The sequence below is a fragment of the Grampus griseus genome (genome assembly GCF_964374135.1).
Source record: "Grampus griseus genome assembly, chromosome: X".
Classification (NCBI taxonomy): Eukaryota; Metazoa; Chordata; class Mammalia; order Artiodactyla; family Delphinidae; genus Grampus; species Grampus griseus.
Genome location: NC_138999.1, coordinates 19,742,704 through 19,814,792, shown reverse-complemented (window position 1 = coordinate 19,814,792; position 72,089 = coordinate 19,742,704). Strand labels below are relative to the sequence as shown.

General features: G+C 44.1%; 1 protein-coding gene across 1 annotated transcript; it reads right to left on the bottom strand.

Moving 5' to 3' along the window:
• Positions 1-11,720: 11,720 nt before the first annotated feature.
• On the bottom strand, positions 11,721-61,980 carry PTCHD1 (patched domain containing 1; the record flags this gene model as incomplete). The annotated part of the gene is made up of 3 exons (XM_082681346.1): positions 11,721-13,375; positions 24,565-25,225; positions 61,630-61,980. The coding sequence occupies 3 exons, from the start codon at positions 61,978-61,980 to the stop codon at positions 11,721-11,723; spliced, it is 2,667 nt and encodes an 888-aa protein (XP_082537472.1).
• Between the last annotated feature and the right edge of the window lie 10,109 nt (positions 61,981-72,089).

Sequence of the window (72,089 nt, the reverse complement as noted above, 5' to 3'; positions counted from 1 at the left end):
TTATTGCACATTCTTTTAGGGCTCCCTCTCAGTGGATCCTCTTGAGTTTGGTGAGTTAAGTGCTATGACTCAAGGGAATTTTTTAATATTCTTGTGAATCAGTGATGCCTTCTGCAGAAATGAAGATTTTCATGTAGATGATGAAATGTCATCTCAACATAATACCCTGGGGAAGATAACACTTGCTCCCAAGAGGGAGGGGCCTGGCATCTTGAGTCATGCCTTGGTGATGAGAATTTTTAGTTTTTCCAACCCTCACTCTTGATTATTTTTTTAATCCTAAGAAATGACTTTTCCATTTTAAAATCTTTGCCTCCCCCTCCCCCCAGGTTTTGATTAACGACTGTCAGCCCCCTCATCCCTGTGTAAGACCACCCATTCAAGTATAAACACAAATGAGAATGTGGTGCAGTGAGGTTGAAAACAGAAGTCTCATGTTTAATATCTAACATGACTTTTGTCCTGATGCCCTGTTGATCTTTGCTAAAACATACAGCTTTCCATCCTGCTTTGGATTCCAGCAAAAGCTAAAATACTTCATGAGTTACAGAACTCACCACCTTTACTGAGGGGTGTGGTAAAAGAATCTACTTTGAGCTCCAAAATGATCATCTACAATTCATTTTTAAGTGAAATTCTTTAAAAAGAAATCCCGTTTTTATCTTTTCCTATGGAACAAAGACAGAAATGGAAAGTAAAATATTTCCCCTATCAGAAATTGTCCATGTATTGAAGGCATCCAGGTTGCCTGATGACATCATCGCAGGAGTATGGAGAGGGGCAGTATTCGTTCTTCTTCCAACCTTACTGAAAGTTTTAGCAGTGCCCTTTTATAGGCAGCAGCTTGAGTGTTGGTCTATTTTTAAGGGAGATTTGGACTAAGATGGAATCATTTACTAAATATCTGCATAAGTCTGGAATGTGAACGTATTTTGCCATTAGGATTGAAACTTAACTAAGTATATGTTGAAATATGAAAATGAGCTCATTCATCTTCGCTTTTCCCTTGGTCCTTATTTTCTGGGCTATTTAGGGAAATGTTGATGCTTGAGAGTAGAGCAAAGTGGCAAAAATCCAAGGGATTAAATTTAGTTCTTATGTATGTCTTCCTGCCATAAAATATTTCCAAGTTAGTTAACTAAATTAATTGAACATGCAGTTGTGAAGTGGAATTCTTCAAGGATTTGCTAGTCAAGGCCTGGTTTTCTGACCTAAGTTTTTTTATCTGCATTACTGGTTGGCTTCTGAAAAAGGAAGCCCTTCTGGCCTTTATTCCATTTGTTGGAGAGTTACCACTGATGAGAGAGTGTCCACACAGAAATTAGCCTGTGGATGTTTACACACACACACAGGCACCCACCAAACTCTAGACAGCTTTTTTCCCGTGTGTGTGTGTGTGTGTGTGTGTGTGTGTGTGTGTGTGTATGTGGGTGGTGTGAGAGACAGAGACAGAGAGAGACAAAGAGAGAGAGAGAGAGAAACAAAGGGGGTGGGGGCAGAGAGGGAGAGAGAGAGATCTGATTTCAGTTTCCATGGAAATGGGCTAAATAAGGACTTTAACAGACAGGAGTATGAGTGCAACTTCTTTGCTATTCCCAGCTCAGAACTATTGAGAGAAAATTTGAAATCATTCCAATCCTTTACATTTTTACAAGATCAATATTGTAATTTGGTACCTGTGACATATAATTTTGGATTCAGACTTTCTTTGTGATGGTGAAATCATGCATCCATTCAGTTAGCCCTGTGAAATCAACTCAAATGAACCCCCACCACACCCCCCAACCACTGATTTGACACTGCACGCATATATACTGCTTTGTCACTCCCCTCGCAGGCTTTTCTGCTCCCTCTCCATGTAGGTGTTGGCCTACACCGAGCATTTCCTTCTCAACTCTAAATGCCTGTGGGAGATCAGAATTCTATGGAAAAGAGAGACCAAAGTTATATTTTTCTTTGGCCTCTGTTGACTTCCTTTGAGCCCAGGCATGTAGGTACATAGGATTCTTCCTGCTACAGTTTTATTCGACTGTTTGTGATCATATATTAAACTGAGGCCAGGAAATGTGTTTTTCTTTTCTTTCTCCAGAGACAGAGATGTAACACTGTGACCATTAAAGCCAAAGAAGGCACCATATGCAGGGTTTTTATTAAATGACATCTGCTGCTAAACAAACAAAAAACCCAAACCTCTATCTGTAAGACATTAAGTCATATAAACTTCTTTGATTGCTCATTTGGGGAAAAAAAACAACAAAAAAGAACACATACTAACTGCTTTTAAAAAGCACTGAAATATCTGAATGTAAAAAAGAAAGGAAAGGGAAAAAAAGTAAAACTGAAGATATTTCCCTGGCCCACTGCCATTTCTCTCTTTGGTGGTGTCTATCAGAAGATTAGAAACCTGTATGAAAAAGTGAAAGCAATAAGTTTGAAATCTTCTTTACCCTTGGAATTTGCTCTCAAGATTGAAAACAGGATGCTTTATTGGAAGATGGGGTTTTAATATGAAAGGATAGTCAGCTAAGGCCTCAATGTATTTGGCATGAGGCATTTCCCAGGTTTAGTGTGCTAAGTGGCTCGGCGGCTGCTACAGCCTATAAGTTCCTTGTGTAAGCCTAAAGTATTGCCCTCTGGTGAAAGCTGGTCAGATGGAGAGGAACTGTGGGATTGCCAATCATCAGTGGGATGGTTTTCCCTGCTGATTTTGTTTTTGTGTAGGTGTGAGATGACGTAAATACATATTTTAGGTGTCAGAGGAACTCAAGTGCTACAGAATATAGGACATCATTTTCTGTTTCCTGAAGGAGTTGGTCATTTTTTATTCCTGATTTTCTTTAAACATCTTTAACATGCCTTGACTTTAGGTAAAAAATAGAGTTGGTTAATTCTCCTTGATAGACAAGTGTTTTAACTCTTTGTGGGAAATTTTTCTGGGCAAGTTTTCAATTAATTCTACCTGAGCAGGTGTTGCCTGCCACGGATCAAAGTGGTGTGACTCACACTTTGTCAAGCGCGGGTTGCAACTGTGGTATTTTTCCCAGTAGGGTTTGATGCTTATCTGTCTCAAACCTGACCAAGCTGAACTAATAATGTGCTCTAGGATTTGAATATTCCTTTTTAGTTTAAAAGTAATTTATTACTTTCAGAATCACCTACTTTCCTGTTGTGAAGAAACCCAACTAAAATAGTGGGAAACACAAGGTAACACTGGGGTCTCTGTTGAAGAAACAGATAAGACTTCTGAAGGCTGAATTTAGTGATTAATCTGACTGACAAGATGTAATCTTCAGATCAATTGCCATGGATACAACTTTAAAATTCATTGTGATTTAGCCCAAACCTTTACAGAATAATATGCAATTTCAGGAACTTCTTTCATTAGCTGTGACAATAAGAGAGGGACCACATTTTGCTCTCTAAACTATTTTATGTCTAGGGTGAGTATCTTTCCCAGCATCACTAAATGCTTGATATAGATTCTCTTCCCTTTTGTCACCCACTGAAGTTGGACTGCTAAAGGAACGTTTAGCTGTTATGACTACTTCATTGTTAATCATTGTTGGCAGGAGTTACCTTTGATGTTAAAAAAATGCATTGGCTATCTAGACATCCTTTTTATAGCTTTGAAACATCTGCACATTTAGAGGAATGAGAGAAATTTGGCCAAGGAATTATTAAACCCAAGTTGAAACTGTCCTTGTTTGGGCCTAGCATTCAACAACTCTGCTCACAGAATCTAAGTGGAGTGTGAATACGTAACTGTGGGCGGGTGAATTATGGGATCATAGACAATAAAAATAGAACCTGAGTGTGTTTCATAAAGTTACTAAGGAGGAATTATGGATTGAGAATTCAAAAGAAAATGTGGGGTCCTTTTATTTAAAAAGTATAGATTCAGGCTCCATATCTTTTATCTTATGGAGATTCCTGAACAACTCCATTATTCTCAGCTCATGTTTCTACTCATTGCACACAAATTTGATTCATTTCACCTTCCCAATAATTACCTTTTTTCCTGCCACACTCTAAATCTTAGGAACTGCACTAGGGCTCCTCTCGCCAACTTCTCTTTTTTTTTTTTTTTTTTTTGCGGTACGCGGGCCTCTCACTGTCGTGGCCTCTCCCGTTGCGGAGCACAGGCTCCGGACGCACAGGCTCAGCGGCCATGGCTCACGGGCCCAGCCGCTCCGTGGCATGTGGGATCTTCCCAGACCGGGGCACGAACCCGTGTCCCCTGCATCGGCAGGCGGACTCTCAACCACTGCGCCACCAGGGAAGCCCCTCCCCAACTTCTCTTAATGTCTACTCCCTGTGTTTGTGTGTGTGTGTGTGTGTGTGTGTGTGTGTGTTGTGGGGTGGCTGTAAGTTTCTGGTGTTGGATAGTTCTTTCTGTTACTTGTGTGACTTTTCTCCCAAACTGATGTTTCTTATCACTAGGCTTCCCTGGGTGGCACCTCCTTTCCTTGACATGGATGAAAGGTACTGGCTTTCCCATCAAACTAATGCTGCAGATAAACGGCAAATGCCCACTCCTTAAGACTGGGAGTTGGCAAAGCGAAGTGACCACCCCATATGTACTTCTTCCTTCCTCTCCACTCCTTTTCTCCTTGGCTGGATTGCAAAGCAAAAATTCTAGGTAAATTTCCACAATTCCAGACTTTGGGAGAGATCTCTGTGGTTTGGGGTCACTGCTGTTCTCACCTATGACTTAGAAAAATTCCATCAAATGCAGTTTTCCACTAGAAAGCTGTTAGCACTTTGTAAATTCCAAGAAACATTCACTTCCTCAGGTTTCTTTTTCTTAAAGTGTATTATATGGCTGGTCTCAGACATGCTCACGCACAGAAAACATATAAAAGGGGAAGATAATATTTTTTATGGTTCCCTACAGATAGCTGAAGCCTTTGGCTTGCCAAATCCCACCGAACCACAGGGCTGGGCCTACTAAAGCATTTTAATGTGCCTCAAATGTGTCAGGTATGTTGTAAAAGGCAGTGTGCATGTGCATGTATGTACTTATGTGTGTATATGTGTTATAGGTGTGAGTGTACATGCATTATGTGTGCCTGGTGTGTGTGTGTGTGCCTGGTGTGTGTGTGTGTGTGTGTGTGTGTGTGTGTGAAGCAGCGCTAATGGGTCGTTACCAATTTTGGCCAGTCACCTATGGTCCTGGGAGGCATCATGGAATTTGCCTTGGTGATTCTGGAAGGGGGCAAAAGCAGTTCTGGCAGAATGTTAATTTAAAGAATAAAGATGTGAAAGTCTGAGCCAGACATGTTGAAGTTTCACCCTGGAAATTAAGTACATTGTTTTGCCAAAGAGAATCGTATGGGTTTTCCCCAGGATGAGCCTGGAATGGGTGGGTAATAGGAATGGGCCGAGTCTTTGCCATTTTGTGGGAATTAAACGAAGCACTTTATAGATCTCAGTGAGCAGAGTCTTCAAACTTCATATCACATGCTACAAAGTGGGGCTGATATCCCTCCACCTCAACAGAAGGCTTCCCTTTTCACGGCTGGGCAGAGGGTTCTGTAAATGGCACTGTTCAGTCACCCGTGCCTGCTTTGTGCTTCAGGGAGGGCTAAGCAGTGCTTCCCCAGCCTTACCCTTAGGACAACCCAGGTACATTCCTTGTGCCTCAAGTTATGCCAGAGGAAGCACAACTAACAGGTACACGTAGAGTCGTTTATTCTCTAGCTTCCTCCATCCATGTCTACGATATCTAGCTGATGGTTGGGAGTCAAGAGAACTGGGCTTCAATTTGTATATCTGTGTCCAAGACACATCTGTCCTTAAATGTAACCATATGTCCATGGCCGTGATTTCCTATGTGTTCACTACAAGTATTACCGAGATGAATGAGACACATTCTCTCCCTCTCTTGAATAGAGATCACTTGGGAGCACCCCTTCAAGGATGGCATGCTGCTGCCACAAGCATAGACCTGTAAAGCTTGGAAATAGGCTGCTCTGCTGCTTCTTCTTTAACAGGGCCCACGTCCACATGTCACCTTTGCTGGCTGCCCCCTCTGTGTGTGTCTATGTGTGGGGAGTGGTTACTGTAACTCTGAGGCTATATATTCCTTTGTTGCAACAGTAAGAATGTGGTAGCGGCCTAGTATTCTTTCTGCCAATAAGAGCATGATGCAGAGGGGTCCTTTCCCCAGTCTCGCCCTGGAGAGTGTGTTTAACTGGTGCTAGAACATAGATTGGACAATGAAAACACGTTTGCAGATTAAATAAATGAGTGAATGAGGAATAAAGGAAGAGTAGTAGGCACTTGGCTGGGCATGAAGAGACCAGTACCTAGAAGCAGTTTTGGCTCCTTGGAGAAAAGATGGTTGAGAAATTGTTGATTGCCCTTTAGCCAAAATGAGGACACTAGGATCACACTCCCAATGAGGTCTTTATTAATTGAGGACAGTTGTTCTTCACCCTTTTGGGGTCGCAGACCTCTTTGGAAACCTGATGACAACTATGAACTCTCTTTAGGAAAATGCACATGTGGAACATATAGACACATTTTTGTGTATAATTCAATTCTAAGGAGTTCAGAGTCCCGCCCTCCCACCAACTCATTCATGGCCCCCAGGTTAAGAGCCCGTGATTTAGACACATAGAATTTGGCAGTAAAGTGGCAGAATGGAGAAAGGACTGAGGCTAGGAGCTAGGAGACTTCAATCATAGTCCTGTATCTGCTTCTAACTGGCTCTGTGCGTGTAATTTCACTTCTGCAGGTTTCCATTTTCCTAAGTGAAAAACAGAAGGGTAAGCTTAATTCTATCCAACGGTTCATCTGGTGTCAACGTTCTGGAGGGGGAAGAGGCTGGCGTGTCCCACAGGAACAGCATTCCTTCCACCAAGGGCCCTCTGTGGGTCGCCTCCTTGGTAGACGTTGCTTTCTTTGTACTTTGAAAAGAAACCTTCTTTCCCCGGGTCGGCTCCTCCAAACCTTTGCCGTGCTCATTTTAATCTAACCTGAAAATTGACACACAGGCCATAGCTGTCTGCTCACCTCGCTTCCTCTTCCTTGCATGGTGCCCTCACAGATATCAGAGGACTTCAAACACATCACCTGGGCAGAAGGGGGGCAGGTGAGAGGCGGGCTGGGGAGGACAGCCTGACACTGCCTATTCAGGTGAATGGATTTTAGCTCATTCACTTTCCTCTTTGCTTTCTCCTGGACTGGCATGAAACAGAAATAAACAGTTGTAACCACCACGGGGAGGTACTCTGCAATGTGTTGGCTGAAGCCATTCTCAGTTCTTTGCCAGAGAATCTGGTAGTACTAATTTAATATTTTCCTTCGTGTTGCAGATTTACCATGCTTTAAAAAAATAGGAACTTTGTCTTTAAATACCTGGTGCTTTTTATGTAGCACAGACTTAAAAGCAAATTACCCCAAAGGAATGTTCAAATGTCTTCAGACAAGCCGGGCATAGTAATGAAATAAGCGCCCTCCCCTCCCCACTCCATTCCCAACTACCTGTAATCCCTTTCTTTCAAGGATTACAATCCAACTCCACCATCTAGGGCTTGTGCCACCTTCACACTCACTCCACTAAGTGATGATCCAGCCAAATTTTGAATGTCTTAAAATGACCAGGACAACTGCGTTTTTGCATAGCCCTAATCCTGGGCTCTGATCTGCACAGATCTGCTTCTCTGTAGCTTTCCATCCTGAGCTCTAGTGCTACTGTGTGGGATGGACAAATTACAAATAATAATGTCTTGAGTTCCTTCTCTATGCCAGGCCTTGCCACGAGTGCTCTCTGAACATCTTCTCATGTTAATCCTTACAGTAAACCCACAATATCACTCAAATGTAGGCTCTCGAGGGCAGATTTTTTTTTTATGTGATTTGTTTACTGCTGTCCCCAGTCTCTAGAACAGTATCTGGGTGATATTAGGCACTCAGTAAGTATTTGCTGAATTGAAAGATAGTTACTGTTATTATCGCCATTTTACAGATGAGAAAACAGAGATTCACAGAGATCAAACACTACTATAAGCTGCAGGGCTACTTTAATAGGATCTGAAGGAATAAAAAGCCATTATAAGGAGGATATCATTTGTGTCCAAGAGGCTCTGACTCATGCCACACCCCCAGGGCGGCTGCCCAGCCCACTCGTTCTTGAGATAGACACAGCCACGCTCCATTGCTGGGGCTGGAGGAAAGTGATGTCATGGTCCCAGAATGCCACTTAGAACAATTGGGTGGTGGTTGGTTAAAATAAAAGGGTTATCAAGGGCCTTGTTCAGAGCAGCATATTGCACAAATAACTGTAGCCATGGAGGATGGCATCTGATTAGCTCACTTTTGCCTGAAAATTGAGGGGGTAGAAATGGTAGAAAAGGTAGGAGCAAACACAAACAAATGTCACAAACCAAAGCAAAGCAAAACCCCAAAACCTAAAACCCCCCCAAACCCCAAACAAAGCTTATGAGCTGGAACAATGGCGAAGGAGTTTCATCAGCGATTATCTTATTTTTTCTGTGCAACAAATATGCTCCTTTTAGCCCGAGGAGCCCTCATGCTATTCATTGGGCCATTGCTATAGGACTTAACAATAATGCCGTATTTCAAGTGTCATTTTCTTTCTTGCAAACCCCAAGCTTCTTGTGAATTTACATCTTCTGTTGAGTTTAACTCAATGAGAGAATATCACCCTTCCCCTGACTTTTCTTTTTTTCTTTATGAATGGCCAAGAAAGCCCAATATCACAGTTTTTTTTTTTTTTTTAGTTGAGCAGGGGAAATATTTTTGATGAATGGAATATTTTCTTTGGTAAACAAACAATAAATACCAACTCAAAACCAACCAAATAAGTTTCTTTGGTAAAGTGGACATTAATGTCTTGGTTGGAATTAATTGAAAAATAAAACTTTTGCAAGTGTTTGCTAGGATTGTTCCTTCCCTCTTTATAGCAATTGAAAAAGTAAAACTTCATGAAGTAAAGACTTAAATTTTGGGGGGATGTGATTCTGACCTATTTTCAAAATGTCTTCTCCATGGTGGGGCTAAACCAATGCTATCAGAGCAATTATTAATAATGAATATTAACAAATAAGTAATAATGATCTAACAATAAATAATAAGTAGTCAATCTTGGCATGCAGACTCCCCCCAAAATAATTCATTCATTCCACAGTCAGAATTCCATAAGCTTAGATTTCAAGTGCTGAAAAGAGAAGTTGACAAGTTTGAAAATGCCCTTCATTTAAAAATACAATATCCCAAGGTGTGCAGAGACCCAATCAAGAGGGAAAACTACTATCTGTCATAAAATAAAGTTCCACATAAGTCATTCTGGTTGACCAAACTGAATGGTTAAATTCTCAACAAAATCTGCTTAATTGGTATGTGTTGTATCAGTTTTGTGGAGTCACTGTAACCCAAGGTGCTCCACGTGGCTGGCACTAAATCAATGGCTGATTTAGAACACGCTCTTCAGAAAATGATTTAGCAACATATGATTTAAGAATAAAACCAATCCCCTCTTCAGCTGTGTTTTATCAATGATAGCCTAGTTGCAGGCCCCTTGGAGAGAGAATTGATCGCAGATCTATTATGCGAACTTGCCCTTTTTCGAGGATTGCATTTGTCCTTAGATTAAAGCTCATTATCTTCTAGTTGAGTGCATAACACATTGGTATGATCACTTAGTGTGTTTGCAGGAGAGCTTGAACAAGTGTGTAATGCACTAGCTATGATCCCCTGCACATATATTTAGAACTGTGTGAACAACAGTACATGAAATAGAAAGCACAGGTTTGCACTTGGTGTAGTTACATCTGAATCATTTGGGAATTTTTGCTGTCTGGAAAGACAATGGTAAACCTAAATCCCAAACATTACCCAGACATTAAAAAAAAGTCTGCCTTATGGCCAATAAGTCCTATGTTTCTTCCTTGGAAATGTACTTTGAAGGGAGTAGTAGCCCTCTTATGAGAAGATCTAAAATTGGCCTGCCCTGTCTTAGGCATGCTAAAATGATGGAAACCCTCCAGTGGTGTGACCTTGGGTGAGTCACTTTATTCTCCTAGGTCTCAGTTTCCTCCGCTGCAGGGGATGGGGAAGTTGCACAGTACATCCGCTAAGGTCCGGAAAGGTAAGGTGCTTTGGGGAAATGCTTACCACTACAGATGTCTAAATAAGCTACGTCTCTAAAAGGGAAAAGTACTGTAGACATTTACCTCAAGTGTGACCAGGTTTTAGCTTCATTTTTATAGACTTAAAGAAATGCAGGGGTCGGGGGCAACATACACAGCCTCTTCAGATCAAACCATTTCTGTTTAGATCCTGTAGATACTTCAAGTCAACAGTATAAACATCTAGGCTCGATAATGTACAGAAGGGCCGTGCAAGGAAGTAGAGGGGTACCAACGAAGGTGGGGGGGCGTGGGGACCAGGAAGATGAAAGTGCAGCCAGGTTAGCAGGAAAGCTTGACTGTCATCGTTGATAGATTTATGGTGGTGATTACATCTTCCAGTCATTTCCATTTATCTCACTTTCAGCCCTTTATGTCTGCCTGAAGTTCTCAGTTTCAGGACTTACAAAGTTTCAGGACTTTTCTTCTCTGTATCTCTGAGCAAGCATGTCTCCTGAGCAAAGGCAGACTGGCACTACAAGTGGGAAGCTGTGGCAGATAACCATGTCAGTGTTCATTTCTCCTTCCTCAGCTATGTGTGGGCAGATGTTATTTCTGGGCATCCATGCAAAAAAAAAAAATGCATGTAGGGCCAAACCGCAAACAGCTGTACCAGCTGGCCTTTTTTTTTTTTTTTTTTTTTTGTCAAAATGGAAATACTATCTCTGGGTTCAAGTAGACACCTGCTTTTCCTTCATCATGCCAGGTATTTCGGTTTGGCTCTGTGGTTTTGGGGACTCAGAGCCTCTTGCCAAGAGCTGTAAGTAATGAAGCAGATCCATTTGGTGACAAGCAACGAGATATACCAAAATAGAATTGCCTTAACTCTGCATTGCTGGAGCTGTCATTGGTTTAAAGGTATATTAACCAAACCATACCGATGTTAAAAGTATATTGATGGTGGGTGGGTGGGGCGTATGATAAATTCATTCTGGACAACAAAACTGCCTCACCCGGGTGAGTTTAGAGGTGACTCAGTTTCAGTCCATGGGTGATGGCCATTCCGCCATGTGTCTGTTTCTGAGGTTCTGGCTTGCTTTTGGTGGCCAGAACTTTCACAAACATCCCCTTGGGGTGTTGGGGGGATAGATGAGACGGCAAAGACCTTAGACCTTAAACCACAGACGCTGCTTGGAGCTGCCGCTCTGCAGAAGTTCTGGAAGCTTTACTGTTTGAGCGACGCTCGAAGCTATTTCTGCCTTGGCAGCTGACCTTTCAATCAGGAGGTTTTTGTCACAATACCAGCAACATCTGCAGTGTGAGTAAAAGAGGATTCTGCTTGCTAATAAGCTTTTGCTTATTTGATCTTAGTTTAAGAGACTATGAGTCTCCTAGGGTGTGTGTGTGTGTGTGTGTGTGTGTGTGTAAATTTTCTCTGATGACAACCTTTCGTTTTAAAGATTGAAGATATGCAATGCCCATTTCCCCACCTTGTCCTTTACTTTTTTTTGGCGATGCCTATTTCTTATTCTTAAAAACCAAAGAACAACTTTCAATTTGTTTCCATTAACATCATCCCTTTGCTCTTGATAAGACCTAGGGTGAAAATATAACAAGCAGACGCTATCACACTGTTGTAATTTGGTCAACCACTCTGGTACTATCGATATCCACCATTTCTACACACTCAATTTCCTCCCGATTTTCAGGATTTTTCTTCTCTTTCCTTTTTTTCTTAGAGGGTGGCAGGAAAGTCAGTATCACAGGTAAAATGGCAAAGCAGTGAAAGAAGGTGACAAATGCTATTAAAAACAAGCACCTGAACAGTGTACAGGTCAGATTTGAAGGCACAGCTGCAAGAGGAATCAGACCAACAAGATAGCAGAGGTAACTCTGTAAAATAGCTACCCCATGCACTTCCAGGGCATTTTTTACCCACTTCGTTCTTGTGAAATCCTTGCCCAGAACAAAGGTGGATAATAGTGGAGCACAGTTGTCGATTGTGTAGTTAATTCCGTAAATTAAGCATAGCACAGAGATGCAGTCCAGTTCTACTTTCCATAATGTCATGAAACCTATAACTCCAAACTCCACGGACACAACCGTTAGAGTGAGCCAGACATTAATCAGAGAATCTGCCACCAGGAATGCCGAGAAGAAGAGCAGGAACAAAGCACTGATGCAGGAGTTGTGCAGGGGGGCTCCCAGAGAGGAGGCGTATCGATCCATGTACACGAAGGACGGATTGAAGACGATGAACTTCACCTTGGAGGTGACAGAAAGTCTCCTCAGGGTCTCCAGGAGATCATAGAGTTCTTCTCTGTTCGTTTCCATGGTCTTGGCCACCAAAAACATTCTGGAGGCCACTACATCAACCTCATCATTGTACTTTTTAGAGAAGATGATGTCCTCTTGAAAATGTGAAAATTGGGGGGCTTTCAGGAAGGAATTTCTCAACATGTCTGTGAAATTTTTCTTAGGCAAGCCAGTGGTCACGTTGAGTTTCCGAAGGTAATTTAAATAGCTCTCAAACCAGGATATTCGCACAAACCCCTTGGTGTATTCTAGCACGTCTTCTTGGACACTAGTGTTCCAGTATTCTATAGACTCGTATATGTAAAACCCAATCACCGGACTGTAGTTGCTAAAGTACTTTTGCTGGGCAGTAGTGTACTCAATGGTTTGTGTCGCCGTTGCTACGATGTTACTAAGGTCTGACCCTTCACTGACCTGCAGATAGCCCATTAAGGCAAAGGAAATATAAATAAGGTAAAAGAGAACTACAAAAGGCTTGACATAGGTGTTGGTTATCCAGTCACAGTAATAGCGTTTGAGGAAACATACCAATAGGTGACTCTCGTAAGTGTTCGCTTCCTCGCCGTCAGTTGTGTCCTCGCTGAACCTGGCCGTCAGGAGAAACCTGTACCATGCGGGCTTCTCCTGCAATGCCTCGGGCTTTGGGACTTTCCTACAGAAGATACTATGCTGGTAATTGTTTTCTATGTAGCCAGTGAATACCAGGCTGGAACCATAAAACGAGAGTACATAGAGGTAGTTGAAGAAGATTGCGATACAGGAATTGCAGCAGAAAATCCTGGCTGCCTCAATGTTCGTGAAAGGGCTGGCCCCTATGCCAAAGGTGACCAGGTACATGGCAGTGGTGAGAGAAAAGGAGAGCATGGAGTCTGCATAGACTGCTGCAGTTCTCTCTTTAACGTGTTGGTCTTCTCTAGTTTTCCTCCAGGAGGATAACATTTCAAAAGTCCCATATAATCCATGACCTGAGGGGGCAGAAAAAGACCAGATCAAAAATTTTAAAGGCTAATCTCTCTAAAGAGGGGAAACACCTTGGTCCTGGGGAACTACTGGGTCAAAGGAAATATAACCCGTCCTAGGGGTGACAGGTGACAGTAAATGTCACTGATTTCTCCTGTGGAGAGAGAAACTCGTGTTTTAGTGAATCATAAATGTTAAGGGATAGAGGGAAGATAGAGGAGCTGAGATCTTCATGGCTTCCTTGTGGCTCAAGAAAGCTGGGTGGACTTTTGCCTATAAAAATCTGAGTAGACGTGTGCCTGTGTCTTTTGGGGATTATGCACATTGATAGTTTAGGGTTGTTGGTGCAGTTTGCGGAGTATTTGTTTGCCTTGGTTGGTGGAACACTCCAGAGAGGATGCCTGGCCACTCGTCATTTTGCTTGTCATCCCCACAAGTCTGGCTGGAGGTCAGCACAGACTAAGGCGGTGGGCAGAGGGTTCTGAGTTAACGGCTCATCACCTCATTTAAGTTTGGCCAAGTAGAAGGCTTTAGGGAGAAAGAAGCACTGTATTTAATCTGAGCCTTCACAGGAACCTAAATCACAGCCTCTTTTTGCTTCTTCCCCAAATATCAATGCAGGAAGCAATAAATCTGCGAAACAGAGGGAAGCAAAATAAGTAGGGACAAGTTTCAGTGAACAGGAAGGATGGAAGAAGGAACAAGATTCATATGAACTCAGTGGATAAAAATGAAAATTCAGGTTGCAAGTTTGTGGCGTGTCTCTTGTCTTCAGGGATGTCTCACCCGTTTTGGTTGTTTATGGATGGCGTCTCAAGCAGGCGGTGACTCTGCTGGCTTCTCTGCACTCTTTGGCAGTGGCCTCTGAGGGACCGGGCCAGACCAGTAACCTCTCTCCTGAACTACTTAGTGCCTTTGGCTCCTTGGTTAGTATTCCAGTAACCTTGGAACAGCACAGGTACAGTAAGTGCCCGTTTTGACTTTATTCTACTGCCTAAAACCAGATCTAGTTGAACTTCTCCCATCTTTCCTAGTTGGAGCCAGACATTTCCTGGACGGGCCTCCCCAGGTTTCCAGGCCGCTGCAACATCGAAAAGACCCACAAAGTGACCTGTTGTGGCTTTCTATCACCCCTGTCTTGGCACTGAGATCGGCAGATCTCATTTTCTGCTTCTACACCTTGGCATAGTCAATCCCATTACTGAGGAGAATAAAATCTTTACCCTGTGGTACAATAGTCTGGTTTTTAAAAATGAATTTAAAATCTCCAGCCAATCATAATACTGAGTAAAGTGAGTCACTGTTACCTTGTGTTCAGTCATTGAGCGCTTGTCTTCCCTCGTGCCCAGGCTGGTATTTATATATGTATTGTGAAGTCTTGGCCTCAAACCCGAATGCCCATTTCATAGTCACGATATAGATTTGGCATCTATCTTAATTTACTAGGCACTGCTTTACAGCCACTTTTAGAGGTCAGGTCAAGACTGTCAATTTGATAACTAGCACCGTGGCCCCTATTCAATTGGAGGCACCTAAACTCCCCAGACGTGAAGTAAAAAGTGCACTCGTTGACTGGCATACTGTTGTTAATTATGTTTTAGATAGTTAATGTCTAGTCTTACCAGGGCAAACTATTTATTGAGTTTGTTGCCACTGTGTTTTCAGGAAGGACCAGCTGATCGTTGATTAAAATAACTGATCCCGGGCTTTCCTGGTGGCGCAGTGGTTGAGAGTCCGCCTGCCGATGCAGGGGACACGGGTTCGTGCCCCGGTCCGGGAGGATCCCACATGCCACGGAGCGGCTGGGCCCGTGAGCCATGGCCGCTGAGCCTGCGCGTCCGGAGCCTGTGCTCCACAACGGGAGAGGCCACAACAGTGAGAGGCCCGCATACCGCGAAAATAAAATAAAATAAAAAAATAACTGATCCCTTGAAATGAGGGTAAAAAAAGTACTTCCGAGGCATCTGCATCCTGGGGAAACAATACTGACCATTTCGTCTGGGGCCATGTAGAATAAGTTCTGGTGGGCAAAACACACTTTAGAGTTTCACTGAAAATGGCAAATGGAATTTTATGTGTTTTCTTGCTAGAAAGAAAAAAAAAGTTTTAAAACAGGGCTTTGGTACTGAGTCATTAAATATGGTAAGAAAATAAAGATGCAGAGAGCAGAATTAGAATTACTCATATAGTAGGATTTGAATTAAATCTGTTTTGCAGTCCTTTTTTACAATTGGTGTGATGTTTTCTAATGATATTATCTGACCCTGACTCTTGTTGGAAAATACAGTAAGAATCCTTTTCTTACCTTGCTGTTGGATGATCTTAGAAGCTAATCGAGGAAAGGACTTTGAGTTAACAGAGCTATTAGGTGAAAAGAATAAGGCATTTGAGGGTCCAGAATGAAAATAATCAAACTCAAGGAGAGGTGGACGTAAGCTGTTCGCCTGTCTCTTGAGATCTGTTGCTGCATTTTAAATGCCTTATCCTTCTGTAGTTTGATCATTTTTATTGAGTCCTGACTCTTTTTGCACATCACACGTTCTTGGTTCTGGGGGCAGTTCCAGAGGATTCTGGTTTTATTCATAGGGGCTTATGCTTCTCCTTCATTCTTCTTGCTACAGGGGTGTGCATACAGATACAGAGGCCAGAAGAGGAAGCCCTGAGCAAGAATCTGTTTTACCTGATCACTCAGCGTTCGTTGCTAGTCATTGGTGGCCTGGCCTGCAAAGGCCCCCACCTTCATTCCTGATAGGCTAGATTCTTGATTCTCAAGCCACACGCCTCTAGCAGATGCCTACACCCTAAACTCCAGATGGCAGTTGTGCACTGTCTTCAAAGAGCTCTTTGGATTTCAGGGACAACCGCTAACACCATAACTGGGCCTCCTTACTGAAGCTCAGTCAGTCAAGGGAGAGATGAGTGCCAACATAGCTGCGGGCGCCTCCCAGGGATGAATAGCCTGGACTGCCTAGCTGGCACCAGACCTGATTCACAGCTGGGTATTTATGTTGAAGAGGTTGGTCTATTACCCTAATGGAAAGCGGAACTGTGGAGCCCCTATTTTCTGGCCTGGACTCAAGGGGAGACATGTTCCAAGAGCCGTAGGACGTGAGGAATGCTCTGCCCCCCAAGAATGTCTGCTCTGCCCATCATCACAACTGAATTCCCTGTGGTTTGGCCTTCAAGGGTATTCTTTTAAATGCAGCCCCCTCTGGAATAGTGTGTCTACTGAAGCAGCTTCCCTTTGGTCTGGGGAATGGGACAGAGAACGGAGATGGGGAGGGAGTGCAGAGGAAATCATAGGTAAGGAGGATCTCACAGAGACTAACTCCTTCCCAGTTTTTCCTCCAGCCAGCCCAGGTCTTTGTTTTTACATCCATTTCAGAAACTGGGCCAATGACAACCAAGGAAAGGCAGGGAAGAAAGATTTTGGTACATTCTGTTCCTCTTCACTTTCCTCTCTCAGCAGCTGCCTCCTTTCTTTAGTGTCAACAAATAGATTTAGCCCTTGGTGACCAGAAGCCCTGCACGTAATGGGAGCCTGGGCTCATCATCCAAGGGGCAGGTCCAAGACCTGGGGCAGCCTGAGACCTGGAAGTCAAAGACTGCTGCGTGGTAGTGAGCCTGCCAGGAACTGACCAGCATCCTAGCGCGCTCCCTCTCTTACAGCCACAGTGGTTAAGGCTGATGAATTGCCAGAGGGAACTGCTAAACAATACATACTGATTCTATCAAATTCTGAAGATAAAGAAGCTTTTAAAGTATTCACTTAGTCTTTGACAAGCACATTCAAGATGTTTGTTTTGGTTCATCGCATGTCTGTATAGTTACGTGCATAGGAACACATGCCTATCAGTGTGTCAAGACACACACAAAGGTCCAAGTTCTGATTATTCATGAGTGAATGCTCTGTGGCAGCGCAGGCTTTTAGCCAGGCCCTGGGATAAGGACAGTAGAGCTCTTCACCAGTGTTCAGATACAGTTTATACCAGGAGTGCAATTTAAATTTTATTAGCAGTAGTCTTTGGGATTTTCATCTAGTAAAGTCAAATACCGAAGGATTTAGGCTAATCATTTTTCTTCTTTTCCAAAGAATTTTCTATCTTTCTGTGCAGTTAACTTGCAGGCTTTGGAGGCAATGAAGAGACAAGGCAGCACAGATGATAAATAACACTAATGGTGGAAAATCCTCCAGTCACTTGGGGTGAGTGTCAGGAATACTCACAGATTAAATCTCACTCTCACCCAGACTCCTTTCTGGGACCTGACCAAAGCCTTTGGGATTGTTTACAACCTACCGACGCAGGAATCGACAAGTGAATAGTTGAGAGTTAACCTAACTTTACCCAGTAGATACACTTCCGGAAAGTTGTTCATAAAGTCACTTATATTTTATACGTATTTAATGGTTTTGCTATCAGAGGCAGTCTGGGTGATTTGTTTGTTTATTTTTTTGGCCAATGAATATCACAGGCAAATCGATCTACTTTGTACATTTGGACTTTGTAAGGCAGATGTTTCTTCAGGCCCAGATTCTCCTGCCTTCCCCAGCACACAGAACCACAGCGCGGAGGCTGATGCCTCTGGGTGCTCCTCACATTTTAATCCTTTAATCCTAGCAGGATTTCCTCATCCTGAGTTCTTAAAAGTAAGGAATAACTAAGAAGATGGAGGAGGTAAAATGAGATGGCTTCCAGTTTCAATGGGAAAACATTTAATATCAGGAGACACTGAAGCCGTTGATAGCATGTCTGGCCAGTGCCAGATTTCATATATGGAAATAAAATCACTACATTCTTCTAGAAAATCCATGGAGTGTAATGAATGCATGAGAAAAATCTGCTTAAAACATATTTTATTCTTAGACAAGTTTCACTAAGTAGCTCATGTTTATAGAAAGCTTTTCCTTCCATGACATCCACATAAATTCATGATTTTTGTTTTTCTGAGAAGAAATTTAAAGTGTATATACGTCTGGCCTGAGTAACATCTGTTTTAAGGGAGAAGTTCATTAATTGGGTTGCATTTACACTTTGCCTGTTACGAACATTTACTTTCTACGCTGAACTGTTTGGTTTATCACAGCCTGTTTTGTCTGACAGTTAAGAGTGAGAGTAAAGGTGTACTCTGTTTAAGTTAAGACAGATGCTCACATCAGGGCGAATGTACACATCTTACTCTTTCTACCAGAGGCTTGTCACATTTTGGTAATTCTAATCACAGCATTGGGTTTTAATCTGAGAAATGATTTTCCTTCATTCGAGAGGTGCAGATAAGAGTCCAAGAAATGAATTGGCTAATAGCTCTTCCTTGTTTTAAGATAAAGTATTTACATACTCTGTGTGTGTGTATACACGCGCGCATGCACTATATAAAATCAGTGTGTACAACTGTGGCCCATAATATATGCTATGGTCATTGTGTAATATCTCTTCATATAGAAGACATATGTAATATATAAATATATGTATATGTGGCATATCTTATTCAAACACATTTTATATATTTACATATAAAATGTGTGAATATATACTATGTAATATAGAGAGAAATATATAGTATTTCTATTCAGACATTTAAACAATATATGTAAGGTTATAAACACATAAAAATGTATATAAACATGAACTTACTGCATGATATATCATATTACATATGATATAGGTAATGTGATATATAATATGTATTATGCACCCAGATTACACAGAGACACACACACATGTACCCACATACACACACACATGCATACACACACACACAAGATGACTAGTAAGTTGATATGAAATTTATTTTACTGGTGAGGAAGAGAAATGTTAGTGCTGCTACACCAGTCAGTGCAGAGAAGGGGCTAGAATCCCTCCCTTAGGTTCCATCTACACTTTGGTTCTTGGCTGGTGAAGTAGCCTAGGTGAAATGCGGGTATCCTTGACAATGACTACGAACCTGCTTGCGTTGTGAGCTACTGTAGACCCATGTGGGCAACACTGCCGGGCCCCAGCAGTGACTTTCTGAGATGCTAATCCAAATGCAGCAACAAACTAGGTGTCTCTCCTCATGGTCTTTTTTTTTTTTTAACCAGCTCAATGTCCTTCCAGCTGTTGCTTCCAGCTGCCAGACCTTCATGGAATTGGCCACTCTCCTATTCCCTAGACTAGTTGGCTAGACCACCCAGAGGATACCCAAGAGACCTGGGTCAGAGATGAAGCACCCTTGCATTCCTCTGCCTAACTGGGCTCTGCCCTCCCGGACTGTGCCCCTAGTCCCGTTCTTGTCTTCCTTTATGGTTAAGGATAGAACAATAAAACGTGTTTGATCCATCCCCTCAAACCTATTTTTCCCCACCCACCCCTTACTGTAAGGAGTGGTGGAGCATAAGAATAAAAAGCCGGTAACTAGCCACAAAACTTGATTACACAGTAGCCTTGTAAATTAGTCCCACAATGAGCACAGGTCATTAGAAAAAAGCTATTCAGGAAAAAACTTTGAAAAATTACTCTCTTATTTCAAATCAGATGTAAACAACAGTGGGAACAACAAAACCCCTATGAATCAATTATTTTTCTAGAAACTACTGAACCTTTTAGTGATTTATATCTAAGCAGAGTATTTCCACAGCATTCTAGCATACTTCTACTCCATCATGTAGATTGTTCTATTGTTGCAAATAATGGACTTCTACGATAACGTAGCAGGTTGAGCCATAAGAAATGACCACTTTTGTCGTTCAAAAATGGTCAGATATTGGTACCAATTTTGTAGGTGAAAAATGGTTGAATATTGACAATTTTGTATTTTATTATTATCTGGCTGATTTTTCCCTCCCACATTTCTCATGACTTTAGAAATATACCAGAATACTCATCAGGAAAGCAAAACTTTGCAGGTTTGCTTAAGTTTAGAGCCAAGATAATTAAGAGTTCCGATTTCTCCATTAGAACGAAATTTCTTGCACAGGAACTTTTACCTCTTTATAAGCCTGAGCTCCGTATACTGCGTCAGATTCTAGGTGGCAGCAAATAAGAACCAATTCTCATAGAACTGAGCCTGAGCTTCTGGTTTCTGCTAAATATAGATAATCTTAGAAACCTGAACGAAGCCAAACATCCTTGCTATTAGCCTCCTCCTAACACTTAATCACATCCTTTCTTCCTTTCCTATCCTTGAATTTGAGTGGCCTGGCTGGATAATGTAGAAGGAAGAGGGAACCCTGGATCTGACATTAGACTGTCTCAAAATCCCAAACATGTGAAAGGGCTTGAAGAATATTTTTCTTGAAGAAAAGTTTTCGTCTCATCTGGGCTCTGAGTCTCTTGTATCTTAATAAATGCAAAGCAACCCTTATAAATTAGATTACCACATAGAAAGTAATATCCCAAGTATCTTTCACCGCAACTTTACTTCTCCCCTTTTAGCTGTACAGAATGTACATGAGGCACCAAACCTGCCAGATGAAGAAGGAAGAAAACCTTCCTTCTGTTGCCTTCTATATTCTCCAGCATTCCATTCCTTTCCTGATTTGTGTCTGATCAGCAAAGCTGTGGAAATATTAAGCCTGTAAGGAGAGCTTGCATGTGCAAAACCTGTGCCAATTTCTTAAATCATACCCAACTGCAGGGCAACGTTGTAAATCCTCATCCTTTAAAGGAAATTCCATAACGGATTAACATGATGAGTGTGAGATGTTTACAAATGGCAGTTCAGGTACCTCAATACCTGGTGTTAACATAGTTTGGAAAGAAAGGCTATTACGTTATGCATAAGGGGCATGGATGAAATAAACTCCTCTCCAAATTATAACCACTAAAAAATGTCAATGAGCATTTATGATACTGTAGACCTTTAAGAATTTCAGCTCTAAATAAACTGATCTGACTCATATGGACAGGGGTTTTGGCAGAAGTGGGGTTGTCTAATATGCATGACACTGATTAAAAACATTCTAAATCCTGATGTATCTATGCTTACATCATTGCCAAAATGATTCATCTGTGTAGGATATATTCTTATTGCCAGAGATGTCACGTACCGTCTTGGCTAGAAACACACAGTCACATCCCATTATGGTGAACTCTCAGAGTTTATCCAAATTCTTTCCTATTCTGGAATTTTGTCAGGTTAATACTGCTTGACACACATGGTCTTAAAATTTTCCATTCTAAATCTACTGCCATTTTGGCATTTGGCTGGGTCTGGCCTTATGTGACTGGCATCACACTGAGACTGTTTAGTTTGTTGAATTTTAAACCTATAATTGTTTATCACATTATAGACCTATTGTCGGCCAAGGAAATGTCTGGAAAGGAAAAAGAGACTTTTTCTAAGATACTTTTCCTTCTAAAGGAGGCCATATATTTTTAAAAGTTTTATTTGATCGTATATTAGTATCACAGAAAATCAAGAAGTTTTGCTTAAATCTGCTTAGTTTAGAAACTGGACAAGTTTATTGACTCATAGTGCAAAACGCTTTGCACTGCATTTCTTCTTGGTCATTTGAAGTATTTATTGGCATTTTAGGACTGGTCATCAAAAAACCAGAATTAAACATTGGTCCTGAATGCAGCAGCATTTATGAGCATGCTCTGGCTTATATTCCATTTTACAGTCAAATCTGAGAACGAAGAGTTTATCTGAGAAATACGGAAGGGCAACTATCCTAAATCCGGACGCTGTTGGCTTTACGAGCATGTTAAGCATCCGTTACGTGATGCAAAGTATTTATTGCAAATGGGCCTTAGCTACTAAAATGCGTAGCTTCCTTTCATGTTGTGACTAAGTAATTTGAGATCTCTTTGAGCTGAAAATGTACAGAAAGGTTGCCTACTGACTGTCAGCAGGGAAAACTACCATCAAATCAATGCATGTAACATTCCTCACAAATTACGAGCAAGGGTGTATGGGGCACTGTGGCGCTTGATCTCTTTCACGACAAATGCCAGATTTTTCTGAATTGAATTCATGTGAAGTTCACTGATACTGGGTCTCCCTTGCTAACAGCATCTTTCCATCTCTTACATCCCTCCCCACACCAGCACTACCTGCTGTATTCCTTTTTGTGTTGACTTCTACTTACAATATTTAAAACTTAAAAAAGTACAAAAATCAGTTTTAAGGAATTTTAAATATTGTAATTTATTTTACTTAATAAAATACAAGAAGTTTTGAATATTTAATTTCATTTTACTTATAGTGAAATTAATTTGAAGAAGTTTTGAATATTACTGTTTAGTTTTACTTAAAAATTAATTTTAAGGACCTCTAAATATTGAAATTTTGTTTTATGAATGCAGTTCATTTTCAGGAAGTTTTAAATATTGTATCATTCTCTGAGCTCACTGGTAACTACTTAAGAGTGTCATAAAACCAGGAATGATAGTCCTTTTTCTATCCCTGACATCCTTTTTTCTTCCCCTTAAGAACCTGTCTCCCTTCAGTTTCCCATAAACCCTTATCCCCATTTATCTTCCTCCCACAAAAACAATCACATTAAAAAAATACACTATTTTTAAAATGGAAAGCTAACAAACAAACAAACAAAACAACCCCCCAAGCATCTCACTAATCATGAGCAGAACATTTTAATTGAAATCTTGACTCAGGCCTCCGTGGAAGCTCCTCCTAACCGGTCCTTACTCACGCCTCAAGGAACCGCCCTGTATTCCACAGCTGACCCACATCGTCTTGGGGTTATCTTAGAGAGGCAAGTGATGCTGCCATCTCAACAGACTGAGTTCCGGAGGAAGTATGGCAGCCTCTCCTGTGCTGAGTTCGGCAGTGATGAGTAAACCGATCTGGTAATTGCGCAGCATGCTCGGTCTCCGCACAGTGCCCCACTTTTCCACCAAGGCTGCTAGTATGTGTTTATTGCCTGGGTTTCAGTTCCCACAGGCCGCAGAGCATGGAAGGCCGCACGTAGTTCTGTGGCTCCGCCAGCCCCGCACGTTATCATTTAACCATCATGCAGCTGAGACTTCCCGAGTAAATTCCTTTCTTTTCTACTACCCCCAAACAGGACACAAGGCATACTAATGAACTCCACCATAGTTTTTCCTCAGCCAATGAGAAATGCCACTTCATTTGTCATGTCAGCATCTGATTCCAAATGACATTTTAATTTTGCTAAAGGGATTGTTGAGAAGTTGCCAAAGAAGAGGGGGAAGCTAACTGAATCCTTGGCCCACAAGAACTCTGCCATCAGGTTTGCTGGGCATGGCACCTTCAAAATCAGATGGACAGAGCAACTGACATTATGTTATGACCACTACAGCTTTACGTTGACAATTATCTCTATCAGGAAGTTCCTGCAGCCTCCAAGAGAGAACATAGTGGGATTCTCACACTATCATTTTAAAACGTTCTCCTGAGTTCATAGCAAAGACAGGAAAAAGTTACCTTCTTATTTATGTCTCACTTGTTGGCTTCAGAGTTCTCGTACGTTTACCATATCGTTCTGTGTGATGTTCGCATCCACTCAGTCCATCGGGTAGGGAAACCGAGGCCAGTGGACACTGTTCGCGCCCAACCTCTGTGCCCTCCCGTTCCCCATTCTTGAGCTCACGGAAGTCTTCTTACTCCAAATACTGGTAACCTGAGGGATTTCTCCAGCTTCAGGAATGTGCTTGGTCTTCCCTGGGAAGTGCTGGGGCGTTAATGACTCGGGGGAGAACCCTCAATGAATCATACATAGGGTTTCTGGGTACACTGCACAGCTTTCAGCCTCCTCACCCCTCAAGGAGACCTCTGAGGTCTCTCAAAGGTCCCCAGTGGGACTAAGCCACGGGTGCCCACAGCTTATGCTGATTAGCATACCCCGAATCGTCTTCCTTCCCTGTTTCATGTCCTCACTCCCATGCTCGGGTCTCAAAGTACTTGTATCTAAATCCTTGTCTCAGGGTCTGCTTCTGGGGAAGCCCAGCCTAAGGCGCTGGAGCACAGAGATTAATATCTGCTCAACACCATGCAGCTACTTAATGGAGAACCAGGCCTGGAACCCAGGACTTTGGACTTCCGGCACATTTACCAGATAAGGCTGCCTCTTGTGACCCAACACCACCTTATAGAACTGGCCCCAGGGCTTCTGGGCAAGAGGAGGAAGCCATAAATGAAACAAACTTGTTAGACGGCTTCTCCTTGCCTTTTAGGAACCCAGTCACCACCACCAGAAGGAGGAAACAGAAAAACAAAGGGTAGTAATTACCTAGCATGACGAAAGGGACTCCCAGGAAGGTGGAATTGTATTTCCCACCAGTAAGATTGATGATCCCGGCCGCAGTGAGAGTGGCCAGGCTTATGGTCACCAGCCCGAGCAGGCCCAGCCAGGGTTTGCTGCGGACGCAGTCCTGCATGGAGCAGCAGAGGATGGCCATGGTGGCCACCAGGATCAAGCTGGTGACCAGGTAGCGTTCTGATACGCGGCTGGTCTTCTGGAAATCTTCCCTCAGTGAGGAGGACGTGTAAGGGTACATTTTGACTTTGCCGTTAGATTTCTGGAACAGTCGGACGGTGTCGCAGAAGCTGGACTCCCACCTCTCTGCCACCATGTCGTTGAGACTGTTGATTGACTGCAGGTAGTAGGTGAGCTGGACGGCCTCTGCGGATTTCACTCGGTCCTTGCTGTGCACGGTGACGCCTCCAAGCTGATGCCCGTTGTAAACTGCCCTCCCGTCCTTTAAGTGAGTGATCGGGTACGTGATAGCAAAATTGGTCCGGTTGGTGGCCCGAGCATTCTTTAGCTCCTCCAGGACATGCACTATGTCGTCCACGATGCAAGTCTTATCGTTATTCAGGATACATATGTGAGCAAATGTGTAATTAAATCCAGGCCTTGGAACCTGGATCCTGGTCACAGCAGCATGCAACTATGGGGAAAAAATGAGAGTCAGTGTTGATTACCAAAAATAAGACAGTACTAAGTGACATTAGCTCTGTGGATTCAAACGTCTCTATTTTTTGTGGGGGAGGGGAAAGGGGGTCACTCATGCCATCTCTAAGCTAAAGAGTTCAAATTAAATGTTATAACCTTACATCAGAAGTGGGTAGTAAGGATGTAAAACACAGATTTGAACTTGTCAGAAATGAAAATTCTCAGACCTGGTAAGTCACAGTCTCTGGCGTGTGGCCTAGGAATCTGGGTTTTCACAAGCCCTTCGGGGGATTCTGATATAGCTAAAGTTTGAGGAGCACCACCATTATTTCTACACGTTGTGTGTTCTTTATGTGTGACTCAGTTGGTCTATAAATATCTGAAAATCGTATACTGGTCCACCCCAGTATAAGGTCTCCCCTTGAAAATGTAAAAAGTGAACTAAGGTGCAATTCCAAGTGCACAGGCCCCCTGTAGGCCCATCCCTTGCTGCCGATTTGTAGGGCAGCTAAATGATTTCCCCATTCAATGTAGTCACTCTGTGACATAAAAGACAAGCGGTTCACCTTGAGGGCCCTTGTATTCTCTGCTTCTGTGGGAAGGGAGCTGTAACTGCAGAGCTTGGCTGGGATACATGGCAGTCATGCTAAGGGAACACAGTAGGATTTATTCCGCACACCTTGCCCTAAATCACATTTGCTGTGCCCGAGTTCTGTATGCCTGTGATCCAAGTGCACATGGGAATACAGACGCTCATTTAACAGCCCCTACTACGTGCAAGGCACAGTTCTAGGCCCTTTATATGGATTAAGTCATTTAATCCTTACAAGAAACTCTAAAGTAGGTACAAATACTAGCCTCATTTTACAGACGAGGAAGCTGAGACACAGAGAAGCCAAGTCACTTGCCCAAGGCCACACAGAGCTGGGCTCTACCAGGCAGTCTGGTTCCAGAACCTGTGCTCCTAGCCCCTCACCATACGCCTCTAGGTTGGCAATACCAGAAGCTAGATGAAGGTTCTTGCTAGCAACTAAATCCTGGTTTTGTGCTTTCACCGCCCCACCTCTAAAAAATTACAAGGGCTCAAGTTCAGACATGTAGGAGCGTGTGTAATCTAGTCTAAGGTGAGAAAATACGGCCTTCTCTCTGTGAAATGAGGCCATTAGTGGACATGTAGCTGAGTGTTAAACAAATGAGCACATCTAGGTCCATGCCTGGCACTGAGAGGGCTCTCCCAAGAGCAGAGCTAGCCGTTATTACATACCTGATGAACGAAGAACATTTCACACTTAAAGGGAATAAAAGCCTCGTATCCGGAGTTGCCGTACTGTTGCAGCACCATTATAGCTCATAACCTTCTGAGCGTCTCCATGACCCTGATAGATTTGCTCTTAAATCTGCTGTAGCTGGATTATCTGCTGAGACATTTTCCTGTGCATGCATGTGCCAGGGTGAGTGGGATACTATGTTTTTTGAAAATGTCTGAGGGGCACCAGCTGTCAAAGTCCTCCTTCCTCACGTCTCCTCACGGTCCCCAACCCGTAAACACTGAGAGTGTGTTTTCATCCATTCTTCTCTAAGCTTGGCCCAGTGAATTTTGATTAAAAGAACTCCTAACTACAAAAAAAATTCCAAAATATGAAAAGTTACTTTGGAGGAGAGAAGAACCAAGAGGAATTTAAAGACGAGGGAGTTAAAAGAAAGACTTTGGGGGCAAGCTTCAGAATAGGCTAGAAAAGGAGTGGTATTGAAAGCATGCATATGTGTAATATTTAGTGCATTGTTTGTTCCCATGAACAGTCTAATAAATCTCCCTTAGAGTGATTACTAAATATGTCAAGAGAAAAAGATTGCCAAATAAGATGGTGCTAAGTCACAGGGCTGAACCCAGTTATAGCAAGGGGATATTTTCCATCCATTCTCTAAGGCGACCATGCCACGCTGGGTGGGGAGTTGTAAACTATTTAGTGATCTGCCAACTCTGCCGATCTACTGCTGGGACCCCCTGGGACCACAGACCAAAGAAAGCAGACATGCTGTTAACCCCCGTACCACCAGCTCATAGGAGGGAGGCTTGGAAAATAAGAACCTTCCTGAAGTTTGAGAGGGAAGGTTTCTTAATTCTCAGTACCAGAACTGCTGTGAGATTCACCTGCTTTGAATTTCCGAAGGGAAGGTGGGTAGAACATGTGTCACTCTTGCTTCTCAGTGGCAGGGAGATGCTGGGTGAAAAAGCAGCCAGAGAAGGGGCGTTGGCTGAGGCCACCCACCTGGCAGGGGGAGTCTACTGGGATTCTACTGTGGGATAAGAGGTGCGAGGATAATGAGAGGTCTGGGAAAGGAGAATGGAGACTCCCTCCTGGGGCTTTTGGGATTACTCAGTTCTGATCTTTGGTTCTTATGCCTACACGTCAGGTACACACACTTTCTACTCTTGGCTGTCCACAGAGCCACGGGCAGACACACTACACGTGCTACTTGGACATCTACCTGTACAGGGTTTTTAGAATGCCTTGATTTACTTTCCTAAAGGAGCCCCACTCAGGACAGCAGAGGCATTAGTAGGTGATCTTAGATTATATTCACAGGGGAAAATGGAAGCCAGAGATCAAAGCTATGCTTTTGTTTTTTTGGTTTATACTCACTTTAAATTTCTGCACTGAAAAAGAAAAGCAATGTGAAAATGATGACAAGTTAGTTTACAGTGACTTCATCTTTGTCTTTAATCTTTGCTCTTAGGGGCAGAAGGGGGAAAGAAAGATAGGAAGACATCATAGCATGATAGTGAGATGGTGACCAAGACACCTCAGTCCATGAAATGGACAATCTCAATCCCTGTAAGCTTATTATTAGAGACCCTCAGAAAAGAAAAGGAGAGGGAAATGACATAAAGTTATAGTCCTGACCCTTAATATAGTCTGAATCTGTCATGTGAATCAGCATATAATCCACGTTTCTATAACTATGTACAGATTTTGGATTATTCACTCAACACACATTGAATAAGTACTCATCAAATCTACTGTGTTGTCAAAATAGGATAATTTCCCTGAATTTAGGGTGCTCACACTTACACATGGAAAATCACATAAGAGATCTGACGTCCAAAACAAAGGGGCTATTCTAACAATGCCGAGTGCTCTAGTAAAGCCTAATCCAGTGTCAGTCTTGATCGCAATATGTTTATTATTATTGTATTTGCCGCCAAAGAGGCCAAAGTGAATGTTAAATTGAGATTCGTTCTAGGGCTCTGAACATACTGTTTAAATTTGTTAGATTCTTTTCTCTCATCACCCTTCAGGCTAAGAATGATGACAGTAATAGTAACTCGTCTGCTAAGCACTCTCTATATAGTTTTCAAAATTTCTTCAATACAAGACTCTATGGACATGGTTAAATCGTGATTCCCGTTTTATGGCTGGAGCAGTTGAGGCCTAACGAGTCTAGACCAGGGCAGCTTTAGAACTTTTGGGGAAGAATGAAGAATTGTCAGCCTACCTGGTTCAAATGACCGGCCTTGATGTGACTGAACTGTGGGATGGCCACATTTGGGGATCTGGGGTCCATTAAGAGAGATCAGAAATAATCCAAACAGCCAAACTTCATCTTTAGGCAGCAACGGAACATGGCAATGTTAACAGGTAATGAAGGGGATGGGTTTTGAACTTACTGAATTTTCTTATTCTCCATCCAGCCTCTTTAGTTGCCAAATGAAACTTCTAAAACCTCCTTACCAAGAAAAAAGACCGGGGGGCATAATGGAATCCAGTAATAGGAAGTTTTGACTTCAAGTCTGGCTTTTGCTGCTTAGGTAGGAGTGTCGGAGACCCTAGGAATGTCACTCTGCTTCTTCATGTCTCAGATTTTTCAGTAAAAAAAGGAGGTTGGTCTAGCTAATCTCCACGGACAGTTTGGTTCTAACATGACATGATTCGAAGATGAGTGACACCCACAAAGTATACAACCAGATCCTCAGTGAGAGAAAGTTAACTTCATAAATATCAACTTGAGATTTATTACAGCTGCTTGAAGTATGCTTTTCCAACACATTGAAGTTCTTTTTAGGTCAGTGACAGATCTGATAGTAGATGAAACCCAGAAAGAAAACCACAGGATAGGGAAAATAGGTTTACTGGAAAAAAAAAAAAAGATTCCCTTCTCTGAGTGATTTCCCGTGCTGGGGAGGCACTGGCTCTTATAATCCCCTTCTGCCAGAGCCTGGGACAAAGCCAGTGTGGGCTGCTGGTCACGACAGGCCAGAGTCTAATTTCCTCTCTCCCTCTCCTTGGCACACTCAGCTCTTCCTCAGAAGACAGCAGGGGCACCTTGTAGAGGAGAGTACAGAAGGGAACTGGGAGGAAGGAAGTGTCTGCTCCTGAGTGGTAATTGACATAGGAAAAATACCTGTGGGTTCAGAAGAGCTTTTCCATACCTTCCAGCTCTTTTTGTATTTGTTTCTTGTTGAAAAAGGGGAGAGAGAAGGCAGGAAGGCCATTAAGACAGGGCAATTAACACCTCACGCTGTCCCCCAGCAAGCTCAGCTGTGCCGGAGGCTCAGAGGACGTGGGGGGTCCCCAGGGGGGATCAGTCTGATGGCACTGCCTTTATCAGCTGCCTTCCTTTCCTTATCTCACCTTCCCGCCCCCTCCTTCTGCCACTCCCAAATAAGCTGCGCACATGGGAACAGTTTAAAAGGGGAGCTTATTGGTTTGCCTTTCTAACCTATATCATTTGCCCCCAAATATTACCTTCAAAGTGATGCTAAATCAAAATTGCTTTAAAATGCTTTCAAGGAATATCTGGTTTTCATGCCCAAATGAAGTGTTTTCTTCACCGAGTCCCCTCCAAATTCCAGGCCTTGATCAGGGTCTATATGCTGCCACTGTAAGTGGGTAGGAACGGACTGGCAAGGTATCCTCACCCAGGACACAAGAAAGCACCTTGAAGTGGATGGGTCTGGTGTCTGCAGTTCATCAATTACGCTAGCTCCCTCGGTTTTATGTTCTGTCTCTGCATGATCTCACTCTCACCCACTCTCTTTCCTCTTCTTTTAATAGAAGTGTATTACATCAGAACATCAGTCGCAAGTTGGGGATTGTTACTGTGATTCATTTGTAGTGCAGCCAAAAGCAAGTTAGTCATGCCTTAATAAGTGGACAGAAATATCATTCTGCCTTTGAAACATAACGTGTTCGGAGGACACCAAATTTAAGCTGTGGATATAGCTAAACAAGTGACTATCCACACGCTTCCTTTACACACAGGTGCCTGGTGTCATGCTGACCTGCTCCAGTGACAAAAAACCCAAACGGTTACCTTTGTCAGTACTGCAGTGCCAGTGCAGGTCTGGGAGAGTGGAATGTTTCTGTTTCTCTCCTTGCTTTACCAGGGGGTAAACACTGTTTTGCGGGTGCTGACACTAAAAGCCCCACATTATAATTCCCCAAACAGGTTGTTTGTCTTTGCAGCCTTGACTGAAAAGACATCGCAGCTTTGGATTTGAAGGAAATAAATCTGCGATTTTCCAAACAAAATATAGTAATGACGAAGGAAAAGGCAATTGCAATATCTCATTGCAACTTTTGCCTGATTCCACGTTGGTCTGGATGAGACAGAATGCAATGAACCACAGGTTCAATACTCTCTTTTTTCCCGTAGTCTGGGAGAAAATTTGGCTTGCTCTTGATTACCAAAAAAAAAAAAAAATTCCTTGATATGAAGACTCCTGGAAATCTGTAAAGTTAAACTTTCTGATTAGAGTGGTTATTTTTGAATCCTGCTGTCCTCACTTGACTTTCATGGTCAAGCTTAAACTCTGCTTGAGCAAGTTTGTGGGTCATGAGTTTTGCTAGGTAACTAAGAGAACAGGATGCTCTCAGAAATGGAAGAATATTAAAGCTGACTGGCTAAGAGGCAAAGAGAAGTCCCAAGGAGCCGAATGCCTGGGGAACTGCCAACAACCCTTTTAAGATTTGGTCAGGAGACCACAAATAACTATGCAAGGGGACAGACAAAATTAAAGGATACCGAGGACGTCTAGGTCTGGAGAACAACTGTGAACCTAAGTGGGAAAAGCACTGGATCAGGAGTCAGAAGACTTCAGTTTGAGTCCTTGTTCTGGGTCTTGCTGGCCACATGAGTTAGAGATAAATAAAGAATGAACTTTGGAAAACACATACCATGCCACTTCCCTGCCCTAAAGTCTCCAGTCGTTCCTCATCGTGCTGAGAGCAAAAACCCAAGTCCTGACTGTAGCCAACAAGATGATCCATTGCCCCTGGCACTTTCTACGGATTCCTATCTCACCGTGCCCTAGTCACACTGCCTGTCTTTGCCATGAGTCTGCCTGGAATGTCTTCCCTTCAGATAGCATTACTTCCTTCACTTCCCTGCTCAGATGTAATCATCTTCCCTGACTCCACCCCCAAGTTAAAAAATAGCATCCCTCGTCATCACCATCATCTTTGCTTGTTTTAAGTTTTTCATGGTACCAACTATGATATGGCATTACATTATATGTAATATATACGTATTAGTTTCTTTATTCTGCTGTCCCCACTAGAATATGTTTTACCATGCTGGAGTGTTTGTCTCTTTGGTCTACTTCTACATCTCCATTACTTAGTTCCTGAAACATATACTCAATAGTTATGGAGTAAACACATGACTATAATAATCTTGTGAGTGAATGGATTTTAGTCTGTCTCACAGGCACGATGAGGGCCACTGAGGTGATAGATGTGCATGCATATTGTAAACTCTGGAGGGCTACACAAAGGTAGTTCTTATTCAGCAGGGAAGCATGGAGTGGTTAGTATCTTCCAGCTGTCCAGACACAACCCTACAATTGATTCCTGATTCTCCTGGAGCCCGTGATCTTTCCCACGATTTGGCAACATCTTGTGCTGTAGTGGGAGGGACATGGGCTATGAGGTCAGAATGCCACCAGTTCAAATCCTGCTGCTTAGTGCTAGCTTTCAGGGCATAGATAGCTGCCCCTATCTCCTTACCACTTCAGTGCACACCAGCCCTGTTTCCAGCCTGATGTGGAAATAATGAAGCATTAACGTACTATCTCAATCCCAAGCAGCCTGGATCGATGACTCAAAACAGTTTGTGTATAAATAGCCCAGCTCCCTTGTCCCCAAGGTGGGCTGACTCTGCAACATGTGTTCCTCATTGGCTCCTGGAGTTGCCCAGTGGGATTAGGCTCCAGTTGCCCACAGAGTAACCGGCTTGACAATGTCCCCATAACTTACTTCTTCCCTTCCCCGGCTCCTGTTGCCATTATCTTATCAGTGCTTCCTGGGGTTGTCTTCCACATATACTACTTGCATCAGTTCCTTGACTCTGCGTCAACTTTAGCGGGAAACCAAACTAAGACAGTTACTTCAGGCATTTAATTCAGTTTCATTATCTGTAAAATGGGGATAAACCTGACCTCATAGGGTCATTATGAAGATCAAGTGTGATAACATAAAAAAGGTGTGTGGTCTGGCATTTAATATTGGGTTAAACCATATGAAATTTCCACTTCTATAGGTAAAAGAGTGGTTCAGTATTGGCAATTTTATGTGGATCGCCTAACCTTCAGCGAGGGTCTGTTCTTTCAGACCTTCAGCGAGGGTCTAGCCCCTCCTCCTTTCCAAGAGTCCTGCCAGAACTCCCCTGGAGGGAGGGGGTCACAGACAATTTTATTTGGTTTCCAAGGACCAGTTTGGTGGTACCAGGACAGGCTTTTAGGAAAAAGACAACAGTTTGGGGCTAGAATATCCACTCATTCCCTTTTCCACGAGCAAAACTGAGACTTGCAGATACTGTGGCCATGAGTCCCTGCATGCAACTGGAATGCACACTTTTAGCAGTTTTCAGCTTAAGGGAAAAAAATGCTATATAACCCACATCCCTGATCTATTTGGAACTGCAAATAATTGATAACAATATTAAATCTACAAAATTATGAACAAGCGTCTTCATCAGACGAGATCTTTGGCAATTTTTTTTCCTTCAAAGGATTCACTAAGTTTGTAATGGGCACGGAGCAAGGAAAAAGTTCCGCCTAATGACATGGCGGCGGCACTCCTGAGTGGTGGACCATGAGCTTTGTAAGAGCAAGTACTTGATTTAATTCATAAAAGAGTGTGTTACCTGATAGTGCATGTTTTTCCTGGAAATGGTTTTTTTTCTGTTTCCCAAACTACTGACCTTACAAAGCTACTGACCTTAAAAATCACAGGAGTGTCTCAACTGCTGCCCTCCTTTTCCAGATCTGAAAAGAAGTCTTACAGAGCAATTGGTCAAGGCCATGATAGTTTCTGTGATTCAGCTTGCTAGGGCCTTGAATTTTCTGGGAGGTGCCAATGTCGGTGGCCTCGTGTGGCGTGGAGAAGACAGACTGCCTGGACTCAGTTGCCAGCTGTGGCTCTTAGTAGATATGTGATCCTGAACACTAAGCTGTTACTTAATAGCTCTTTCTGTGCCTCAGCTTCCTCATCAGTAAAATGGGGTCAATCATAGTACCTATCTCCTTAGGATTGTTGGAGGATAAGTGAGAAATTGAATGGAAACTGCTCGATATAGTCTGACACACAAGTGCTACCCAGTAAAGGTTTGTTAGCAAAAAAACCAAAATGAACAAACAAAAAACCCCCTTTCTATCCTCTGTTTTGCCTTGTCCCCCTTAATTTTTTTCTTTTACCCATAGAACTTCCTCAGTGTTTCTTGAAAAGTATCTTCAATGAAATGTAAAGGTGGCAGATTTTTGCTCCCATCTTTACTAGAGACTAAAGGGTAAATGGGGTTAATAGCATGCATCAGTACACATAATTGAAGAGAAGAGCTGGACTGTATGTGTTTACAAGTTGCACTCCCTAATTCCAGGATAAGCTCCCAGCCTGAAACCATTCCACCTTTTTCAGGTTAGCTTCCCAGTTAGATTACCGTGCACATCCGACTAGGAAGGGGACTATGGTGTGGGCGAAAGAAGGAAACTAAAAGGTGTTAACTGCCTATGAAGGGTTGGGCTTTGTGCAGAGAATGCTGCATCTATCATCTCATTCAGTCCTCACAGCAGTTCAGAGAGGTCAATGTTACATTGCATTTACAGGTGAGGAAACTGAGCCTCAAGGAACTTAACTTGCCCACAGTCACAAATTTAGTAAGTGGATCGGCCCAGATTTAAATCTTGGGCTCAGAAGATTGTCTCCCAGTGGGGTTTTTTTGGCACAGTAAAGACCTTACCCCTTCATATCTGTGCTTTGGCCATTTGGATATTGATAAACTTGTTTTGGGGTGTTAGGCTTAAGCATGGTCAAGCCACAGAATGACATGGTTAGGGGCAGTTATGAATTAAAAGTGGTGATGACGTAGCAAAATCAAGGGGTCAAACGTGACAAAGCAGCCTAGGGGAAGCAGCAAGACTCTGACCTGTACTGAACAGTGAGACCCAGCAAATGCCAGCTATCTATGATAGAGACCTCAGAGAGAAGCTACAATCTCATTACTAGTGACAAGCACATGCCACTAGCTGGAGATGCCGAAAACAGATGTATGAGGACAAGCCTTTCATCGGTCCAGATAGCATCCTTTGCATCTTGTGTGTTTTCTATGTGACTCTCCCCCCACCCCCCATACACACACGCAGAAGGAAAAAGAAAAAAATACGTTATAGAACATGTTTGTGAAAAGGGCCGGCAATTTGGGGGTTTATTGCAAAACATGAGATTTAAGTTGGGGGTGTACAGGATTTGGCTATCACTCCGCCACAAAGGCAGTTTAACATTAGAATATAAATGCTCCATGAGGGCAGGGACTCTGTTTCACTCCATACTGTATGGTACATAGAGGAAGCCCGACAAAGCCGTGCTGACTGAACCTTCAGTGTTTGTTCCTTCTTGCTGATTTATATTTTCTCTGGTGACATTGAATGATACTTCATTTGTACCCAAAGGCTACTGTTCTACCTGCATATCATTTCCATCTTAAATAAACAGATGACATTGAATTTAGTCCTGTCACTTACACACTGCAGACAAATGGCTGACCTCATTAGACAGACGGATATGGTTAGAATACAATGTAAAAAATATAAGAGCAGAGAAACAATTTAGGTAGGAGATTGGGTAATTATGTGTTAAAAAATAATTGGGTAATTATGTGTTAAAAATAATTATGTGTTATGCTTAATTATAGAGTAGTTTGAATTTTTTCTAGTGTTTTTGTTTGTTGGAGGGGAAAAGTTTTTTTAAAAATACAGAATAGTTTAGAGACTAACATAAAAACTCCCATGTACCTATATCCAGTGTCATGTCTGTTTGAAGATTCTGGCCCTGGTGTTAATGCTGTCCATGTAGGTGACCATATAATTTATCATGCAAACTGGAACACTTTTTTTTAAAAAAAATAATGTTATAGCCAATTATGTCTCAGTTTTTTTTTTTTTTTTTTTGCAGTACGCGGGCCTCTCACTGCTGTGGCTCTCCCGTTGTGGAGCACAGGCTCCGGACTCGCAGGCTCAGCGGCCGTGGCTCACGGGCCCAGCCGCTCCGCGGCATGTGGGATCTTCCCAGACCGGGGCACGAACCCGTGTCCCCTGCATCGGCAGGCGGACTCTCAACCACTGCGCCACCAGGGAAGCCCTCAGTTTTTTTTTTAAAATTAATTAATTTATTCATTTTTGGCTGTGTTGGGTCTTCGTTTCTGTGCAAGGGCTTTCTCTAGTTGCGGCGAGCGGGGGCCACTCTTCATCGCGGTGTGCGGGCCTCTCACTATCGCGGCCTCTCGTTGAGGAGCACAGGCTCCAGACGCGCAGGCTCAGTTGTTGTGGCTCATGGGCCCAGTTGCTCCGCGGCATGTGGGATCTTCCCAGACCAGGGCTCGAACCCGTGTCCCCTGCATTGGCAGGCAGATTATCACCCACTGCGCCACAAGGGAAGCCCTGGAACACTTTTGAGAGTGCAAGAGGGCACTGGTAATTTCACAGGAATACCAGGCATAGAGTGGGACCATCATAAGCAAAGCAGGATGTTCTCCCTATGTATGGGGGTCTCAGAGGGGGTAAGCACTGATGTGATTTCATCCATTTATGCCTCACAATGGGCATGAGATGGCAGTCCTTTGGTTTGCAGACCCATCACTGCTGATGGAACCTAGACTGTTGCAGGTGATGCTATCCTGTCATCAGACAGGCCTCTGGGAAAGGAATCTGGAGAAACTCCTTCCGTCTCTATCTACTTCCAACCACACCTACCTTCCCACCGTTGCAACTTCTTTCCATGTCACGGCTCTGATGTTTTGCAAGATTCAGCTCTCACATAGCCTAGTTCCGTTCACTCCTGCAGAGGTGGAGTGCATCTCCATAGTACCCTTAGAACATTCCATCTTCCTGCCCTGAGCACACTGGCCTTGCTGGAATTGACAGATAGCTTCCCCTTGGTTGTCTTACTGACATGTGGCTTCGTCCAGCCAGGAGCCGAGGTTGCTTTCCATGTCCAAAGGTGTCACTCTAGGTGATTCTATCTTGCTTTAAGGCCGACAGTGGCGCTCAGACTTGGCTGATGAAATTTTTCAAGGCTCGCAGATGTGAAGACTGTGATGGGTCGCAGGCAGGTGGGAGGCCAGAGCATTTTTGCTTCGTTGGGAGTTAGAGGTCACACAGAAAAAGTCTTAGGCATTTCATCACCAGTTAAAGCAGTGAACCATCTACTCAACATGTACTAGGTGTCTACACTATGCTGGGCATTAATATAAGCCCTGGGGAGATAAAGAATATTGACATGGTTTTACCCTCAATAAACTTATTATAGAGGGACTTTAGGCAGATTGTCAGAATTGGTTAGCACAGGCAAACCATAGAGTGAAGTAAAGTGCTACAGTTCTATAATAGGAGTAAAGGGGGAGTACACGGAGTCTAGTATGTTGGGGTGTGTGTGTGTGTGTGTGTGTGTGTGTGTGTGTGTGTAGCAGTGGGGGGTACAATGAAATACAAAGTTGGAGAGGAGACGGGCCAGATGAGGGAGGATTTTCACATTCAACAAATATGTATTAGTAACTATTTGTAAATCTTACATAAAGCCATGTGAACAAGATAGGTATGGCTCTGCCCTCACAGAGCATTCAAACTATGGGAGATACAGACAAGCAAAGAGGCAATTACAAAATCTGCATGGAGTCCTAAGATGGGAGAAATACTGGATATTAAGGGAAGGGCACCTACACCAACCTTCCTGGCACCAGGGAAGTCGTCTTCTTGAGGAAGTGACTTCTAAATTAGCACTTGAAGAATGACAAGAAATTAACCACAGGCAGAGGCTTGGCATGGGTTCTGGAACTGGTGGGGAGACTATATCAGGTGGAGGCTACAGCATGGGCAATCTCGAGGCACAATACAGATGTCGGGGAAAAGGAAGTGATTCAGGCTGGTCCGGGAACTGAGAGGAAAGGTCCAAACCACACGAAGCCTTGTCTGCTGAACCTGGAAGACAGGCTTTGTCCTGTCGGCACTTGGGAGCCAGTGAAGGGTTTCAAACAGAGGATGAGGTGATCAGAACTGTGTCTTAGGAAGATCACTCTGTCTGCAACATGGTAGCTGGAATGGGAAAACTGGAGAGTGGAGGTGGGGAACTGGACTAAAATATTAATGCAGTAACTAGTTCATTGGTGAAATGAAGATCTGAACCATAGTGAGTAGTCATACTGGCGTGAAGGAGGCAGAAGGTTGATGTCTCTACCTTTTTACAGATTTGGACAGCTTAGCCCAGGGAGTAAGTCAGGTAGCAGAAGCCGATGACAACTTTTAAATCTGCAGTACTGATTAAACACTTGAACTGCATTTCCTACGTTTGGGTCTTAATGTGTCGTCTATCAACTGCATGTTTATAGATATGCAGGTCTAGCCGATGTGTGGCCTTTCACTTTTCTGTGTGTATGATTGTAAAGTGCAGTCATAGACCATACAAGTGCAGAAGTTCTTGGCCAGTTGCTTCAAGTTCCTCTGTAGCAGATGTGGTTGGCACCTTGTTCATATCCTCCAGCCCTTAGCTCTTGAGAACATACCTACCTAACCTTGAATCCCAGTACCCACCCCTCTTTGTCAGAGAGCCCACTTTGCCATCTGCTTGGCAGGCCAAAAGTTCTGGGGAATTAACGTCCCCTGGGAGCAGACCTCAAGCAATGACAGATGGGAGTTGGCATAGAAATACCCAGCTCCCTCCCCATGGGTGGGATTACTCATGGGTGAGTGTGTTTTAAACTGGTTCCCAGAGCTTCCCCAGCGGGTTGTGCTCTAGTTGCCCACAGCCTTCGTCTGCTTGATCACATACCCTTTGAGGCTCCTTCCCCTTTGTCTCACTGCCCTGCATCCCTTCTGGTTGCCCTTCAACTCCCAAATAAACTACCTTTACTTGATTTCTTATTTTAAGGTCTGCTTCTGGGGAAACCCAAACTAAGATGTCTAATAACACTCAAAGCCTCTGGAATTAGAGTTTCCAAGTCTCCTCAAAATACTAAAGCATTCTAAAACCAACCCCCCAGTTTCTTGTGTATTCAAGTAATGGTTATGTCAAAACTCAACCCTTAGGGAGTAAATTTATGATCTTTTGAGCTTCTCTTCATATTGTCTTTTGATGGTGGACACATTTCTTTGACGTTGCCAACTTGCATGCAGTAGGTATGCAGCAAATATTTCTCAAGTGGCTCTGATATGTTCATGAATGTAAATGTCCAGATGCTCCCAACAGCACTTCTCCCTCATTTGGGGCAGAGTTCATTCTCTTCGTTAAGGTTTATAGCTAATCACATGTTGGGTCCAGGGTATATTGGTGACAAGAATGCACGGTAACCCCTCAAGAAAGGATTAGGCCTACATCCTGCCAGGAATGAACTATGAGATGACATGATCTCTCATCTTTCTTGCTGATGGTAAAGGAAGCAGGCATTTCTTTGGCTTTCCTTTATTTGAAAAAAAAAACCACTCAGAGACACAGTTAGCAGCCTCTTTGCATGCTTCTGGAACATGTCAGCAGGTAAGGTCTCAGGCTTCAGTGTTCTCTGTTGACAGCAAGTGCTGGAACGTCACCCATGTTGGATGAGAGTCCCTATCTTTACATTTCTGGATTTCTGCTGTTATGGTGGTAGGTGTGTGGGAGAGACAGCTGATGTGTTCGCTGGATTCCTTCCCAGGCAGTGATGTGCCCAGGGAGTATGTGCTGCCAGTACAGGTGTTGAGTCTCCATGATGGTGGTGTGTCAGATGTCAGTAAAACTGAGCTGATTTGCCTGCCAAGATTCAGACTGCTTTTCTTCATGTCGGTCCTCACCACTGTTGGATGCTCTGCTGGGATGGTGGTCTAACGCTTCCGCCTTTTTAACAGGGTCACTGAATAGAATGTGTATGTGTGTACAGTGTTCATTATTGAGGTATAACATGCATATAGGAAAGTGCACAAATCTTAAGTGTACAGCTCAATGAATTTTATATGTACGTACCTATATAAACATTGCCTGGATCAAGACACAGAACATCTGCTGCACCCAGAAGGCCCCCTTGTGTCCTTTCTGCTCAATACCCCTACAACCCCCAGGGGAAGGTTATTCTGACTTCTATCAACATTGATTAGCTTTGCTTATTCTTGAGTTTGCAATAAATGGAATCATGCAGTATGTATAGCTGACCCTTGAACAACACAGGTTGGAACTGTGTGGGTCCACTTACATTCGGGTTTTTTTCAGTAAGTATATTCTATGGTACTACATGATCTGTGGTTGGTTGAATCTGTGGATGTAGAACCACGAATCTGGGGGGCCCAACTGTAAAGTTATATATGGATTTTCAATCGTGCGGAGGGTCGGCATCCCTAACCCCTGTGTTGTTCAAAGGTCAGCTGTACTCTTTTGTGTCTGCCTTCTTTTACTCAGCCCATGGCCTCTGAGATTCATCCCAGTTGTGTTTATCTATAGCTTGTATTTTAATTCTTGCTGCATAGTATTTCATTGCATGAACATACCACAGTGTATTTTTTCATTCTCTTATCGGTGGACGTTTTGGGTTGTTATCAATAAAACCGCGATGGGCATTCTTGTACAAGTCCTTTTGTGGACATCTGTACTCATTTCTCTCAGGTATATGCAGTGGTGTGTTGGGAAATGTGTAACAGTAAGTTCTCTAACAAAAGTAGCTCTGACTTGTACGATTTGTAAATACCGCCACCATGACCAGTTTCAAGCTACCAAGGGGATGTGGGTTAGGAAGAGGTGTGCCCAGTCAGCTTTCAAGAGCCAGTGGGAGCCAGTCTCAGCATACCACTGGGTACAGAGACCAGGAGTGGAATTTCAGAAGCAGAGAGTAGGCATATATTTGGTTTAAGTTTTCCAAAGTGATTGTACAATTTTACATTCCCGCCATCGATGTATGAGGGTTCCAGTTGCCCCATATCCTCGGCAACACTTGGTATATCAGTCTTTACATTTTTTACCATTCTGGTGGGTGTGTACTGGTACGTCATTTTGGTTTAATGTGCACTTCCATGATGCCTGAAGCTTAGCGCCTTTGCATATGCTCATTAGCCATCTGGCTATCCTCTTTTCCAAAGTGCCTGTCTGAGCTGTTTGTCCCTTTGGTTATTGGGTTGTTGAGTCTTTTCTTTATTGATTTTTAAGAGAATATGTAAGTTCAAGACAAGTGGGGCTGGCTTGTAAAGAAAGCCAAACAGAAGAGCCCCAGAGGCAGCCTGGCGTGCTGAAAAGAGCCTGACATTGGGGCCACACAGACGTGATCACATCCAGCCAAGCTGGTGACTACCTGGTAACGTTGAGCATATGCCCTTCTTGAGCTTCAGTTTCCACATCATCAAAATGGGCTTACTATCTAGAGTGCTGTTGGTTTCTGAATGGGACAACGTAGATGGAGTGCCTGGCAGAGGAACACATCACAGGTTCTTAGTAAATGTTGGAGCCTCGCCCCATCTCCATAAGAATCACCTGTGAGCTTCTAGTCACGAGGCACATGATGGTTTTAATGCATAGAAATCCCATATTCTCCCTGGCTGTCTAGTGGTGTCTTGTCATAAAGCTACCGCCTGTCTCATGACATGAGGGCTTTATTCTTTGTGAGAAGTAGCATTTCTCTTTTTGTGGGAGGCACAATGGCAAGGTTTCCTAAGCATGATCTTTTGCAGTGCCTTATTTGATGTGAGGCAGGAAGGATCTGCAGGGCACTTTTTAGAGCCATGTTCTCTGTTTAGGGGGAGAAGCTGCTGCAGAGCAGGACTAATAAGAAAGTGAGGCTGCTTTGGAAAGGGCTGCCGAGTGAGCAGCCTAGTTGTGGTCCCCAGCCCTCCCTTCTGGGACTTTGGACTTGTGAGGAGCGATGGACTCAGCTCAGGCATCACCCCCTCCAGGAAGCCTGCCCTGGAAATGCAGACAAGGTCCTCTCTGGTCCCCTGCGTGTGGACACATCTGTCTCATCACCTGCCATATTATAAGGACATCTTCTTTCAGCTCTCTGAGTCTTATTCTTTGTTATATCCCCACTCCCAGCACAGTGCAGGCACACAGTACTTAAGGCAGAAACGTTCTGGACAAGCCAACACACTCTTGCCCAAATCGCCTTGGCATCACCAGCATGCTTTAAACAGCTTCCACTTGCATGGCCTAAAGCCTGGTTAAGTACTGAGAAGTGATCAAGCAAAAGAACTAGGTAGTTCTCAAATACTCGGGGGGTGGGGTGGGGGGGAAAGCAAAACAAACAAAAAGGCCAACAGACAAGCAAGAGGTACCAGAACACGTGGGGAATGGTGATTGCTACAATGAGTATATGTACTTTTATGTCTAAAAGTAAAGATGCTGTGACAATTTAAACACAAAACAAAACAGCCCTGTAATGCTTTTCCAGCCCAGCTCTCAAGGGAATACACAGGCAGTTATTAATATAGGCAGTTCTAGAAAGAATAGGACCTTGGAATTTGGAATAAGGAGATTTTTAAATTCTGAGTCTATTATTTCCTCTCCCCTTTTCCATGCTGAAGTAGCTTTATCAGAATCAATATAAACCAGCCTGCAGATCTCAAAGTTAGTTCGGGTTCATTTAAGAAATGGATGAGCCCAGGCATTACTCTGTTACCTTGTAAATAACATAGCTGGTAAAGGCTGAGACACAAACACAGAAGTATCCCTGTAAATGTCACCTTAGTGTTTTCCGTCTCACATTAACCACTTAAATCATTGTTACACTCTGTAATGTGCTTATTATATGTTATGAGGTGCTTCTGCACTATTATAATGGATATCGGTGAGCTTTGTAACTTCTCTTTTTAAGTTAAAAAGGGTCAAAAATGTCTTTAATGGGGAAAACAGAAATGCTGAAGAACAGACCATTTTGAGATGGAGACACCTTCATGGTGCTTTGCACACAGCTTTATGAAGAGAGGTCCCAATAGGCAGCAAACAGCTCTCAGTGGGGAAACCCCAGATTGTTTTTACGAGCTGGAGACTGGTGGCATTGGCGGGTCACCCTGAAAAAGATAAACCACTAGCCATCGGCTACTTCTGACTTGAAGCTCTGAGGGCATGGTGCACGGCCCCAGAAGCCCTCCTATGGAATCCGGGGGCTTATTAGCAGTGAGCACTGACTGCGGAGGCTCCATTGCGCCTGCTGGCCTGGTGACCCAGGAGATGTGGTGGTGGCGGTGAGGGCAGGGGGCGGGCAGGAGCAAGCTTTTGGATGGATTCCAGAAAGCAGCCTCAGCAACCCCAAAGGAAAGACTTGTTCACAGGAAAACGGGAACAGCATCTGCGTGGATTTGGGAGAAAGGTTGGGGGGGGCTTCCAGAATGTGCAGAGGGGCCAACGGCAGTAAAAACAAGAAATTTCACCTTGTTCTCAAAGCATTTAGCCTAGTCTCCTGAAGACTTGTTTGTATAAATCCTTCAAAATTTGGGGTTAACAGAAAGTTGCTGTTGTCGTTGGTTTTTTTTTAAATTGAAGTATAGTTGATTTACAATGTTGTGTTAATTTCTGCCATCATCGTTTTTAGTTTTTAATACATTTATTTATTTATATATTTGTGGCTGCGTTGGGTCTCTGTTGCTGCGCGCGGGCTTTCTCTAGTTGTGGCGAGCGGGGGCTACTCTTCATTGCATTGCATGGGCTTCTCATTGGGGTGGCGTCTCTTGTTGTGGAGCACGGGCTCCAGGTGCGTGGGCTTCAGTAGTTGTGGCTCGTGGGCTCAGTAGCCGTGGCGTGCGGGCTCTGGAGCGCAGGCTCAGTAGTTGTGGCGCACGGGCTTAGTTGCTCCGCGGCATGTGGGATCTTCCCGGACCAGGGCTCGAACCCGCGTCCCCTGCATTGGCAGGTGGACCCTCAACCACTGTGCCACCAGGGAAGTCCCTGTCGTTGTTTTTAAATAAGCTGAAGTTATGTCTGGATGGCACAAACGAACTAAGGTTTTATTTTCATTTAAAAAATATATGTTCAGACAAGCCATGGGAAGACAGCTAGGTTGCAAGGATAATGGCTTTACACGTTTTAACTCAGAGTCTTACAGTTTTACTCAACATAAAACAAATGGAAGAGGAAGGGCTACCTCCCTAATTTATCCTGGCTGCCTCTCTGCTGCCTCCTCGTCATCCTCTGTGGTTCCAGCACGACTGGACTGAAAACCTGTGAGGTTTCCCCTGCACTTCCCGCCTCCTCAGTCGGAGCCAGCTGCTCTCAACCCTGCCCATGGGAACCACCTGTGGAACTCTACAAACTCAGATGCCTGGGCTCCCCCTCACACCTTTAAATCAGAATCCCTTGGCAAGGGCCCAGGTATCTGTATTTGAAAAAGCTTCCCAGGGGCCTACACACACAGCCAAGGTTGACGAATCCTTGAATCATTCATCACATCCTGTGGATTCTGCCTCCAAAATCTCTCAAATCCATCCTCTCGTGCTCCATTTCCATTGCTCCTGATTTGGTTCTAGCCCTTATAATCCATCTGGATGACAGAAACAGGTTCCTAACTCATCTTTTCTGCTTTTAGTCAATCCTCCAAACTGCCACCAGATTTATTTTTCTAGAACACAAATCCAAACCTGTCATCCCGCTGCTTTAAATCCTCCAATGGCTCCGCTCCGAATGAATGATGGAGCCCGTTTATTTCTTAGATGATGATGGACAACAGCTGCTCCTTATCCTGGGCAGGCGTTCTCTTAGCTTAAAATGTTTTCTTTTTAACTTTTTCTTTTAAAGTGATTTAAGACTCACAAGAAGTTGTACCTACAGTTCAGAGTTCCCATGTGTCTTATCACTCACCTTCCCCCTAATGATAATATCATACATAACCACAGTACATGATAAAAAGCATGAAACTGACTTGGTACAATCCTATTAACTCAACTACAGGCCTTGCTTGGATTCAGCGGTTTCTACGTGCACTCTCTGTGTGTGTGTAATACTATGACATTTTATCACATGAGCTTAATTAATACGGTTTCAAAAGGATCTCTTTTTCTGTGTAGCAGTGGTTCTCAAGTCTGGTTGCACATTAGAATTTCCTGGGGGAGTTTTAAAAAGTACCCATGACTGGCCCTGCTCTAGGCCATGCTTTAGCCCAGCATTTCTCAGACTTTAATTTGTACACAGATCAATTGGGGATCTTGTAACAATACAGATTCAGATCTTGTAGGTCTGGGTGGAGTCTGGATGGAGCCTGGGTGGAGCCTGCTGTCCTAATAAGGTCCCAGGGGATGCTGCTGTCGCTGCTGCTGCCAGTGTGAGGACCACATTTAGAGTGGGCCACCCCGTTGTCAGACCAGTGGAATGAGAATCTATGGGTGTGAGACCTAGGCATGGTATGTTTGAATTTCTCCAGGGATTCTACCATGTAGCCAGGGTTGAGGACCACTGAGATACGTGATGGAATTCTAAGGCCATGTTACCCTTGGAGATCACATCATGCCAACCTCTCTTTGAACCATTCTAGGTCATTTCAGTCTCCTCTGATGAGCCATTCAGATGCCAAACAACTCTTGGAGTTAAGAAATCCTTGCTTCTATGTAATCCATATTCTTCTAAAATGTAAATGTAGCCAGTGTGAGCTCAAAAGAGAGACAAAAGGGAGGAAGAGACTGTCTCTTCACTTTCATACCCAAATTCCAGAGAGATTGTTTCCAGTTTACCACCTAGTCTCTTCATTCCCTTGTCAATTAGCCTCCAAGCCCATAGATACTATAATGACAAACGCTCACTTTCTTCAGCACTTGACAAGACTTTCAGCTACTGACCTTGTTTTCTATCTTGCAGAGAAAACCCCAAGCCATAGACGGAAATTACCCTCAACTTGCTGCCACCATATCTCTAAAAATACCCACATCCATTCGTTTCTAACCTCCTCCTCCTGTGAAAATCAAGGCCATGACCCTTCCTCTCTCTAAGATCAATTGCTTCCATTGGGTTCTGGCTTTCCTTTCCTTTTTCCTAGTATTGTTTATCCCCTCTTCTCCCATGGCCTCAAACTTTTTCTACTAGTTCCTTCCCATGAGCTTTGAAATAGGCTTATGTCTTTCCCATATTAAAAAAGGCCTCATTGACCCCGCTTCCCTTCCAACTTCTGCCATAGCTCCCCTTCTTTAAGAAGCTCTTTACATATGCTGTCTCCAGCTACACTTGAAAGAGTGATTCACGCTTGCTAACTTCATTTCCTCACCTCCCACTCACTTCTCAAACCACTCCATTCTGGACTGTATCCCAGCACTCAACCAAAAGTCCACAATGACTTCTAAGCAGGTAAATCCAGTGACTACTTTTCAGTCCTCATTTTTTTGAACTCTCAGCAGATACACACAGTTAAGTCAAAATAGTACTTTAAACGTATCTAAGATGGTTAGGCATTTTTGAGATTTTCGTGGGAATCCAATAGGTTCCATTAAGGCATGGGCATGGTTTCTTCACTGCTGCGTCCTTGATTATGTGCCTGGCAAACAAAGGTGCTCAATATGCGTGGTTTGACCAAAACCCTCCCTCTCTCCCACGATGAATTCCATGACACAATTTTCTCCTCTCCTCCTACCTCTCTACCTGGTTTTCCAGTGTCTATCTAACCGACTTCTCTACCTTTACCTACCTTGTAAATTTGATACTACTCAAGATTCTGTCTCTGGCACTTCTGATCGTGTCACATTCATAAACTCTTCTTGGGCAATGAGTTCCACCTCCATGGTTTGGCTTGCCATTTTTATGCTGACCAATCCCCAGTTCACATCAATGCCTCACCTCTCTTCCAAACTCCATATCTGAATTTCCATCTGCCTCCTGATGATTTGCAAGTACATATTATGGCAATATTTCAACTGGCATATATCCAACAGCTGAATCTTTTCTTCCAAATTTGTTTTTCCACCTGTTTCCTGTTATGGTTAACATCCTTCTCCTCTTTCTGCTTACCCAGGTGGAAACTTCTAAGCCAACTTCACCCTTTTCCCTTTGTTTACTCACAGATCCAGGGAACCTCAAATCCTATTGATACCATCTCCCTATTTTTGGGATAGTATTTTCAGTCTGTATTCTGAAGCACATTAGTTCCTTGGGTTGTTAATAAGGGTCATCAAAAAAGTAAAAAGTATTCATGATCAAATAAATTTCAGAAATGCTGAACTGGATAGAGTTAAATAGATTTCTTTACAGAGGAGCTTTTAAAAGCCTTTGATATGCTAATGTGCATTCAATATGGGGCTACTACATGCATCGTTTCCCAAAGTTATTTGGTCACAGAAGCCAATTTTCTTTGCCACATCACAGGAAATTTTTACTAAAGCACATTTTGGAAAATAGTGGTCTAATTTAGCCCCCATCTTTTCTCTTTCTGCAGCTTTTCTTCTCAAAGCCTCTTGCTTACAAACTTAAATAAGTCTCCTGGGTGGAGGAGGGGATCTCCCCTTCTCCAATATCTTGCCTCTCCAACTTAACCTCTATACTTCTATAAGAACTGTTGTTATAAAATTTGGGTCATGACTCTCCCCAGAGTATTAGACATCCTGCCCCTTACTTCTGTCCATGTCATCCAAATCCTTACTGATTTTCTGCCTGCTTGCTCTATCAATTACTAACAGAGGAATGTTGAAGTCTCTAGCTATAATAGTGGGTTTGTCTATTTCTCCTTTCAGTTCTATCAGTTCTTGCCTCATGTATTTTAATACTCTGTTTGTTAGGTGTATACATGTTTAGGATTGTTATGTCTTCTTGGAGAATAATCCTTTTATCATTTTGTAATGTCCCTCTTTATTCCTGATAATTTTCCTTGTTCTGAAGTCAGCCATATCTTAAATTAATAATAGCTTTCTTTTGCTTAGTGTTAGCATGGTACATCTTTCTCTATCCCTTCATTTTTAACCTATCTGAGTCTTTATATTTAAAGTGGGTTCCTTGTAGGCAACACAGAGTTGGGTCTTGTTTTCTCTCGATCCACTCTGATAGTCACTGCCTTTTAATTGGAATATACCATTATACCATTCATGTTTTAAGTAACTATTGATATGGTTGGATTAATATCTACCATAGTTGTAAGTATTCTCTATTTGTTGCATTTGTTCTTTTTCTAAAAAAATTTTTGTGGTTGCCCTAGCACCTACAATATATATCAATACCTAATCTAAGTTCACCTTCAGATAATACTGTAATGCTTCATATGTAGTACAGTTGTAACACAGTAGTTCCAGTTCCTGTCCCTAGTGACATGGCTGACATTCATTCTACTTATCCATATGTTATAGTCAATCAATATATTGTTACTATTATTGCTTTAAAGTTATCTTTTGATCAATTAAGAATAAGAAAGCTAAAAAGATTTTACTTTACCTTCATTTATTCCTTCTCTAACACTGTTCTTTATATAGATCGGAGTTTTTGATCTATGTAATTTTCCTTCTGCTGAAGAGAATTTCTTGCAGAACAGGTCTGCAGGCAGTGAATTCCGTCAGTTTTTTTTTTTTTTTTGGTCTGAGAAAGTTTTTGTATCTCCTTCACTTTGAAGCATAATTTTGTGGAATTATAGAATTTCAGGTTGCTGAGTTTTTTTCCTTTCAACTCATTAAACATTTCATTCCACTATTCCTGCTTGTGTGGTTTTTGATAAGAAGTCTAATGTAGTTCTTATCTTTGTTTCTATATGTAAGGTGTTCCCCCACCCCAATCCCCTGTCTTCTTTCAAGATTTCCTCTGTCTTTGGTTTTCTGTAGTTTGAATATGATATGCCTAAGTGTGCTTTTATGGATACTCGTCCTCTTTGGTGTTCTCTGAGATACCTGGATCTGTAGTTTGGTGTCTATCATTAATTGTAGAAAATTCTTGGCCATTATTATTTCAAACATTTCTTCTGTTGCATCCTCTCTTCTCCTGACATTTTAATTACGTGTATGTTATTTTGATATTGTCCCACAATTCGTGGATGTTCTGGGGTGTTTTCACTCTTTTGTCTCTTTGTGTTTCAATATGTGAAGTTTCTTTCATCCGGTATTTAATCTCACTGATTCTTTCCTGGGTTGTGTTGAGTGTACTGATGATGGCCCATCAAAACCATTCTTCGTTTCTGCTACAAGTTTTGATTTCTAGCATTTCCTTTTGATTTATCTGGAGAGTTTCCATCTCTCTGCTAACATTATCTATCTGTTCTTGATGTTGCCTACACTTTTTCCATTAAAGTCAACAACATATTAATCATAGTTACTTTAGATTTCTTGTGTGATAATGCTGACATCTGTGTCATATCTGAGTATGGTTCTCATGCTTCTTTTGTCTCTTCAGACTATATATTTTTTTCTTTTTTGCATGCCTTGTAATTTTTTCCCCAAAGCTGGACATGTTGTATCAGTTAGTAGGAACTGAGGTAAATAGAATTTTATAGTAAGGACTTATGTTAATCTAGGACTTTGGATGTATTTAATGTTTGTTGTGGCTATAGGTACCAGAAGCTTCAAATTTCTCTATTGTCATTCTTTTTGTCTCTCCTCTTAACTTTGTCTTTCCTAAGTACTCCTCCTCAGAGAGAGTCTGTGTCTTACAGCTCTTCAGCTATAATCCACTATTATTATATTGGAGCCCTGTTGGTGTGGTGGTAAGGTGATGGGAGGGTAAATGGTATATAATCTTTTGAAGAAATCTCAGTCTTTAAGTGGGCCTGTGCCTTGGGGCTATGACCTTCACAGGTATTTCTCCAGTGGTATAGTTTTCTTCCCCTGCCTCCTACTCCCTTTCCTGGCTGCTGCACTCCTAATCTGTTTCCTTGAAGCCCTGACACCTGTGGACTCTGCATCCCCAACTTACGTGAGACAAAAGCTAAAGGGGGCTCCAGTGGAAAGGAGGAACCTAGGATAAAGTTTCAGAATTGTGCTCTGGCAAAAGTCTTTTTCCCTGGAGAGTAGCCCTTCCTTATGGAGAAGACTAGGTGAATTTCAGGAGGATTACTTTTCTTCCACTCCCTGCCAGCAGTACGTCAAGATTACCATTTAAGTGTTTCTACCAGAGACACGTGCTCCAGGTCAGCAGATTGTTTCCATGCAGTACGTCAAGATTACCATTTAAGTGTTTCTACCAGAGACACGCGCTCCAGGTCAGCAGATTGTTTCCATGCCTTTATGGATTTGCGGATAGCACTTTGCCCTGTGACCTCAGTTCTCTGATGTGCTCGAGAAAAATCATGGATTTTCAGTTCGTCTAGGTTTTTCCTGTTGTAAGGATGGGGATGACAACTTCCAAGCTCTTTACATGTCGAAGCTGAAACCGAAAGCTCCTCCTTACTCTGTTACTGATTGAAATACTACTTCAGGGCCATCTGGCACCAGGGGCCACGCCTTGCTCATCTATTTCTGTATTTCTTGGGGGCAATGTGGTGGAGTTAATTTTTTACTGATGCTTTAGAAGCCAGGTGTGTGTTTCCATCTTGATTCCTCTGCTTATTAGTTAAGCTGTATGATGCATCAGTGATTTCTTTGTGAAAAGCAGTGTTGTCGGATAGAACTTTTCTGATGATGAAAATGTTATCTGTCCTGTCCATTACAGGAACATGTGGGCTACCGAGCACCTGAAAAGTGGCTAGTGCAAGTGAGGAAATGAATTTATTTTAATTAATTTAAATTTAAATCAGATAGCCACATGTGGCTAGTGGCTTTTGAATTGGACAGTGTAGGTCTAAGGCTTTAGAAGTGTAGACGATGGGTGATCAGATATGCTATTTTAAAATTCTCCTTGAGTAATTCAAAGTAAAAATATAGACTGATGTAATATTACATCATCTGGGAGTACGAGGCCATGTCAACAAAGCTTCTGGTTAGTAAAAGGTAGTCACAGACTGTACAGATACTTTTTATAAAAGGAGACGGTGATTTGGAATGTGTCAACTGAGTGACTAAGGTGGTTAGTCTTCTCCCCTGGGAATCCCCAGGAGGTTGTTCTCTTGCCCCAGACAAACACGTGTGCGTTCAGTGCAGATATTGGGAGGTTTGTGTGGCTTTAGGCGTGCTGCACTTTACAAAGTTTGTTTACACACGTTATATCTCCTTCTGTCTTCCAACACCATGACGATGATATTGCTGATCGCATTTTATGGGTGAGGAAATGAAGACCCCAGAGAGGATAAATGACTTTTATCACAGACACTTTGATGGTTCACAGCCTCAAACACAGAACTTTGGGGCTCTGAAACAATGCTAATTCCACTATGCCAAAATCAGTACTTACTGAACTTCACTCCAGTTCTACTTTACCTCTCTCTAACAGAACTGATGTCGGTCAGTAGTTGAAACTGAACATTAGCTACCAGGGTCCCCCCCATGGACACTTCACCTCTGGCAACCAGAGCTGGGTCCTTGTCTCAGAAACACAACATGTCGCTCCTATTTGTACCTGCTGTGCCTTCTGGTCTGATGTAAACGATGTTTCTGCAAAGGCAAATGGCAGGTGACCCTGTGTGGGAAGTCTTTGGAAGGAAGGAAGCTTTGGTAATCACACTGATGGTGGTAACAACATCCACACTGCATGTGTGTGGAGTGGGGGGGTTATCTCTCTCCCCCCCTCATCTCTGAGCGTCCTTTCTTCTACTCAGCCCCCTTCTCCTAAAGTCCAGCTCCTGGAGACAGGCAGCAGGGGCAGGGCCCTCTGTCCAATATGCTTGCCTTAAACCGCAAACTTAAAGGTTCAGGCTTATGTAGTCTCCTTTGAATGACAGCATCATTCAAAATTAACGGCTGAACAAATAACTTTTTCACCCTGCTGTATCTGTTGTCCAGGTTTCTACAGAGAGAGAGAAACTGCACTTTTAGAGTTAGTCCTGGCAGCTAATTACTAGGATGCTTTATAGCAGTGGTTCTCAAAGTTTGGTCCCTAGACCAGCAGGAACAGCATCACCTTGGGAACCTGTTTGAAATGCACATTCTCAGGCCCCACCCCAGACCGACAGAATTGGAAATTCTGGGGGTGAGATCTGAAATCTGTGTTCAGACAGGCCCTCCAGGGGATACCTACTCAAGGTGGAGAACCACTGCTTTAGAGTATGGAGGCAGTTAAATGGCATTAATTAGTCAGGATATATTATGCAAAGGTTCTTCGGGTCCACCAATCCACTGATCTAGTCAGTGTGGTTCTCAGACCAGCAGTAGCAGCAGTAGCCCTGGGAGCTTGTTAGAAATGCGGAAGCTCAGGCCTGCTGTCTCAGACCTATTGAATCAGAATATGAACATTAATAAAATTCCCAGGGAATTCCAAAACATATTCAGATTTGAGAAAAATTGCTAATCTTCACTTAAACTGAGGTTAGTTTTGTTTGAAGAGTTTAGGCATAGAGAACCAGGAAGGTAGAGAAATTTTCTTCGATCCTAAATAATTGTAGGTTTCTTTTATAACCCTATGAAAAGAAATTTTAGACAAGGGAAGGTGAAGAAATGCACTGACCTAAATGACTAAAACCCCCAGTCAGCAAAATTTTACATTTCACAGTTTCAAGGGGCCTTACTATCACTTGGCCTGGTTCTCCTGATCTCTGGCAATTCTGACACACTCTTCCCTTTGAAGGGCTTGTGGGGAAGATTTCCCAGGGAAACACTGTAGTCATGTAAATTAAGTGACAGAGGAGAGTTATCAACTCGCTCACCTAAATTGCTGGAGAATCCCTTTCTGGCATGCTGGGCTGTGAGCGAACCTTGAAACTGGAGCCCACAGACTCCCAGAGCTTTTCATTCCAGAGATACTTCTGTACAAGAAGTGAATGCTTCCTTTGTGTGCAAAGCCCTGTCAAGCAGGAAGATGAGGTTCTGAGCCTTGCTACTCAAAGTGTGCTCCACTGACCAGTAACATCACCATCATCTGAGAGCTTGTTAGTAATTCAGAATTGCAGGTCCCACCCCAGGCTGAATCAGAATCTGTATTTTCCCGAGATGCCCAGGTGATGTGTGGGCATAAAGAGTCTAAGAGCAGTCAGTTTACTCAGTATGACCACTTGCCTACATGCTATACCAAACCCAGAATAAAAACGAGACAACAGTGCAAAACTCAAAAAATTAAGGTACTGAGTATTACGAAGATTTTTTTTTTGAGCACTTATGCTAGTTGTATAGCAGAGATACGGTTTTTACTGAGACAATTGGAAGGAATTGACAAAGCCATGGTATTTGACAAATTCGTGGAGCCCATGGAAGAATGAGCAAAGGAATCTCCCCTTTAATGCTGAGAAATGAACAGTTCTAGTGTTTCTGTTAAACTCACCAGAGATACACTGATTTTGTACCAGCATCGTTTTTTAAGTTCGCCTCTTAGAACAAGTCTTTGTTACCCTGGGCTCCCTCTTGAGAAATTCGAAGCTGAATGACATCAGAATGGTGATCTCTTGAACACTGATGCTACAACTGGGAAAACCACTCCTCCTTGATTAAAAAAAAAATGTGTTTCATGTTTACATTTGAGTATGGGTTAGGCCAATGTTTTGAGACTTTACTTCATGTACATAAGGACACGTGTAGTGGAGAGCTGACTTTGACGGTACTTGCTGGGAACTGCAGAGTGCTCTGCCCTCCCAAATGGGAATGGACCACTGGAGATTGAGGTCAGTTTACACCTTTCCAAACTACTTGAACCAAAAGAGGTGGTCAGGCGTTTGGTTTTGGTTTTTCTTTATATGAGTTTCTCCCCGTATAAAGTAAGTACCAACAGATCCTAAGGCAGAATGGATGCTTATTGCTTATCATCAAGTTTGAAACCAAAATTTATCAAGGATGAGAAGTGAAGACACATCTAAAGAAATCACATGGTCATGCTGCCCGGCAAAATTATATTCAAGCAAAATAAATGAATAGGGAAGGCAGAGCGTGTTTTCCATCCTACAAGCCATCAACCAGCAACAATTTATTAAGCACCTGCTGTACATTCCACATTATACTAGTTTCTAGGAGAGATGTGGGAGTATAAGACATTGGTCTTGCCCTTGAAGAGCTTTATGATCTTAAGAGAAAGCATCGCATGACAATACAGCAAATTATAGAACAGTATCTAGTTAAGCATTAAAGAATGTGGGTACAACTGCAAGCCAGATAGATTTAAGGGAGGGAGGGAGCCATGAATTCGGGAAGGCCTCACAAAGTAGGACACATGTGAGTCTGACCTCATAGTAAGCAGCGAGTGCACTTCTAGCGGGGGAGAGCAACACAGGTAGATGTGTGAAGATGGGGGCTGTGAAAGGGGGACCTGCAGACTCCTCTTGTATTCCTGAAGGGAAGAGGGGCTGGACACAGGCCACTCAAATGTGAGGGCTTGATATAAAACCACAAATCCGGGTGGCGTCCAGGTCCAGCTTGGAGCCATCTTTAGCACCATCCAGTGGCCAAAATGAAAATGGCAGTTACTTATCAAATTCAAGAATAACTGAACAGCTGTGCTGGGTCATTCTTGCCTGCGTCATGGCCATCTTGTTGAGTGAAGGGATGAACATCCCTTAGCAATGTGGGCCCTAAGCTCCTAGAGGTGTGTCTCTAGATGGGTGTAAGACCCTTAGTGCAGATGCTCTCAGGGTTCCACCTGTATTCTCTCCACTCACACTCACCTCTACATGTCAAGGCCGCTCACCGTGAGCACCTGCAGCTCTTTGCCTGTGGCTTTTATAAAACAACAACAAGAAACAATTCTGGGGCTTTCCTGGTGGCGCAGTGGTTGAGAGTCCGCCTGCCGATGCAGGGGACACGGGTTCGTGCCCCGGTCCGGGAGGATCCCACATGCCGCGGAGCGGCTGGGCCCATGAGCCATGGCCGCTGAGCCTGCGCGTCCGGGGCCTGTGCTCCGCAACGGGAGAGGCCACAACAGTGAGAGGCCCGCGTACCGGAAAACAACAACAACAACAAAAAAACAACAAAAACAATTCTGATTATGGGAACACATACAGCATCTGGAATTGCTAGAGATTTATTTACTGTGCCGGGCTGCAGCCGGATCAACTAATGATGGCTGGAGACTTGGGAGAAGATTATCCAGGTCCTTCACCCACAGTTGGGATAACTTGGATGGAGGTTATCCAGTGTCTCCCAGAGTTCCCCAGTGAGACTGAGCCCTGGGTGCCCACAGTGGACACTGGCTTGAGAACACTGCCTTGGCTGGCTTCCTGCTACTCCCTATTTCCTGTCCTCACTTCCTTACCGATGTTTTTGGATATCACGTGCCAAGGTAACTGCCTGCACTCAAATCCTCATCTCGACTGGACTTGAAGCCCACAAGTTAAACCTAAAGTAGAAGACCTAACAAAGGGGGTCTTTCAAAACACCGGAAACAATATTCTCAAGAGGATTTCCTGGAGAGCAAGAAGATAAATATAACTTCCCTGTCCCCTCACTGCCTTCTTTTGTTCAAAATATGACTTCGGAAGTTGAAGGCGCGACATATTATTCAGAGCTTCCCACATGAAATAACAACTGGTGTTGATTTTCCTTTTTGTTCTTGTCTTTTAAAGGTTAGAGATTACTCACCTCCCCTGCTGGTCATTAAATCAGTCTGGCAGAATACCTCGGAAGTTCCGTGGCCTTCCGGGCATGTGGCAGCAGCACAGGCAGGGCGGCAGACAGGCCTGCTTGCTGTGATGTGCTACCAAGCAGGTGACTTCAAAGGTCTGCTTCAAGCCTATCTCAGGTATCACTTGGGGCTCACACTGAGCCCCAAAGTCAGGTACCAGATGGCATATACCACAAAGTCAGAGCTGATCAGATCCCCTAGCTCCTGCGCCAAGGGATGCTGCAACCTCTCGGGTAGGAAACAGATAACTTCTTTTAGCTTACTTCTCCTTCTCTTACTTATCACAAGAAGTCACCGGTTAAATGCTCAGCTGTTGGATGAGGTTTGTAAGTCTGGTGAATCCTGAGAAGTTCAGTCTTTGTGTTCGTTAAAAAAAAAAAAAAAATCATCCTTCTCTAACTCTAATAGGGCATCTGTCAAGATACTCTGAGTCATTAAAAAGGTGGGCTTCCTCTCACACTACAGCTTTATATTTAAATTTCAGTTTAAATTAGCAGTTTACCCAAAGTTTGTTCCAAATGCTTATCTACATGGGCAAGTCAAAGATTGCTCCCCAAATCTAAATGAGACAAAGAGAGTGGGCATTGGAGGATACTAGTCACACAAATGACACGTGCTTAGAAGTCAGACAAACCTAGAATGATATTGAACTTGGATTATTCGGACGCACCTTCCATGAAATGCAAGGAGAATGAAACGAGATCTCACCCTCTCCTTACTTTGCTCCTAGTGTAAAAATAAAGTGCAAAAGGCAACTGGCTGGTCCAGCAGATGCACGAATGCTGCCCTTTCAGGCCTGGCCTCAATCTTTTCTAAGAGTACATGCCACCTGGATAACTCATCGAAGTGACGGGACTGCCCAAGGCATCATAGCACCTGTCACCAGACAAAGCACCCTGAGATGCGAAGAGCACATTCCAGTGTCTGCGGAGATGACCTTTAAGGTGCCTTCCAAACCCAAGGGTCTTTGATCCCCTGTCCTTTGGATGCAAGCTCTTCGTTTGTCAATTTATGTTCAGAAAGGCAAAGCAGCTGGACTAGGCAACAGAGCACGGCCTCCTGTCTCCTCGGCAGGTCACTGTTCACAGTGGGGTCTTACATACTGTCAGAAGTCCGGCCTGGTGGGTGGCTGCTACAGACTGAGGGTCAGGCCTGCCAGCAGTGGGCGCTCTGACAAGTCCCAAGGGCAGCAGCAATTCAGCAGCTTTATCATTCAAGCAGTTAGACCGTATTCAGTTTCCTGGGTTCCTCTACATTGGGATTTAGACCATAAAGGACAGAGCTCTAGGAGAGCAAGATAAGTGCATCTTGGGGAAGGTTACATTGGAAAATCTGGTCTTTGGCCAATTGCCCAAGCGAGCATCTCCTCACAGGTTGTAGTATTTGTCCCCAGGCAAACTTCTATAAGATTTTTGGATGTGAACTTCTCTTTGGCATTTTTTCATTTTACATAATCAATGCAGATGAAAAAATCCTAGCAGAACAAAAAGAAATACGCACATGAACCCTTTCAAGCAGCATTTGGGCCCAGATAATTCTTTGCTGGATGGGGCTCTCCTGCACACAGAGGATGTTTAAGAGCATCCATGACCTCCACCCACTAGATGCCAGTAGCAACTCACCCCTGGTTGTGATGAGCTAAAATGTCTCCAACCATTGCTGAATGTCCCCTGCAGGGCACAGTCGCCCCTGATCGAGAACCACTGCCTTAGAGATTACTTAACAGCATTAACTTCCTGAAATTGCTCCGGTAAGGGGGTTTTGGAATACAGTATAGGAACTTCTTTATGTAAAGGACCAAAGAGTAAATATTTTAGGCTTTGAGAGTCTTAGACCATCTCTGTCTCATATTCTTCCTTGTTTTTGTTTTGTTTTGTTACAATCTTTAAAAAATGTAAAAACTCCTACGCTCAAAAGTAGGCTGGAATTTGCTGATCCTTAGACTGTAGAGAAAGACGTAATGGCGATTCCTATAATGACTGAAAGTGCTGAGACGGTATTTGGAAAAATTGGGATCTTGATCCAACTATCAGGTCTTTGTGACCCGGAGCTAGCTGTTGTGCTGCCCTTCGTGGAAAGCTTGAATTAAATAATTCCAAGTTAAATTCTATCAATCTCATTTTGCAACTTAATTCTCCTTAATATAATTAAACATGAAAAGTTTAAATAAAGTAGAAACTGAATATTTGAACAAAATGAGATTCCCCAGTAAAAGGAAGAATGTCTGCATAGTGAGTATGTGTCCTTCCCTTGGTTTGGAATAAAACAGCCTATGAGGTCCCCCCGAAAAAGAGGACGTTATGCAAAGGGGACGCCCCTATGCAACTGCAAAACTGAAAAGTGTTTTGATATGACTACAGAGGTGATCTTGGAAAAAGAGAAAGGGAGAACGGTATCTTGGATAAAGAGAAGCCTTAGAATCTGCCTATAAAGTTGTACACATAAAAATGTCATGGTGAAAATACATTTCAGAGTAGTTTCTGTGGAATTTTCTTTGCCCATCACGTAAATGTCTGAGCAAACTAGGGCACGTCCCTTGGACAGATATTTACTGAAGGCCTACTATGTGCCAGGGACTGTGTGAGTGAGGCATTGGAGTTGAATTCACCTGGACCTGGCCAGTGAACAGCACTGAAACAGGAAATCGCTGCATTCAATCATCCAGAGGTTTTTTTCCGGTAAAATAGTCTATCTTTCTGTCTTTGTATATTGCTAATTACAAGTATCTTATGCTTTACTTTGGGCACGTAGAGTTTGTGTAAGTGGATTTCCATTGACATTATGCAGCATCAGTCGAGAGAATGTCCTTATGATCCAACTGCCACTGTTAGAACAACGGTATACGGTGGGGATGAGACTTTGGTTGAATATACCTCATTTGGATACCAGAAATGTACATTTAAAATCATTCAAGTAGTTTATCATATGGGAGGCAGTAAATGATAGTGAAAAGAGCACTGGGCGGGGAGTCAAAACCCTGGGTCACAGTCCTGGTTCTGTCCTTGTCTTTTTTTCCATAGATAATTCGGTTAATTTCTAAGGCGCAGTTTTCTCATCGGTAAAATGGAATCACACCATTTCTCCTGCCTACCCTTAGGTGTTTGATGTATTTAAACATACTATATGCTTATAACTTATAAGCTGTTATAAAGGTGATATCATTATTATAAGGAATGGGCTAAATTGGTTCTTTACACAGATGGAACAAATCAGGTATTGACTTGGTCACAGCCAGATTGGTTATCAACTAAGACCTGCTTACACGTCACTTTAGGTGATCAGGAAGAGACATATCCATAAAAGCTCGGGAGGCACTACTCTGAAATTTGCTCTGAGATGAACAGCATGGATTTTTGTTAAAATACAGTAATGAGCTAAATTTAATATTCTAGTGAAATGAAGACTTTTGAAGATCAACATGTATTTAAAGGGGTTCAGAAATTAATGGTTGATCCTTTGCCAGTACCATCAGGCCCCACCTACTTTCACCCAAAATTACATCTTTGCCCTGTAGGCTTCAGAGGAAACCATTGCTAGGGAGAGTCACCCGTCTCATAGTTTGTGGTCAGATTCTAACGCTGCAGAGGTCAGAGTATGGCAGTCATGCCGCTCGCATGAATTTGAGACAGCTCCTCCAAAGCAGATCAGCTGGGGCTGTCAAGGGTGGATTAGTTTTTTCTGTGATACTCTCAATTATGTTTTTGAAAAAAACAACCTGGATTTTCATTTTTTGTCATCATCCCTTCCCAGTCTATTTTTGATCAGAAAGTAGCTGGACTAATATTGCAAGAAGGATCGCCTTCATTGAGTAGGTACAACCCCAGAGCACCAGGAGTGAGTGACACAGCCCTGCAAGTTAACTTCCTTCACTTTTGTCGTGGGGCACGAGAAAGCCTCAAACCCTGGTTATGCATTGTCCACTTTACTTCCAGTGCGCTGTTATAAAACAGGCAGGGGCTGGCTGGTGTTGTGTACAATGTTAACTGTCAGTGCTACCCCTGATGCCAACAACAAAGTATCAGAATAACACCAGTAAGGGCAGAAACAGTGACTCTTTCACTCCTAACATCTTGTGTAAAGGACAAATCTTTCATGTCTCTAATAGAAAAAAAGAGGAAAAAAGTAAGTGCTTGTTCCCACACTTTACAGTACCATGACTACCGAGGGTCCATTTTTCTGTCCCCCAGCTCCATACCTACCAAATATAGGCGTTGGATATAAGAAGAAAAAGATGGATATATAAAATTGAAGGCAGTTCCCTCAGTTTCATGAGTCTGGGTTTTCATAAGCTCTGTGAATTCATTTTCACCAGAGACCCATCAGCTAGAAGTGAGTTCTGACCACTATGCCACTTGGTTTTGATCTTCCCCAGAAACCTAGAACACGAAAAAAATCCCATTTCTTAAAACAATTCACTCACAAGACCACCGTCCTTTAAAGTTGCCCTTTAGATATGAAGGCAAAGCCAGCCTCCCTGGCTCTCCAGTCCCCACTTTCTCTTCTAATACGGTTTTCTGTCCTGAACAGATCAAAATCAAATAGGAGAGAAACAGTCCAGTTGAAAAGACATCTGATGTGCCTGTTGATGTCTCATTAACCTTGAGAGTGAACAGAACTGGTGACTGCCCGTCAGAGTGGCGTGACGGTTAGCGGGGAAAAAAACCCCCCAAAAACCAGCCAGTGGAAACATCACCTCAAAAAACAAAAAACAAAAAAAGAGAAACATCATTTAGTAGATCATCTATCAAAAGACGGGGCAGCTTTCTAAATGTCAGGACTGGCTAAATTATAGTTTCCTTAAGCCTATGATGAAACTACTACATGTTTTCTTGGGAAAGCATTTGGAGCAGTATTTATCTGTGTGTCAAAATACGGTAACTAAAGTATCGGGGGAATAAAAACCCACTTCGATGTTGGAAGCATAATCATGAAAAAAGAAGACAACTCGGGATTAATGTTACTGAGGTTCTGTGGTGAGTATGTGTGATGATGTGTGTGCCATTAAAAATACCACGAGCCACCCAATGTGGGAAGGTCCTAATTCCACTGAGTCTCTAGTCAGATTCCCCTCATTACTAATTGCTGATTGATAACATGTCAACAAATACGGGGGGAAAATTCGCTTGTCTCTAGGGGGTTACCTGTAGAGTAAAAGAGAAGGAAAGAGTCCCCCAGGTTCACTGGCTGACTCCCGATGGGATAAGTAGACTAGAAATCTAACCAGCCTCCAATCCTGGATCTGGACCAGAGACCCACACAAAACCAGCACCTTCCATCCCTCCGCCCCAGGGCTCCAGCTGGGACTGGCTCCTGTCTGCCCTCCCCAGAGGAGTACCTTAAGTAAACAAGACCCAGAATCCCCACCAGGGCTTGGATGGAACATTCTCACCTATTTCTGCTTTTCTCTCCCAAGGTCTCCACTTTTCCAACTCTAGTCCTCACTCCTCTGCTTTTCGTAGGAACTTCCTGAAAGTTATCACCATTAACCTCACTTTTTACATCAAATTCCCACCTCAGGCTGACAGCACACCCTGTTTCTTTGAGTGTCACCCTGTAACCAGCTGCTCGGTTTCCTGTGCTCTTCTCAGGGCCACACAGCCTGGCTTCTGTCCTCACCCTTCTGGCTCTGCCCCTCACCCTCACGCCCAAATACACCCAAATGAAAGTGCATCAGTCGAATCCCTCATTTCCCAAAGAACTTTTTGCATTTCAAAGGAGAGGAGCTACTGTGAAAGATGAAACAACTGCGAATTACAAACGTTCTCTCTCACCCTAGAAGTCAGAGATGGCTACCTCGCCCGGGGAAGAGGGCAGCAGGGCAGCCCCTGTCCTCTCTCCAGGACCACACTTCTTTCTGGTGGATGGGAGGCATTTTCTTTACCATCCCGTTCACAGCCCCTCCGAGCAGCCTTTTCCAAAACACTCCGGGGTCAGAGGAAGGGAGAAGAAATGAGGACAGGAGAGAGGGGTTTCTGAATCCCCCCAAGATGGTATTTTGTTTTCAAGTAGCAGGACTTTCTAGAATGTCTTCTCTAGTTCGGTTCCTTCTGGCCCAGTTACCCCAAAGCCTCCCCGCCCCCAAGACCACTGCAACCAAAACAAGCGCACCGACCACAGCACCGTAGCCGCCGCCGCCCCAACTGTTGCAGCGGCTGCCGGCGTGGCGGCGACGGCGGCCAGGGCAGGGCCGGGCCCGGACCCGGACGCTCCGCGCCCGGGAGGCTGGGAGGCTCCGGGCGGCCTTCGAGGGGCGCGCGGTGCAGCAGAGCCCCTGCGGCAGTCGCCTGGGATGGGAGAGGAGGCGCTCTCAGCCCGGACCCCCGCGCTCAGCCAGCCCAACCGCGGCAGCGGCGCCCGCAGAGGCTGCCCGTGCCCGCCCCCCTCTCACCTTTAAGATCAGGTCGGTGTGATGCTGGTCCAGCATGTTGGCTTTCTGGAAGGAGGTGACGATGACCCGGCCGTAGCGCCCAGGGGTCTGCAGGTCCGAGTAGAGCCGGTGCTTGGAGCGGTTGACCGGGAAGAGGCTGTTGACGAGGTTGCGCTCGATCTTGGCGAGGCTGTGCTGGGGCGCCAGCAGGTGCTCCACGCTCTCCTCGACCTGGTAGCGGCTGAAGCTGGCGCCGAGCAGGATGGAGATGAGCACCGGCGCCGAGGCGAAGAAGACAGGGTGACTGGCAATGAAGTGGCCGAGCCGGGAGAAACACGTCCTCAAGCCCCTGTGCAGAACCTGCCGCAGCATCCTAGAGCAGAGCGGGCGCGGGAGGAGGGCGAGGCGCACGCTCGGCGCGGGCTCGGGCGGCGGCGGCGGCGGCGGCGGCGGTGGCGGCGCCCGCGGCGGCGGCGACGGCGGCGGCGGCGGCGGAGGCGAGACCCGGTGCTCTCCCGGAGCCGCGGCACCACCATCGGGGAGTCCCGCGCCGCGCTTCGGGAGGGTCCCCTCGGGCCGGAGACACGCCCTCCTGCCCGCGGCCGCGCCGGCCCTGAGAGCCCCCCAGCTTGGCGGCCTCCGCGCCGCCCCCACCCCGCCCTACCCCGTGCGCCCTCCCCACCCCCCGCCGCCTCCCCGCCAGAGGGGCTCGGAGCGGCGGGGCAGCGTCCCGGCTCAGCGCCGGAGGTGCCCGGGGCAGCCCCCGCGGCGCGTCATGACCCCACTCACCCGACCCCCGAGGCCAACGACGGGGTGGCGCGGGGAGTGGCGGCGGCGCTATCGCGGGGAGCTTCTGCGCGCCAGCCTAGGAGCACGAGGACGGAGAATTCCAGGCTACACCCAGTCCCCTCCCCTCCCCGCACTCCCCTCCCCCGGCCCGGCCCGCCGCGCACGCCCTCCCCTCCCCTGTCCTCCTCCGGGGAGACCCAGAGATGAATAAAGAAATGGCCCCGATTTTCCAAACAAAAAGTAAAGAGTTTTCCCGGGGGGCGTCGGGCGGACCCGCTCAGAGCCGAATCCCCCCAGAGGCGGAAAGGAAGAGGCTGAAGACTGCGTGCGCCCAGGCTCTCTCGCCAGGCTCAGGTGGTGGCGCGCACTGGCTGGTGCGGAGAGGGGGTGGGGAGCGAAGACGCTCGAACGTGGAAATCACGCCTCCTCTCAAGTAAGAGCCATTTAAAATATCCCCAACATTGCAGCTTCCGCGGGACCACAGAGTCCGCTTGTGCGTCTGGGGCACGTCCACTCCAAAGGCGCCTCTGGAGAGTCTTCTCGCTCTCAATTAGGGGCACTCCAGAGTGGGTTGGACAGTTCTGCCGCGCGCCCCTCAACCTCCCCACACCGTCCCCCGGTAATAAAAGTGCTGATAATGATGGTCGGTCGGTGGAGCCGCCGGTCGCCAGGGCTCTGTTGCTCCCGGACTCCCGCCTCTCCGCACTGGCGCCGCCGCCGCCTCCTCCTCCTCCTCCTCTTCCTCCTCCTCCTCCTCCTCTCTCTGTCGTCACTGGCGGGTCTGGGGGACCTGGTGCGGCGGGGCTGGAGCGGGCGCCCCTGCGGGCATAGAGTGTTTGTGAACAGCTGGTTAGGGAGTCTGTAGCGTTACTCTCCTTCTCTCCTCCACTCCGCCCTCTCCTCCTCAAATGGGCGAGTGTAGGAGCGGGGGACACCTTATCTCAGACCTGGAGAGATGTGGTCTCCGAGAGTGCCGAGCCGCAGGGGGCGCGGGGGAACCCGGGGGGCGCCGACGGCTCGGCAAAGTTGGGCGTGTGCTTGTGCGCGCCAGCCGTGAGCTAGAAGGCAGCCACTGTGGCTCCCCTCGCACACCCCCTCCAGAGAATTCCCCGAGAAGGCGGGCGCCGGCTTCGGGCCCGGGATAGACCTGCGGCGGCGGCGGGAACGGCCACGCACAGGTACAATTTAGCGCGGTTCGTTGCGCGCTCCAATCCCCGGGGTCCATCCGTTGCAACGCAGACCGAAGCGGGATCTCGGAGTCTGGGCCGCTGGGGCGCTCGGTCCGGCCAGGGGGGTGGGGACCGGGGCGCGGAGAGGGGTCCCCAGGCTTCGCGCTTTGAGCGCTCGGCCTTCCCATCCCACGCCTCCGGTCGCTCCTGCTTAGCTTTTTAGTGCCAAGGGTCAAGCGAGAGGCGGCGGTGACTGGAGGCGCGGTCCCTGGAGTGTGGCCCGCACTACTGAGCATGGGCATGCATATTAATCAAAGCTGAAGGAAGACGGGATAGGGAGAGGAAGAGAGGAGGAGGAGAGGGAGAGGGAGATGGATGGGAGACCGCGACTAAGGGGGGTATTTCCCTAACGTTCCCAGCCCAGATTCCCCAATGCCAAGCGGCCCTCCACTTCTCAAACTGAACTTGGGAACTTGCACGTCAGAAACAGGAAGTCGTGGGCCAGGAAATCCTCCTTTCTTGGTTCCTCTTCTCCCTTTCCCCACACCAGACCCTCCGTCCTATATTCCCTCAGCAACACCTGCAACTGCTGCGCTGCCCACCCCGGGGGCGCACCCGCTCAGCTCTGCCTGCGCTCCCTAGGTCCTTCTGCCCAGCCGTACTCTCGTCCACTTTCTGAGCTCCACCTCGCTGTTCCCCACACCGCTCTGTTTCCAAAGGCTCCCTCTGGTTCACCAGCAGCTTCCAGCCGACAGCGCTCCCCCCCCACCCCCTCAGAACTGCCGTTCCCGGGAGGGGCTCGAAATTCCCCTGCAACACTCCACTTGTGCCCTTCCCCCGTCATCTTAATTTCTGCTCGCGGAGACGCCGCTGCTCTGCAGCGCTTTGCTGATTCACGATGATCGCGGAGGGAAAAGCCTCATTGACTTGTGCCCCTGCTAGCGGCGACTCGAGCGCGAGCGGCTGCGAGGGCACACGCTTTGGGAAACCACCCACCACTGCGCAGCCGAGGTGCTAAATGGCAGGGTGGATGCCTCGCCTGGCTCTCGGCCGGGGCACTCGGAAAGAAGGAAAGGGCCGGCGGAGGGAGGGGGGTACGGTGGCAGTGGGAATTACTGCGAGCACCGTTCTCTGCGGCCGAGCCGGCGGCAGCTGGTGGGTGGGCACCTCTCAGGAGGCCTAAAGTCGGTCTCTGCGCGGGGAGCAAACAAAGATGTTGCCTGTTGCTCTGGTGCCAGCGCAGCGCCAGAAGTAAGAGAAGGGAAACCAGCCGACAGGTCTGCTGGGGAGCCTTTAACATTTCGGCAAAGCTCTTTGCATTCTGAAGTCTTTGTCCCTCCAGATGGTTCCCTCCCGTCCCTAGAATTTTCGGCCTTTTACTATAAGCCTTCACGCGGGCTGAAGAGCTGGCATCCCCGCTCTCAGTGCCTGGGCTGAGTCCTAGAGCGGGACAAACGCAGCAGTGCTCACCGGGCCGGTGGGGGTGTTTTCTCCCACGAGGAAAGGGCCTTACCTTGGAGACCGAGGCATTTGCTTCTAGTCCTCCCAACTCGGTTCCTAATTGTTCTTCGGTATACTGGGGGGAACATACCCTACCGGCTTTAATTCAGACACACAGACCGGCCTGAGAGTGGGTCTTCCTGCCACTTTTTAATGCGGAAATTGTCTAAATTGAGTTGGAGTTAAGAGAAAGAGAGCGCGCGCGCAGGGAGGGCGTTGCCTCCTCCCGATTTGATTTGTCTTCTCTTTTGATTCAGACATTCAGGGGAGCATTGCCACCACCAAAGACTTGGGTTTGCATTAGGACGATGACCTTGGCTTGGGTACAGAGCTTCCATGAGTACATTTGTAAATTATTCCTTTTTCTGGTTAAAAATTAATACATATTACTTGTAGAAAATTTAGAAAATAAGAACAAGAAAAAGAAAGAGAAAGACACCTGTATTCCTGTACTTTCACCACCTTTCAAAGGTAACCTCTATTAATAATTTATTGTACACATAGACAACATAATGTAGAGGTTAAGGCTATTGGTCTATAGCCACTAAGTTAAATCCTTGCTCTACTACTTTTGTTGGGTAAGTAACTTAACCTCTTTATGCCATACTTTTCTCTTCTGGAAAATGGGAATATCGATTGTACTTACTACATAGAGTTGCCGTGAAGGTTAAATAGGTTAAAAATGTAGGGCACTTAAAACGGTGCCTGGAATATCACAAACAGTAAATGATATTTGTTACAATCCTAGTTCTCTCTGACTGAATATGTGTGTGTGTGTGTGAAAAAGAAAGTCAGTCCCTGCCAGTCCCTGCCATGCAGAAGCTGGCCTGGTATAATCTGCTGGGACTTGGGGTTGCTAGGACCTGCTCACAACGAAGCTTTGGTGTTCTCCTGTTGAGCAAAAACCATTCCCGAAACACTAATGGCAGATAAGGTCACTCTGTAACTGTGATGGATCCAGACAAAATTAGGAACACTCCATTATCATGTCTGAACACAGACAAAACAGGAACCTTGTCCAAACCACAAAAATGACCAAACATGTTCCTCCCCTGGCTAATATGAGTGACTATTGTGGTGTGTTGAAAAACAAATGACAGCTTTAGCCTTGCTCTAGTCTCTCTCCCTCCAGGTGAAGATTTAGTAAGACACAATCATAAAACTATGCCTGCTTCCCGAGAGCATCCAAACCAGAGCAAGCCCCACTGCTTTAAACCTTACCCCAAATCATTAACATTAACACGAGCCCAAATCCTATGATAAGTCTTCTCTAACACCTTCTTATTGAGACGCCCCTCAGTTCTCCATGGTGCGTGTTCTCCCTGGCTGCAATGAAAAATAAAGCCAACTTGTTCGATTATTGGCATGTTCCTGGTGGGCTTTGGCAGGAGGGCTTTGGTAGTGCGTGTACAATGTTTATACACTGCCTTTTTCTAAAATAGAGGGTTATAATAAACATTCTCTTTGATAAACATTTTTCCCATTAAATAGATTATGAACATTTTCTCATAGTGAATTCATATTGCTATAAGACATTTTAATGGCTGCGTAGAATTCTGTCATATGGCTGAAACTTCAACTTGTACCATATTGCTGGACATTTAGGTTTTTAAAATTTTTACTTTTGTAAATAGCAGTGAGATGAACAGCCTGTAGGTAAATGTCTGACTGCATCTCTATTTTCTTAGGGTCAAATATCCATCACTACATTTTAAGTGGACAGCTCCTACCTAAACAATGTCTTTCTGATTATTGTTCAGTTGGAAGGGACAAGGGCATTCCTTCACAGGGATTACACTCCTTGGTCAAATAAATGAAGTATTCCTGCTTGGGGGCAGGGGATTTCTATCATCTGTTACATTTGGAGTCCGTCTCTTGGCTCAGTATTGCTCAGAGATGCCAGAGGGATCGATCATGGTGTGGAAGGAGTGTGGACCCAAAGGAAAAGCTTATTTGGTTTGAAAAGGTTAGAAACAAGGGTATTCTCTGGTCTCACAAGTATGTCAAACCTTAGCTTTCAATAATCACACCACCATTTTCTGCCTCAGAAACAACAAACTATTTTCATTCATATATCTTAAATCTAAACTGTTCTATGTCAACCATGAAATCATTGTACGTGGTTTCATGTACAGCAGGATCATGCATAGGAAAGTTGGGTGGCTGCAATTTAGGGTGGTACGTAGCATAGTGTGTTTATCGTCACTTTATACTATCCTGATCTCAATAAGCCTGATAGATTTCTTAAGTGGTGGGTGCTTCTGCCATCCTAAAAGATGCCATCTAGGTAAGATTTCTTGGAGAATGGAAACAGATGCAGGGAAGGAGAAAGTGTAACAAGCATTTTCCTTTCAGAGTGAGGAGGGTCCCCTGGCAAACATCAGTGTTTTTTGCGGGGATGCCTCCGTAAAATATCTCCTGGGACTCAGCCCTATTTTGACCAAAAAACCGTTTTATGCAGAGCAACACTGTATTCACAGAAAGTTTACGCAAAGGGAGACTTCTGAAGATAGTTTAAACTTGCAGTTGAAGAGAGGACACGTGTGTGGCAAGTCCTAATAGGTTGCTTAAGATAAAGAGGCACGCTGCTGTGTGTAGATGATCCCCTCTGAAAAGTGTGCTGATTGGATATCTGAGTCTTTCAGGATATTCTGCCAACTCAGTAGGCTCTCAATATCATCATGAGTCTTGTAGCAAAATGATCAATCATGACATAGGGAAAAAAGTCATGCAAAATAATTTTCTTGAACAAACATAGGACTCCAGGGCTAAGAGAGGGATATTTCATGCATCGATTCAGGGAGAAACATTTTGAAAGACGCTATTTGGGTGTCTGGGCTCACCATGCCACCCGTAGGTTGAGACGGCCAGGTCCAAATTGTTGCTTGCTTTTTTTTCTCCTCAAAAGCAGAAAGCGTGGCCTTGCCCTTTCTCCGTCTTTCAAAATCCTTCCGTCCTTCAAGGTTCTCTTAAAATCCTAGCTCATATATCTAATAAGCTTTCTCTGACTGCCAAAACAACATTGATTAATTTAACTTGATTGAACAATTTTATTTGAATTCTTTCAGTGAGCAAGTTTCTACTGAGGTCAACAACTGGGAGAAATTGAGTGAGGGATTCCCTGCTCTCAAGAAATTTTTAGTCTAATAGGGTTGGATAAATATACTGAGAATTAAAATAGGAACCAGAGTTAAGGGTTAGAGGAGAGGCAACAAAAAAGGCATAGATGATATCTGGTTGGTTTCCAGCCTTAGAATACCTTTAGCCTTGAGCTAGCATCTTGCTGTTCTGAGCTTCTTTGTTATCTAATGTTATAGATATCTACACGTTAATGAGATGTAAATATTATGTATCAGTTTTTGATAGGCTTTTGACCACTGGGCTGGGCTGATAGAGGCCCCCTTCTCTCTTCCCTTGGGATGGTCCTAAAGTTTTGAGCTTGGTCAAAGATGACCGCTCCTCATTCTGGGAATTCCTGAGTAATGCCACTTTCTTGAAATCTAAGTGCAACTCAGGTTTTTCATTAAGTGAAGCTGGCTTTCCTTCCACTGCATCTAAATGAGGAGAGTTTAGGTACTTTATTCACTTTCAGCACCAGGGACAGATCCATTACAACCTAGTGACTCCTCCCCTTTCCAGCCTCTATCACTTCTAAATTGGTTTTGGGGAAATTTTAGAGCTAAAGAGTTTCTTTAAACTAATATAATCAGGGAGTTGATCATTTTTTTCTAAGCCAGGTCATTTAAAATGGAAATAAGTTTAAACTGGTAGACCATTAAATCCAATATGATCATATTTAAAATTGTGCCCAATAATTTGATGCATTTGTGGTGTGTTTGTATTGAGGGGGGGCATTTAAAGGAAAATGTTAGAACAAATTCTAAACTACAATCTCTTGAATTTTAGGAGCGATTGTGCTGAAAACTCACAGGAATGATAGAAAATGAGGAAAAGAATATTCTCCTGTGTTTTATGTGCTAAGTTTAGCCTTAGGCACTTTCCCGTATCTTAGTCCATGTAATTTGCAAAATCACTCTGTGGGCTGTAAGTATTGTCAAACCCATTTTAAAGAGAGGAAATTGAGGATTAAAGAGATTAACTGTCTTGTTCAGGGTTACACTGTAATGGAAGTATAAATAGAATCCAGGCCTATCTGATATCAAAATCCATGTTTTCCTGTTCAATCATTCTTTTAAGCAGAAAATTACCTGATTCCTTTTCTAAAATGCCTTGATTGAATATCATGAAGTGTAAAAAACATCATAATCAGCTTATATAATGTGCTATGAATATTATAAACAGTTTCATGCTGTTTCTGTATTTACTATTCATTTAATAGTGTTGTAAAGTGTCAGTATCAATGGCCTATCCGTCAATCAGGTTTTCAGTGTTTGTATTCATTTCTGATGTTGGTATTCCTTAGAGGAGTTCTGTGGACCAACAAAAATATTGTTATGGAACCCAAAGTGTTTGTTGATCTAATCCAACCCACTCTTTTTGCAGATGGCAAAATTTCTGCAGTCCTTGTCTGGATTCTACCAAGAAAAATCCCTCAAAATGTTAAAATGGAAAACTGTCAAGTGGTTCCAAAATACATAGCAGAAAAAGCAACCAAATAGACTCTGACCTTATGCCTGTTGAAATTCTTCCATTTTTTAGTGGTTCACCAGTAGTCATTATACTGCAAAGGAAAGATTCTTTAATTCTCTTCCTTTACTTACTGTGTAAAGTGAACAGAGACCATTATAATCACCAGATCCATTGTCTTATGTATGAGCACAGGGGACATAAGAAAGCAGGGGGTTTCCTGATACAATTCTTAGCTTCGGGGCAGTCTTTCTTTGATGTTTATATATTTAATTCCTTTAAAAATTGTACTCCAGAGCATAACCTAAGAACAAAGCGCTTCATCTCTTCTGTTATTAGAACTGTGTACTTCTTGCTTTGACTTTTAAAAATGACAGAGCTACAAGGCATTCTGTTCCCCATGGCTGATAACTTCCTTCTAGTGAATGGCATTACGTTGGTGAATTAATTAATAGTAAAATCTGATTTACATGTTCACAAATATTAGAATTTTAGAAAAGTTACATCGGAGGCAGCTCCTAGGAGGGTCTAAGTGAGAGAAGGAAAAAAAAATCAAAGAATCCTTTTTCAGAAAAAGCACAAGACTTGGCATTTCTGGGGCTGCTTTGCTTCCACCTTCAGGCATCTTCTGAATATTGTAAAGGGGATTATTCTAGTTGTGGAAAAGCCTTTTCTTCCATGAGTTGAAAGGTTTAGCCTCAGGTGAATGCCATTACCTCCTGTGGTCCGCCTAGCAGCAAAAACTGAAGTAGTTTGGCTACTGGCCTAGCCATCAGCAAATATGGCCTTCCATCTAGCTCTGTCTCATCACCGTATTTCAGATTTCTCTTCATAAAAATCAGAATGATAAAGATGATGATGCTATCTCCCAGGTAAGGAGATCTTCAGGTATAAAACATGATAATGAATGTAAAGTGCTTTGAAATGACCATACCCATTATTGGGCTTGATAAGTCCGAGGCATCTTGCTAAATGTGGAGAATGAAGACGTGTGAAGACCTTGCTTTTGAAGTGTCCACAGTGCAGTGGACTGGGGCCACCAAGTGAAACAACAAAATTGTGTAGTGTGGCAAGGACATTGGTGCTATGCGACCAGTGAGAAGGTTCCTCTAATCCAATCTGAAAAGCAGAGGTAGGATTTGGAAAGGCTGTGAAGGGTGTGTGTAGAGGTGCTGTCTGGTGCTCCAACCATAGCCTCTTGGCCTGCTCTAGAAGTTCACTCGAGGTAGTTCCTGTATATGCTGATGGCTTCCTGCTTCTCTCTGTCTGAGATATTCTCTGGCCACGGGGGGCAGGCTGGAAGTGCCAGAGAGCTAACAACCTTAGGAGTGGCCCTCAGTTAGTGAGGGATAGGAAAAAGAGAGAAATACCCAAATTTCTTTGCCTCTCTGTAGGACAACTCAGAGAGGTGTTTCACGCAGGCTCTCAAAGACACCACAGCAGAGCTGACCCCACGGTTGCCCATTTGTGAACACACCTTTTATTGGCTTTTCTCTCTTCTCTCTCTCCCTTCTCCACTCCCTCACTCTGCTTTCTGGAAATCCCCTCCCAAATAAACTGTTTGTGCCCACATGTTTGTTTCAGTATCTGTCTTCGGGGGAGCCCATCTGAAAACAGGAGATGACATCCAAATGGCATCTCAAAGGTTAGCAGTTAGTCAAGCCTAGTGAATTTAGTGGTATATAAATTATACCTCAGTAAATTTGTCTAAAAAAAAAAAAAGGAGTTGGCCAACCCATCATGGAGGGAAAGAATATTCCAGGCAGAGAGAATAACGTTTGAAATTATAAACATGGCCATAGAGAGCTTAGCTTGTTTTGGTAGCTGCAGACAGTTCAAGATGGATAGACAATAACTTGGAAAAGTAGACAGGGGCCGTGTTAAAAAGGGACTTATAAGCCTAGATAGAGAGCTGGGTGTTTATTTTGAAGGCGACGGGGAGCCATTTCAAGGCTTTAAACAGGGGAGTTTATGGCCAGGTTTATGTTTTATAAAGTTACTCTAGTGGCTGTGTGGAGCGTGGATAAAGAGAGGGCAAGACTAGAGGCAAAGAAGCCAGTTAGGAGGTCATGATAACAATTAGAACAAGAAGAGATTAGGGCCTGAAGCAAGGTGGAGGCCAGTGGGATGGAGAGAAAGGGAAGGATTGATACATTTTTTGGGGGGATAGAATTGACAGGACTGAGGTGATTACAGAATGGAGCTAAGGCACTGCCTCATGGTTTCTGAAGACACAGTTTCATTGCAAAGAGCTATGCTAAACCATAGCCAACCTTAGAGATATTAGTTTATTGTTACCAATTCTACTGGAGAACAGAGCTTCTTGTCAGGGTGAGGAAGAGGAAAGATGGACTGCGTTAAGCTCTAAGCTACAGCAAATGGGGATTGAATGTAATGGTTTGGACATGAGAGTTGGACAAGAGAGGTCAGTAGCCT